Source organism: Hirsutella rhossiliensis, assembly GCF_020360975.1.
Source record: "Hirsutella rhossiliensis strain HR02 chromosome Unknown scaffold00013, whole genome shotgun sequence".
Taxonomy (NCBI): domain Eukaryota; kingdom Fungi; phylum Ascomycota; class Sordariomycetes; order Hypocreales; family Ophiocordycipitaceae; genus Hirsutella; species Hirsutella rhossiliensis.
Window position 1 is genome coordinate 1,331,513 of NW_025408679.1, and position 72,089 is coordinate 1,403,601.

The 72,089-nt window shown below is 36.8% G+C and overlaps 7 protein-coding genes across 7 annotated transcripts; 2 read left to right on the forward strand and 5 right to left on the reverse strand.

Annotated features, from left to right (window-relative positions):
* Positions 1–7,523: 7,523 nt before the first annotated feature.
* On the reverse strand, positions 7,524–8,468 carry HRG_09672 (rmlD substrate binding domain-containing protein; the record flags this gene model as incomplete). The annotated part of the gene is made up of 3 exons (XM_044868143.1): positions 7,524–7,982; positions 8,034–8,180; positions 8,232–8,468. 3 exons carry the CDS (start codon positions 8,466–8,468, stop codon positions 7,524–7,526), a joined length of 843 nt encoding a protein of 280 aa, XP_044716724.1.
* Positions 8,469–9,182: 714 nt separating this feature from the next.
* HRG_09673 (GDP-mannose 4,6 dehydratase domain-containing protein) lies at positions 9,183–10,544 on the reverse strand (the record flags this gene model as incomplete). Its single annotated transcript, XM_044868144.1, has 4 exons — positions 9,183–9,685; positions 9,744–10,279; positions 10,358–10,481; positions 10,535–10,544. The coding sequence occupies 4 exons, from the start codon at positions 10,542–10,544 to the stop codon at positions 9,183–9,185; spliced, it is 1,173 nt and encodes a 390-aa protein (XP_044716725.1).
* Positions 10,545–11,342: 798 nt separating this feature from the next.
* Positions 11,343–12,427, reverse strand: HRG_09674 (uncharacterized protein; the record flags this gene model as incomplete). The annotated part of the gene is made up of 2 exons (XM_044868145.1): positions 11,343–12,297; positions 12,357–12,427. 2 exons carry the CDS (start codon positions 12,425–12,427, stop codon positions 11,343–11,345), a joined length of 1,026 nt encoding a protein of 341 aa, XP_044716726.1.
* Positions 12,428–13,011: 584 nt separating this feature from the next.
* On the forward strand, positions 13,012–14,086 carry HRG_09675 (uncharacterized protein; the record flags this gene model as incomplete). Its single annotated transcript, XM_044868146.1, has 3 exons — positions 13,012–13,070; positions 13,125–13,625; positions 13,693–14,086. The coding sequence occupies 3 exons, from the start codon at positions 13,012–13,014 to the stop codon at positions 14,084–14,086; spliced, it is 954 nt and encodes a 317-aa protein (XP_044716727.1).
* An 11,203-nt stretch (positions 14,087–25,289) lies between these two features.
* HRG_09676 (eamA-like transporter family domain-containing protein) lies at positions 25,290–26,370 on the reverse strand (the record flags this gene model as incomplete). The annotated part of the gene is made up of 3 exons (XM_044868147.1): positions 25,290–25,484; positions 25,533–26,162; positions 26,218–26,370. 3 exons carry the CDS (start codon positions 26,368–26,370, stop codon positions 25,290–25,292), a joined length of 978 nt encoding a protein of 325 aa, XP_044716728.1.
* A 1,509-nt stretch (positions 26,371–27,879) lies between these two features.
* HRG_09677 (uncharacterized protein) lies at positions 27,880–28,479 on the forward strand (the record flags this gene model as incomplete). Its single annotated transcript, XM_044868148.1, has 2 exons — positions 27,880–27,954; positions 28,051–28,479. 2 exons carry the CDS (start codon positions 27,880–27,882, stop codon positions 28,477–28,479), a joined length of 504 nt encoding a protein of 167 aa, XP_044716729.1.
* Positions 28,480–29,131: 652 nt separating this feature from the next.
* On the reverse strand, positions 29,132–29,773 carry HRG_09678 (putative formate dehydrogenase protein; the record flags this gene model as incomplete). The annotated part of the gene is made up of 1 exon (XM_044868149.1): positions 29,132–29,773. One exon carries the CDS (start codon positions 29,771–29,773, stop codon positions 29,132–29,134), a length of 642 nt encoding a protein of 213 aa, XP_044716730.1.
* Positions 29,774–72,089: the final 42,316 nt, after the last annotated feature.

A 72,089-nucleotide genomic window follows, 5' to 3' on the forward strand; every position in this document is an offset into this window, starting at 1 on the left:
TAGAAGCTTAGTAAAAGGCGTATATAGATAACTTCTTCTTCTTCCTTAAGTAGATAGTTAATAAAGGCGTTACCTATATCTATCTAATTAAGTTCGAGGTCGAATTCTACTACTATAGCTATAAGGGTCCGAAAAGACATCCCTACTAAGGTGGTTGCCTTAGTAGGTAGATCCCCTTTTTCCTATTAATTCCTATAAATAACTAGCTAAGCTTTATACTTTTAAAGGAAGCTATATTTATTAGTCTTATAGATAAAGACCTACTTATAGCTAAGGACCTGTTTTTCTCTTGCCTTTTCCTTAAGGACCTCTTCGAAAGACCTTATTTCTTCGTATAAGGCTAGGTAGTCTTTCTAGGCCTAGAAAAACTAGTCTCTAAAGGGGTGTTTTTCTAGCTTCTTCTAGTTTACTAGTAGGTCCGGGAGGTCTCTTTTATATACCTTCCTTGCTAATATTAGCTTAAATAGCCGGCCTGCTATAAACGCTCTATAGGAACCGTCTTTTATTAGCGTTAGATAGAAGTCGGAAAAACGATCGAAATAAGGGAGAAACTAGTCTTCTTTTATATCGGGCCCTATACCTTCCTTTGCTTCTCGAAGTAGGGATAAAAAGGCAGCCGGGTAATCCTTTAAGAGAGGTGCCTTTTCCTTTAAGAGAGGTGCCTTTCCTACCCCCTTAAGGGTCGAGACGGGAAGACTAACTAAAAAAGCTGCTTCTAGATCTTCTTCTTACGTAGGAGGAGGCGTAGGTAGGTAGGCGTATTCTAGCTCTACCGCTTTCCTATAGTCTCCTTCTTCGTCTAGATTATCTAATCTAGCAGCTTCCTCTTCTTTTTCTTCGAAGTCGGCGTTATCCTTAACTACTTTAACGTCGGTTTCTTCTTCCGTTTCCTTGTCTAGGACCTCTTCTTAAGACTATTAGGAAGGGGGGATTTAAATCTTCTAAATTAGCTAACGTTAAGAGAGTAAGAGGGGCTATTAATCCCTCTTTTTATCGAAGAAGCTAGATTCGTCGAAAATTATATCCCTAGTCGAAATAACCTTCTATAAAAGAGGAATCTAGATCCGGAAGATATTCGTAGAATTATAACTAACGAGGTACCTAATAAAGGCTCTTAGATTAAGCTTTCTTTTCTTCTTTATTTTTAGCTATATATCGGTAGTTATTACGTATGCCTTATAGCCGTAGGTACGAAGGTAAGCTAGCGAGGCCCTCTTCTTCGTAAAGAGCTCGAGGGGGGATTTCTAGTCTATTCCTTAGTTTAGTCCCCTAGGGTCCTTAGGGTCCCTTAGGGTCCGGTTCCGAAGGTAATAGGCGGTCTTAACGACTAGCCTTTAAAGGTTATATAGAAGCCTTATAGTAAGTCTTATCGTACGGGCCCTTTCTATTATAGCACCCCCTAATCTTTCTACCCCTCCGTTCTAGGCCTAGGTATTTAGTGCTAACGGGAGGGGTAAAATGCCCCTTTTTCGAAGCTAATTTAAGATATCCTTTATAAATAGCTCTCTATTAGACCGTATCTTCTTTACCTCGTAGCTAAAGTAGGATTTTATCTAGTTAACGAAGTCCTAGAGGGCAAACTAGTTATACTTACTTAGGTAGGTCTATAAGAAATAGGGGAAAACTATCCTTAAAAAAGCGTCTATAAAGAATATTACCCTAACAAAGCTTTCTTAATCCTTAGAGACGTCGGTCTAATCGACCTAAATTTCCTTATATAGCTAGTCCGGCTATATTAGGGTCCGTCTAGAAATTCGTCTCCTAGTCTTTCCTTAGCCGTAGTATTCGTATTCGACGGTCTTTAGGCCCCTTATTCGTACGCCTTATTATTAACCTAGCTTATATAAAGCTAGGGCGCCTAGGTAACTAAGTCGTGCGTGCTAAAGAAGACCGTCTCCTTAGGCTACTAAAAGAGGGTCCTTAGATCCTACCCTCCTAGTAGGGAAAGCTAACTTCTTAAGTAGTTCCTTCCTAAGGATAGGTCGGAATTCAAGAATAAATTAACCGAATTTTTCCTCGATAAGCCTAATAGTTTAATTCTTCTAGACTAGCCTTATAGGCTTAGACGTTATATCCTAAAAGATTCCTTCCTCTCGAAGAAAGTAGAAGGAAATTAGGCTCGTTAAAAATCAAGGGTAAAAAGCTACCCTTTTTCTTTAAAGAATTTATATAGATCTATTAGGTAATTTTATTATAAAATTCACCCTTCCGTATCCCTCTATCTATATAGTTAATTCCCTAGTAATAAGATATTCCCTTTATACCTTCTTAAAGGACCGGAATCGTAAGAGTATATTATAGATATCGAGGGAAGTACTAAAGTTAAGGATAGCTGATTTTCGTAGGGGATAATTAGAGGGCTCTAACGGTTAGTTTTAGCCTTATTAATCCGTAGGGAAGATAAAGGCCGGATTTACTATACTAACGATTTTTCCTCGAATTTACGGCTCGAATAAGGGCAGCGGCGTTAGTTACTATTTCTTAGTAACCTAAATCTCGTTTATTTTCTTCTATAATAAGGGGTCCTCCTTAAGAGACTATTATACTGTTTCTTATAGCCTCTTTAAAGGGTTAACTCCTTTTAGTCGGTTTTCCTCGAAGACCTGCTAGCAGTCTTCTAGCTAATAGGGCTTTTTGCATACTTAGTAGGTAGGTCGATTCCTCCTTATACGTTATTTCTTCGAGGAATCCTCGTCCCGGTCCGGAAGGTCTGCTTAAAAACCCCCCCTTTTTACCCCTTATTACTAATTTTAACGAAGAGGTTCGATTTTAACTAGTTCCCTGATTTTTCGACTAACGGACTAAAAGGTCTATTAGGGGACTAGTCGGGCCGGTCTAACTAACGGGACCGGGGCCGGGCCCGGAGTAAGATACGGAGCCGGGAACGGGCCTAGGGCCGCAGCTGTAGTTAACGACGGCGTTAAGGCTCTCGAGGGAGGAGGAGCTAAAGGAGTAACAGCCGTAGCAGCAGCAGCGGGGGCCGTAGTAACAGGGGCTATAGCAGCTATAGGTCGAGCCGTCTAGGTCGAGTGCTAGCTATAAAGGAATAAGACTGCTTACTATTATACTCTAGTAGCTTCTTTGTCTAGTTCCCGGCTAGCTTCTTAAAAGATAGTCGAGTAACCGTTACTAATAGGCTTTATTAGTAGAGATATATCCTATAGCTACTAGCCGGAAAGAGCTTCTAAGTTAGCCTACCTAAAGTCCGGCATACCCTAATACTAGCACTCTCTATAATACTATCGCGTCGTTAAATATATTATATTGCAACCGCGTTTTCTCGTATATCTCTTGCCCTATAATTATAAAATAAATACTATTTATATTAGCGATACCTCGGCTTTCTAAGTATACCGAAAACCAGCTCTAAGAAGCACTCGAAGCTATTAAAAACGGGATACCTTAGCTTTATACTAGTCGAAAGTAAGGTATTCTAAGAGGGACCCTCTATATACGTCTTAAAGGGGCTCTGCCTATTAAGGAGGCAAAAGAGGCATATTAGAGGCTTAGCCGAGAGCAGGAAAAACACCTTACCGACTAGGTTCTTACCTAGGCCGCCCTTAGGCTGCCTCTAACGTATTATTAGGTTAAAGAATTTACCGGCTATATCGTTAAGGCCGGCGGCGATACCCGTCCGCTTAGAAAGTAGTAGATTTCGGGCTTTTTAGCCCGGAACCTAGAGATTAGTACTATTAAAGGTAGATCTCTCGATTCTACTCGTATTAACGGCGCCTCTATAGCCCGTATCGAGGAATAGTTCTAATTACTTAAGCTACCGGCTATATAGGCAATCCTACCGGAGTCCCGCTTTAATATAGACGAAATAGGCATCCTCGAGGGCCTCGGCTCTAATAGTCTAGTACTAGGGAGCTTAGAGAAGCGAGAGACTCTTAAAAAGCGGCTAGGATCGCGTTATTAAACTATAATAGTCGAATGCGTCTCTACTATAAGCTAGGCCTTAACTCCCCTTATAATTTTTAAGGGTTAAGACCTTTAATACTAATAGTTCCCTAACGAACTTAATTTTCTATAAGATTAAGACTTTATTGCCTCCCTAAAGGGCTAGATAAGTAATACTATCGCTATTTAGTAGCTAAAGTAGGTTTTTATCCCTTAAATAAGGCACTATAAGTAGGGCAATACTCTTCTTATTATTAACGGCTATAGGAGTTATTAGACTAATGATTTTATATATAAATGCTTCTAGAATAGTATATATCTCCTTTTCCTACTATTATACTCCTTATATATCCTCTAACTACTTAATATCTCGGTTTTCTCGCCTATTAAGGCCGTATACCGACGTTAACTTAAGAAAATCGTATCTTTCGATAATATAGCGCTAATTAGTAAGGCTACCTTCCTTTATATCTACTACGAAGCCCGGTAGGCTAGCCTAACCGAAAAGAATATTAAGGGAGGTTAGCGCGGGTCTAGTTTATGGCTAATTAATATAGTAAAGCCCTTATTAAGCCGCTTCGTCTTACCGTAGCCGTTAACGCCGTTAACGCTATTAAAAAGGAAGAATATTAGCTCCCTAGCTAATAACGATGCCCTTAAAACGCCTAAACGATTATAAGAAGTTCGCCGCCTCGTTATAGGGCTAGAAAATCGCGGTTAAGTTAACCGTATAATCCGACTACTCTTTAGTAAAGTTAGCCGCGCCCTTAACAATTAAAATTAGCAGCTTATAGCTGCCTAGCTTCGAATATAATAGCTTAAGTATTAATTGCATCGTCTACGGCCTCGAAAATAGAAAAAGGTTCTATAGGATCCTAATAGCCGGTTTATACGGATTAATTAAGTTATTAAGATAAGGCAGCGGCTCGAGCGTATCCTCGAGCCGGCTGCTATTGCCGTAGCTAATTAAGACGTAGATTTTAAAGCTCTATATAGTAGCTAGCAGCTTAAATAGCTAGAAAACACTATAATTAACTATCGTAACGTTAAAATACGGCTTTAATTACTATTAAAATATGCCTGCCTTAGTATTATAGAGAGTGCCGGTATTAGGGTATGCCGGACTTTAGGTAGGCTGACTTATAAGGAAGTATTAGTTAGCTTCCTCGAGGATTTCTTCCTACTTAGCTAGCTACGAAGAAGCTAGTAGGTTCCTAGTAGAAAAGGCTCCTAGGTATGCCGTATAGGTCTTCCTAATACGGTTAGTTATATAGCCCTTCGAGGGAGCTATCGAGGTCTCGAGCTTTAAAAGCCACTACCTAGGAGTCTCTTCCTCTCGAAGAGAGATTAGCTTTACGGCACTAACGGATTCCGTTATCGCTATACGAGCAGCCGTTAGTAGCTTCGTTTCGTAGAGGTATTCCTTTCGGTGACTCTCGTAGTCGCCTAAGGCAGCAGAAAAAGCTCTCTATTATATAGAGGTTAGTTTAGTAAGAGGGGTAAAAGGGAGCTACGAGGGATATAAGAAGGGTGCCTTTTATAGTAGCTAGAAGGTATAGGAATACTATTCCTCCCGGGCTTATAACTCTCGCGAGGAGAGATACGAGAAGTGTATATAAAATGCACGAAGGTAAAATTAGAAGTAAGGGGTTAGATAGGCAGGGCAGAGGGATTTGATTCTTGTAGGAGCAGCAATAAAGGCAAGGGAGTAATCGTTGTATTGCCTTAATCCTCCTTCTTTCCTCTATCTAACGCCCCTCTTTATACCCGTCTAGCATCTTAATTAATAAAGAAGATCCTACTTAAAGAAGCTACTAATGTCCCTTTAACTACCGAGCTTTTTGCCGGTTTTTCCCCTCCTTTCTAGCCGTTGCCGGCATATCCGTCTTATCTCTCGCTACCTCTATAGGAAGCTATCGCCACTTATGCCCCTACCCTCCTTTCTGCACCTCTTTTTAGCTCCTTCTTCCTTTTTTTATACCGGGTGTTTTTTAGCTTCCTTAGTCCCTCTTGCTAAGGGATATCTCCGAGAACTACGAAATCAGGCCACGCTTCGCGATATTATAATACCCTCGCTATAAGGGAACTTAGTATATATAGCTTATTATTATAGGGCCGGCCGCGTATAATAGTATTAACGTTAGGATTATAGATTTATAGTAATAGCTTCTTAAGGTCTTAATAGTTATAATTAATATTAAAATTTTATAAAAATAGAGGGTGCTTTACTAACGGCTTCTTAAGCTATTATTATAGAGAATATTACGCTTCTTAAGCATTAAACTAGCTTAGAGGCGTTAAAGGATTATATATATATAAAGGAGCCTAAATTTATATTTAAATCGCCCGCTATAAGGTCGTAATAGCTATAGCTTTAACTTTTAAAAGGATATCTTTATTAATAGGGGTTTTAAGACTATTAAGATCTACTAGGTCTTTCTAGCATAACTATATTTAAGCCTAAATATTACTATTAGCGTAATATATATAGAGTTATTATTATAAATAAGGAAAAATATAAAGAAGGGCGTTTTTAAGGGCAGCTTCTTTATCTATAATAACTATAGAGGGCTCTAGTACCTTAACTTATATATAAAGAGTATTAAGGGACTTATATAGCTACTAGTATCCCTCTTCTTTCTTTAAGTTAATAAGGCTAAAGGCAAAGTTAGCTAAGGACTTTTAGTTAATAACTCTTAAGCTAGTAGCGCTTTATATTAAGAAAGGTTCTACTTAAGAGCTTACTAAGTATTAGTCCGCCGGCGATAAATATTATATATAGAGAGATTAAGGGATGCCTATAATTATAGCGATCCTTAGTAACGCGAAAATCCTACTTTTAAGCTTCCCGCTTACTTTCCTTATTACCTTCCTTATTATATAAGGCTATTATAAGGAGGTAAAAAGGATAGTCGAGCTTTTAAGTAAAAGATTTATATAGCTTAGTACTTATAAAAGCTCGTTAAGGGCTATAATTATATATAAAGAGGACTTAAGTTATAAAAGAGACCCTATTAATATCTCGCTTACTAGTACTTAACCTTTTAATAATAGCGGTACTCCTCTTATAAAGGAAGCCTTAGATAAAGTTATATACCTCGTCGTAGGATTTAAAGCCTAGAGAAGGCGGTAAGGGCGGTATTATATCCCTACGTTCTTCGTAGGTATCGTAGGCATTATATAAATCGCCTTAAGGCGGCGTAAGGGCATCGAGGAGAGCGAGAAGAGGATCTATCGCAGCGCTAGTAATAGCTTTAAATTTAGTATATATATATAGGTTATATATATATAGGTTATAAATACGGGTTATATATATATACGGGCGGGCGTAGGCGCGGGTGCGGGCATTTAGGCGGTATAGGTACTTACTAGGCGCGCGCGGTATAAATAGGCGGGGCGGGCTAGCGTTAGTACGTATCTTAAAAATAGGGCGAATATACGGATAGCAATACGTATATATATAGTTAGCAATACTCTAATATAATAGTTATAGATAACTACTTAGCCTACGGACTCTTAGCCTTCGGCTGATCTTACCACCTGCACCACCGCCCCAACGTGCAAGAGATAACGTAGTAATTGAATCAACAGCTTTATTCTTTATATCAAAGTCGCCCGCTAGATCAACTGATTCCCGCAGCCTTCATTCTCTTAAAGCAGTTTCTATAAGCCTCGTGAACCTCGGGCACGCTATACCCATACTCCTTCAGCTTGTTTTCCAGTTTCTTTGAATCTAGCTTACAGTTGCTGCGGCCGGCCTTAATGATCTTAGCCTGCTCAGCCAGTGAAAAGTTTTTCCAAGCAAACTGTGTTCGGACAATCTCTTTAAAGAGGCCTAGCACCTCATTGTGGGAGATGGCACCAGGGTTGGTAAAGTTGTAAACTCCTGTCTCGCCATGCTCGGCCAGCAGAATAGACGCTGGCAAAAGGTCAAAGAGGAGGGTGTTCGAATTTGGGATATCGACGACCCGCTCGTAGCTCGAGATCTTGGTGACAAAGTTACGTGGGTGAAGGTCATCGCTCACGGGCATGCGAAGGCGAAGAATTAGGCAGTTGTCATAACTTTTTAGAATCTGTTGCGTCTGTATTTAGCCAAGATCTGTTCGTCTCTATGAAGGAAGCATGGGGCTTACAGGTTCAACGTGACCCTTTGTCAACGAGTAGAAGCTGTCCTTGAAGTTGGGGGCATCTTCCTCCGTAAAGCCCGGGCCTCCCATGGGGTGGGCCTCGTCATACTGGTAGATGCACCCAGTGGCAAAGACGGTACAGTGAATGCTCATCTGGAAACACATGTCCGCCAACGTCAGTGTCCCGATAGCATTCGAACGCACCGTCTGCGCCTTGTTATCCTCGCACCAGTCAACATTGGGCCGGCCGGTGCAACCGGCACAGTTCAAGACATGTGTCGGCTGGACTCTCTTCAGCTCCTCAGCGACCTTGATGGAGTCCTCCATGCGAATGGTGGTGGTGTGAACCTCCTTGCCCTGCTTCTCAAGGAGGTCCTTCAACTGACCGGCTATCCAGCCATTGCCACCCCAAATGAGAAAGCGGGTCGGTGTGACAGGCATTGTGGGCTGAGGCAAAGCGGAAGAGATGCGTGGTGAAGGGAGTGTAGAGCGCCGGTAGACCAGGGATCACGGCGGCAGAGTTTTAAATACTGAATATGGAGCAACACTGACTGACTCGACCCAGCCGGTCGGTAAGATACTGCCGAAAAGTCCACCTGCTTCGATCTAAGCGCCAAGCCCTGTGCCTGTGTCCTCCCCACTGTAAAGGCGGCCTGAATCAGGTTTCGCCGACTAAGGGCGGGCCGAGAAGGGGTGGAGGTCCAAGGGGGGGTCTGGGATTATTCGGCGTGGATGCGACGGCGTCTGATTCAGTGTCTCGGCTAAAGCTATTCTGTACTGTTCCTGAGAAGCCCGGATGCCCCTGGCGCTCGTACATCTCGGTTCGTTTCATACTACGAGTCATATGCTTCGCTTGTTGGGACGGGATACGCTCGGATTGGATGAACGCATAGCCCAGGTCCAGCCATGTCAGCTAATCCGCGTTACTATGGCCCAAGACGGCCAGCTTGCTAGGAGTCCAGTCAGAATGCACTGGGATTTCTGAATATATTCCGAGAGACACATCTATGCGGAATATGATTATACTATATAACACTGAAACACCCCGTGAAATCAAGGTTCCGATCTAAGATGGTCTAAGCATAGAGTAAGGGAAAATAGCAAAGTTCTGTGTCCCCCATTCCCTTGAAACGCTCCGGTCCCAAGCACAACTCCCTACATATGTGCTCGGGTGCTTACGCTGGTCTCGTTGTCTGGCAACACGACTTTGTCGTCATTCACCATTGGGAATGGCGTCAAGACATGACTGATATCGCCCCACCATGTCTCCCCGAAACGTCGGTACCAGTCAACGGTGGCCTGTAGACCATCGTGGAACGCAGTCTGCGGCTGCCAGCCCAGCTTTCGTAGCTTGGTGGCATCGACTGCGTACCGGCGGTCGTTGAAAGGTCGGTCATTGGAGTACTTTACCCAACCGCCCTTGTCTCCAGGTGCCGCAATACCCATGGCATCCAGCATCTTTCCGCAGAGGTCAAAGTTGGAGATCTCATCAAAGGATCCCACATTGTAGACGTGCCCTATTTGACCCTTGTGGAGAATCGTATCAAAGGCGTCGACCGCGTCGCCAGCGTAAAGATATCGTCGGGTAGGAGAGCCATCCCCGTGAAGGATCATGGGGCGATCCCTATTCAAGAGACAAATGAACTTGGGGATGACCTCTGCATGCGATTGTCAGTACAACTTGCTCCGGGAGAGCACTGGGGATAAACAACTGACTCTCGGGGTATTGGTGTGGCCCATAAACGTTGTTACTTCGAACAATGATGGCCGGAAGGTTAAAGCTCTTTTGGTACGAGCCGATGAGCATCTCCGCAGCTGCCTTGCTAGCAGAGTAGGGGTTGGTTGGGGCCAGAATACTAGACTCGACTAGGTCGTCGTCGTCCTCGTTGACCTCGCCGTAGACCTCATCCGTAGAAACATGGATAAACCGCTTAATGCCAACCTTCTTCGCACTCTCTAGAAGAACATGGGTGCCGTAGATATTGGTGTGAGTAAAGCCATAGGAATTTCCGAAGCTGAGATCCACGTGGGATTGGGCGGCGAAGTGGAAGATGGTGTCGATATTATATCTCTCGAGGCAGTCGAGCACCTCGGACGGGTGCGTGAGGTCGCCCTGGTAGAAGGTGAAATTCCGCTTATCGTTTAGGGCTCGGGTATTATTCATTGACGAGCAGTAGTCAAGCTTGTCAAAGGAGACAATATTATAGGCTTGAGGATACGTCAACGTGAGATGGCGTGCTACCCAGGATGCACTTGGATTTATGACGGTTAGGTTACGTGACTGTCTCGGGGAAACCCGCACTTGATTCAGGCCAACGGGAGGCACTTACATGAAGCCGGCTCCACCGGTGATCATAATGTTCTTGACGTCTGGGAGCGGCTCAAATCGAGTGCTTCCCTTGAGAAGGGGCGCCTTCTTCCAGACGTCGACGTCCGGAAGGCATTTGCTGTGGTCTAGCCACCGCTGGTCAGTTCATGGTCAAGCATCAGTTCTCCAGAGCACATACTCTCGGTCATGGTTTAATGGTAATGATATCAAGTGAAGGCGTTTGTGGTTTGGCACGGATAACGGGAGGGCGGGCTCAGGCAGTTTGGCGAAGAAGAGTGATGGGTGGTGCCACGAGGAGCCTGAAAGGGCTACTCCAGACATATGTAATTGTCCGGATTCCTTGTTCGTAAGCAAACGACCCACTACGGACTGAGTAGGCAAGCTACCTGTAGACCGGCGACTGATTCGTATCATGCTATCGGTGTAATGGGCTATGGGACAGGAACCAGGGCAGGGTCTCACACAGGCCCCGCACGCGCTTTACCAGGGATAGTTCGTATGAAGACGAGAGAGATGGGCGGTAGTGATTCAGGGTTAGGACTTCATGACTGACAGGGCTATGGAATTCGGATGTTGGGCCGTACCGAGAAAGGAAGGTATCTGTACATGCATACACACACACACACCCTTCGCCAGGTGGCTAGCATAGGGTTGTTCGTCAACCTAGTTGCAGGCCTGTCCGGGACTCCGTGCTCGCGCTTGAATGCGCGGCCAAGTCCCAAACACCAGCTTCAGCCATGCACATGTGGATAACCAGACACCTCATGTGTAGACCAGCGGCTAATTACGGACCGGGGTCAAAGAACAAACCTACGCCGACGAGATGGGGTTGATTCATGCCCCTACATGCACCCCCTAGGTGTGCAGAACACGACTTTGCCAAGTGATCAAACTTACTATTTTGTTAGTACCTGTGCATAATACTTGATACAGTGGCTGGAACTAGCGATGGATGCAGGGGCGGACACGAATTTGAAACCGTCTCTTTACCATTCGCTATGACAATTTCCTGGCACGTAATCCGCCATGTCCGTCTGTACAATCATCTTTACTTCTGGGCAATATTTCCAGATGTGCTCTCTCTTCTCCGGCGTGCCCCATATTGAGCCGGATAGGTAATTGGCACCGCCAATATGATAGCCCATGGGCTCGTAATGTCCATCCCTCCAGTCGTCGATTCCCTTGATATACTCGCTAGGACGGCCGACCTTGGGCAGCGAGTGGGATTTGTTATCATGTTGACTACCTGAGGGGCCCAGAACTTGCTCAGGCTCTCCGCTGTTCAATTCGCCGGAAAAGGCCAAGGAGACTGGCCCGCTAGCGACTCGGCCTTGGGGGTGGTGGCCGAGCCGTTCAGAGAGCCAGACGTCCTCGGGCTCAGAGTTTTCGATGCGCTTCTGATTACGGAGTATGTCGATGATGCGGCTCACACGGCGGATGGACAGACCGCCGTTGCCGCCCCAACGTCCCGCAGGGTTCCACGGGGCGCCGACCCAGTCGTACTGGATGTACTCGTCCATGTTGTGCTTACTGTTGGCGCATACCATCGAGTCGGACTGGAAGACGAGTAACATCTCTGCAGGCTGCAGGACCGTCTCGTAGAGCCACAATGTTGTGAGGAAGCGGCTGATCATCTCTTGGCCGGCGGTGCTGAGGTTCGAGGGGATATAGGTGAGGTCGAGCTTCCCGGCGCGGACTTGCTCGCGGATTGCGGCCGACTTGTTCACGTGCGCAACGGAGGCTTGGGAGCCCATGAAGCGGAAGTGCCAGTCCGGTGGTAAGGCATATATGAAGTGCAGCAGCGTAGGGGCGAGAAGCGGCTGCGGCCGGTCTTCGACGAGCAGGGCGACTTTGGACTTGTCCACGGGCGGCTGTGAGGCGTATCCAAAGGTAACCTGGGGGAGGACTACGCCAGATTGTTTGTAGAGCAATGTGACGGTTCTGTTCCCGCCCCTTGTCAGATTCCTCTCGACATTATGCCACGGGGAAGGTGAGCGTACAGAATGAGGGCCAAGACGACGCCGAGGCAGACATTGCGAGGCGACATGAGCCACCGGGTAAGGGCCGGCATGATTTCGTGGTCGTGGAAGAGCTGCGCAAGAGAGGATGGATGGTGTGACAGGACCACGAATGGACGAGTGGGGGAGAGCTGGAGACGACGAGTACTTATCCAACGGTACATCTAGGCATATCTAGGCACATCTAGGAAGCTCAATGCGGGTTACGTATACCCCCCCTCCCCTCCCTCTCATTGTGCCGCCTTGGGGAATGGCCCGCAACACTTGGGCTGCAACGCTTGTAGGCCCCATGGTTGAAGGGCATACGAGTAAGTCTCAGCGAGAAGGCAAGCAAGTGCATCTATGTATCGGATGAGGAGGCCGGCAACGGCAAGGCTTGATCTCGTCCCTGACAAACTTCTTTGCCCATTCCAGGCAAGGCGGAGTGGAGATGGCTGTTCGGCATTTACGTTAAACGCAGCCAATTACTCGTGCCCGCCTCCGCTCAAGTGGATCGAAAAAGGAGGAGCATAATACCTACAAAGAGCCTTGGTATTTCGAGGGGCTCTTCTCTCCTGCTCGGTGCTCCCCATCTCCTTACTTGACGATACCTAGCTCTGGATTTGTCAAAGCTCGTCCCTCTTCTCCTGCGACAAACATGGCTCTAAGCCCGGTCGCCAAAACTCGGGCCTGCATCGTCGCATCGATCATCCTCACGTAAGTTCAGGAGCTTACCAGCGAGCCCTCTTCACATTGCTCACGCGTCGTTAGCTGGTGGGTGGCGTCCTTGCTGCCTCGCTTCAAGCCGGCAGCCACGTCCCAAGTCGCGGCGCCGTGGCGAAGTTTTCCCTCGATAAAGGCCAAATGGGGCAATCATGACACGCCATACAACGCCTCCAAGCTGGCCGTCATTATCGATCCTGAACCGAACCCCCTACTTGTGCCGCTCATCTTGCACATGATGGCCGTGGTGCCCCCCGACTGGCGGTTCCTCTTCATCGGCTCCAAGGCAAGTGTCTTGGCCGTGGGCCGAGGCTTCGGTATCCAGGTTCAGCAGGCTTTTGGCAGGATTGATCTAAAGGAGGTGCCTAAGCCTTGGTCCATTGAGGACGACCACCACCGATCGGCATTATGGACGGATCTACGCTTCTACAATGACGTCATTCCTGGAGTCGAGTGGATATTGAAGTTTGACCGCGATAGCATCCTTTGCTCCAACTCGGAAACAAGTCTGAATGATTGGCTCGACTGGAGTTGGGCTGGAGCTGCCAGGTACGACGATTTCCCTCCCTCCCTTCAGCGCCCTCTTGGCGACGTCGCTGACACGGAAGGGAAACAGGTCCGATGACGGATTCTCCGGACATGGCGGCCTATCGCTGCGGCGCGTCTCTGTAATCAAGCGAGTGCTCGAGTTCCAGAAATGGTTTGATGACTCGGAGCCGGAGGACGATTGGTTCGCAAAGCGCCTAAAGCTATTGCCCGACATCAAGGCTCTCAGCGGCTCTGAGAGGGCGTTCGCCGTCGAGAACAAGTTGGTAGATAAACCGATGGGATATTATGCTCGAGACCGCGGCAGAGGTCTCGACAAGGAGGTTTGGAAGATGCCAGAGACGCGACAGAAGATCTTCGATTACTGCCCTGAGCTGCGTTATATCATGGACATGAAGCTGGAGCAGGAGCGGTGCCCGGAAGACAACAAACAGGACAAACCCCCCGGAAAAGACCAAGCGTGAACAGTAGGCCGACGAATAGAATAACGAAGTTTAAGAAACTATAGCTACCTACCTCACTGAGCTCCCCAAACCAGACATACACGAACAAGTAGTACGTACAGGATTGGAGAGAAGTGACACGACGTAAGTTGCCCAAAGTGGCTGAAATATAACGAGTAATACTATTTGTACAACGACATATCGCTATTCGTACAAAGGCCCCATTTTTAAGATACGTACTGACACCAGCCCGCCCCGCCTATTTATACCGCGCCCGCATGGCAGGTAGCGGTACCGCCTAAACGCCCGCGCCCCCGCCCGCCCACACTCATACACACACATAAGAGGCAATAAAGGCCATATAACGCATGACTCTTAATTCGGTCAAATAACGCATTTCCGGGCCTTGAGCTCGAAGTTGCAATAATCGGCCCGTTAATTAATCCGGCTCCTCCTCTAGCCCTTACGGCTATGTGGGCGGCGGCGGCGGCGCCGCCTTAATTGCATCCCACTCAACGATCCCTCTAACGCCTGACGAAGCTGGCTGCCCTAACGAAGCCGGCGGCGCGCCCCTCCTGCCGCGTCCTCCTCTTAATCCCCTTCCCCTTATATTTCCTCGGGCAGTCGATCCTTATTGTAACGCTGTGAGAGATCGCGGACTATAGCTAAGTTCGTCGATTTCGTTGTGCCCCCGGCGCCTTCGAATGCTTGCGTTAAGCCGCCTTGAGCTGGCCTGACTCGAATTAGGTGCTGTTATGATGCCGTTACCGTCGTTGCCGCCGCCGCCGCTTGTTGTGATGCCGTTCCTGCGAGGGAACCCGGCATAGGCAGCTTATTATTATAGGGCCGGCCGCGTATAACTATAATAACGTTAGGATCGCGGATTCGTAGTAATAGCTCGTCGAGGTCCTAGAGGTAGTAATTAGTATAAAAACTACTATTAAGGGGGGGGTCTTTACTAATAGCTTCTTAAGCTACTATCGTGCTAAAATATTACGCTTTTTAATCTTTAACTTAGCTTAGGCACCGATCTTATATTACGTCTTCTCGGCTAACTTTTCGAAACTAAGCTTAAAATATAAAAAAAGTATACGCTAAGAACCCTCGTAAATAGCGTATTACGCCCCCCTAAGTATAGCCTCGCGTAGCTACTAGCGGGTGCGTAATATACTACTAAAGATTATAAATTAAGCGAGGTTCTCTTTTATATAGGTAGAAAACTCTTCCCTGCCCTCGCTAACTAAGAGTATATACCCCCCGTTAATAGGACCTAGCCTAGACCCGACCTAGGACCCTAGCCTAAGCTTAAGAAGGGCCCCTACCCCCCTTAACCTAAGGGCCGAAATAAGTACCCTAGAGGCTAAGGCTTACTTAAGAGAAGCTTTAGAATACTAATACCTTTTAAAGACCTTAGAAGAAAGGCTTAAGGCCTAAGACTAAGATTAAAAGGATATAGAGATAAAAGATAATACCTAGCTTATACTAAAGACTAGCCTCTTTAAACCTAGCTTAGCCCTACCTTAAGATAGCTACTTCTAGCTTAACTAGCGTCTAAAGTAAGTAAAGGGGTAAAAGAGAGTTAGCTTTAGTAGCCCTATTAGCCTTATGCCTATCTAACCTATATTTTAATACTTATAATAGACCTAGCCCTAGCCTTAATACCCTTTCCCTAGGGACCGGGGCTAGGGCTTCCTTTAGTAAGCCTTCTAAGCTCTTAAGGAAGCTTAAAAAATCGAACCTTTTTATAAAACCCTTATAAAAGGACTCGAAAAGGCAGCTATAGGGACCTTAGACCGCTAACAGCCCCTATAATAGCCCTTATACTAGCCTAAGGCCACTTAATAGCCTAAGGCTACTTAAGGAAACCTTAAAAGTAGTTCGTATACTAAGGTTACTATAAAATAAGCGCCGAAGGCCCTAGTAAAGGCCCTAGCTAAGGCCTTAGTAAAGGCCCTAGCTAAAAGAAATATAAAAGAGAACTTTTAACTTATCCTAAAGCTAAAAAAGGGATCGCTAACGCTAACTATTAGCCTTATTACTCTTTATAACGAGCTTAATAAGACTATAAGGGAACTAGCTATATTAGCTCTATTAACTTTAAATAAAGGTAATATAGTTATAATAATAAAGGCCCTTTATATGGTAAAGAAGCTTTTAAAGTAGTAGGATAAGTAGTTTTTATACCTTAAGGAGCTACCTATTAAATCGGCTAACCTTTTTACTAGCTAGACTAAGCTAGTAGCCTAAAGCGTCCCTAACCTATTAAAGACTCCTATCCTTAATATCTTCGCTATATAAGCTAAGACCTTTAGTAGGATCGATATCCTAGGGCAGCCTATAAAGCTAGGCACCCTAGGCTTAATATAGAAAGTAGGATCTATTATCTTTAAAGTCCCTTTAAAGGCTATATAGGCTAAATACTAGAAAAAAGGCCTTTATATAATAGGTATATAAATTTAAGTCGAGGCTTATAAGGAATATTATAAGGGAATATATATTATAGTATAATTAGCTAGGTAGTAGAGATAGCTAGAGGTACTACGCTATATATATAATATTCTCCTTATTATAAGACTAAAGCTTATAAGAAGAGAGATTTCTCCTTTTTAGTTAAAGTAGCGAGTAGTCTATAATATATAAGCGGGGTAGGTAGAATTCCCTACTAATACCCTACTAATATATTAGTACTACGTACCTAAGTACTTTATTAGCCTATACCTCCTAGTAGCTCTCTTATAAATATACTATATATATATAGTATTATAGGTACCTTTCTTTTAGCTATAACCTTTAAACCTACTAGTAGCTTATTAAGTATACCTTTTACTTAGAAAAGCACTTAACTAAGGACTATAACTATATTAGCTCTAAGGCTCGCTAAAGCTACTCTTACTTTAAGGTCTAATACTATAACTATAAAGGAGAGCACCTTACTATTAATAAGGTATAATATAGAGTTAATAAGGGAATAACTAATACTTAATAGCCTTAGCCCCCTTATACCTATAAGGCCCTTAAGGCCCCTTAAGCCCCCTATACTTAACTATAACCCTATTAGTAATATATAGTATAATACTATAAGAATATACCCCTATATTACTATTTTACTATTATAAAGAAATAATAGGTATAGGGAGGCTTTATAAAATAAGCTAGTAGAAAGAGGCTTTATAATATAGTCTAAGAAAATAACCTTTAAAGATAAAAGACCTTTATTAGATATCTATAGCTTTATTTAAGAAAGGTAGGTCGAGATAAGCCTATCTTAGTAAATAGGAATATATATAAAATATATAAGTTAACTATAAGTAGACCGGATACCCTATTACTTATTTTAGCTTAGCGGTTTTAAAGATATCCGCGATATAAGAATAGGTAGGGTATAGAATATTCTAGTTAAATCTACTACTTATACTAGAACCTATAGTTTTACGTTAACTATTAAGATATAATCTAACTACCTACTAAGTCCGAAGGATATACTATAGATAGAACTTTTTAAGCGCTATAGAATACGCTAGAATGCTAACTAATTAGTCTACTAGTAAGCGAGTAATAGTCTATAAAGGATAAAGGATTTCCCTAAAAGTAGGAGTAAGTATAAGTAAGTTTATAAGTATCTTTTATAATACTATTCTATTAATATATTATTTAGCTTCTTATATACTTATTATAAATACCGGACGAAATCCTACCTTATACTTCCTCGACCGCTCCTTATACTTTTATTATTTATTACTTAATCCTATGCTTATTACTTATACCTAATAATATAAATATAGCGATACTAAAAAAGAGGCCTTATAATAAATCTAAGCCTTAGTAGACTAATAAGCTAACCTTCTTTTAGAAAGCCCTAAGCCTAGCCTAATAGGCTATAAGAAGGTATAAGTAATAAGCGTAGAATCGGGTAATCGATAACGTAAGCGGAAAGATCGGTCGAAGGAGTATAGGGTAGGATTTCGTCCGGAATTTATAACGAGTATATAAGGGGCTAAATAATATATTAAAAGAATAGCGTTATAAAAGATACTTACGAACTTACTTATTTTATCTACTACTCCGAGGGAAATCCTTCGTCCTTTATAGACCATTGCTCGCCTACTAGTAGACTAATTAGTTAGCTTTCTAGTACATTCTATAGTGCTTAAAAAGCTCTATCTATAGTATATCTTCCTAACTTAGTAGGTGGTCTAATTATAGCGTGATGGTTAACGTAAGACTATAGGTTCTAGCATAAGTAGTAGATTTAACTAGAATGTTCTATGCCCTACCTATTCTCGTATCGCGGATATCTTCGGAACCGCTAGGCTAAAATAGGCAATAGGATATCCGTTCTGCTCGTAATTAACTTATGCATAAAATGCATATTTTTATTTATAAGGATAGGCTTATCCTAACCCGCTTTTCCTAGAGGAAGGTATAGATATCTAGTAGAGGTCTTTATCTTTTAAGGGTTATTCCCTTAGACTATATTATAGAGCCTCTTTTTACTAGCTTATTCTATAAAGCCTCCCTATGCCTATTATTTCTTTATAATAGTAAAATAGGAATATAAGGGTATATTCTTATATTTTATAAAATAAGGTTAGAAAATAAGCTTATTAAGGTATATTATAAGAACCTAGGGCCCTTAATTAAAGTAGCTAATATAAACCTATTCGCGATACTAAGGGTCTTAAAGGACGGACTTAGCTAGGAAGCCTTAGCCCTTAAGGCTTAGACCCCTTATATTACGGAGTAGGTAGAGGTATAGGCTTAGGTGCGGTCTATTAAAAGAAGGTTAATAATCTATAAGGGGGAAAAAGAAGAGAAGTACGGGCCTAGCCTATATAGGCGCGGAGGCCGCTTATATATAGACTTAGCCTAGACCTTAGTCTAGGCCTATATAGGGCAAAAGCCCTTATATTATACCCCTACCTAGCTTTTAAAGAGGCGCGCCTTTAAATAATACCTAATACCGCGCTTAAGGGGACGGAACCTTTACGCGGACTACGTACGCCTAGTTATAGAAAAAACGTTAGTAAATAATATATAATACCCTCCTAAGCGAGCTTCTTAGATAGACTATATTATTAGTAGGGGCCGCGCCCTAAGAGTCGGGCTTTAGCACTTCTAGCTAAGGAGTAAAGGTATATAGAACGGCGCGTAGCTAGCTTCGGTAAGCTTATAGTATCCTACCCCCCCTATATCGGCGCATAGTAGTAGCTCCTAGTACCGTAATATAGGGGACGGTACTCCGGTATATAAGGCTCCGCTCTCTCCCGTATAGGGCTATATAGGCACTCCCTTTTACTATAGTTATATTATATTAGCGGCCTTCCTATATCTTAGCCGCCCTTTTAGTCGCTATAGGTATACGTCCTATCTATATAATAGCTACTGCCGTATATAAGGGGACGCTGACGAAGCCTATAGAGGCGTTACTAAGATTACTTATCGCTAGAGTCGCTATCGTCGAACCTAACCTCCTTTCTATCCTAGCGCGTACGCCCCTCTATTACTTAGAGTACGTTTACCCGCGCCTCCTAGCGGTGCTTTAAAACTAATAGGATTTACTACTATAGCCTATATAGCGACCCTCCTATCGCTACCTCTTTCTATCCTCGGTCCTTAAGGCGGAGATAGAGATATCTATAGTATTACTAGCGTTATCTTCTTCTTATACTATAGAAGAAGATAAAAAAAGAAACTTATTACTACTAAGCTCGCGAAGAAGGCGGATAAGATTAGTATATATATCTAGTAGTATAGACCTTTCGCTTAAACGGGTATACTAATCCGAATTTAAGCTCGTAATAAGGCAATTATACTTTACCGCGTTAGGCTAGCTATATACGTTTACTCGATAAAGCACCTCTTCGAACTATATAAAGTAGGCCGGAATAGCTTTACTCCGCTTTTAACGGAGCGTTATAAGCTCCTAGCCTACTAACTTAGCTATATTAGGTTCGCCGTAATTAATATAGAGCTTTATAAGGAGGTCGGCTAGTCTATTTATACTAGTATAAGTAAACGGTAAGAGATACCTTTATAAGCGTAGGGATAGGCTCGCGTAAAGATAGTCGAATTAGGCGCGGATATCCTTTATTACGGCGCTATTAGTATAGAGCTTCGCTTTTATATAAAGTAGCTATAGCTTAAGCTCTATAAAGGAGCCGTCGAACTTACTAAGGTATAGTAGTACTGCTCTTAGTCGTGCGGAGCCCTACTATTATAAAAGGCTCTTAATTGCCTAAGCGAACTAAGTATTACGTTTGCTTTAATTTTACGACTATAGGAGTATAGATATTTCGCGTACGTATATACTAGCGCGGGCGGTTTAACTAGACTAGGTAATTAAACGTTAGCTTTAAAGGTAGCTAAAAATAGCTATTCTATATATAGGGATATAGAGAGGGTAAAATAAAGGGTAGATTATACTATTATAGAGTAAGTAGAGGCGTAGGCTTAGGTACGGTCCGTTAAAAGAAGGTTAATAATCTATAAAGGGGAAAAAGAAGAGAAGTATAGGCCTAGCCTATATAGGTATAGAGGCCGCTTATATATAGACTTAGCCTAGACCTTAGTCTAGGCCTATATAAGGCAAAAGCCCTTATACCTTAACCCCCTTATAAAGGCCTATATATAAGAGTCTTTAACTATTATAGGTAATAGGCTTAGGCTACGGCCTAAGCTATATAGTTACGTATAGAGGGCCGGATCCTATATATATAAGGGCGGGCTAGCCGTATATAAAAGAGCTCTATATAGCTTATTAATATTATCCTATAGACGGCACCTATATATACGCCTCTACTTACTCCGTAATACTATATTCTTATAAATAGCTAAGCTATTATAAGGAAGGTTATAGGTTTCTTAGACCTAGCTATATATATTAAAAGGCTCTTATTTAACTTAGAAGTATTTTATAATATATAGCTATACTAGTGCCCTAGCTACCTAGGGATCTTTAGTAATAAGCTAGCTAACTAGCTAGATAAAAGAGGCTTAGGGGCCCCTACCTAAGGGACCTCTTTAGTTTTTATTAGCTACTTATAAAGAAAGGTCTAGTAAGCTACTAAGGACTATTAAAAGGGCCTCTAGGCTACTAAGGCGGCTAAAGGCCCTAAGGCTAAGAGCCTAGGTAAGTATTATATATCTATTTAAAAGACCCCCCGCCTAGCCCTTAGCTAGGAAAAGGACCTTATAGGGAGGCCTAGGCTAACCCTCTTAGCCTTTTACTAGCTCCTCTTTAAGGCCGGCTTCTTATTTTCCTTTTTAAAAAGGACTAATAAGGTAGACTAAGACGACTACCGCTATAGCTAAGGAAGGTATACGGCTAAGCACCTTATCTTAAGGTGCCTAAATTATAAGGGGAAAAGAGAGGTCCTTTACTAGACCTCTAAGAGATAAAAAAGGGCCCTTAGCCTACCTATTCCCTATAGCTCTAAGGAAGGAAGGGAAGACCTTTTAACCTTCTTAGCTAAAATAAAGATAGGGATAGCTAAGTAGCTAGAAAAGGGGTAACCTAGGGGCCCTAGGGCCCTTAAGGGGGAAAAATATACTTTAAGAGGAACTAAAATAACCTTTCTTTTATTATTACCTTTATAGCTATCCTTTCCTTAATTAGTTATAAGCCCCTAGGCTCTATAGCTAGCTAGGACTACTAATAGGGGCCTAGTCCTTTACTAGCCTCGCTATAGCCTTAGAGGCTATATATAAGTAATAATATAATTTTTTTTTACTTAGGTATAAGGTTATAAGTATTATAGGCTTCGTTTAAGTCGTCTTACTATATAAGGGTATTAAGGAGAGAGAAGAGGGTCTATTATAGCGCTGGTAATAGCTTTAAATTAATATATATATATGTGTGTGCGTGTATAGGCGGGCGGGGGCGCGGGCGTTTAGGCGGTACCGCTACCTGCGATGCGGGCGCGGTATAAATGGGCGGGGCGGGCTAGTGTCAGTACGTATCTTAAAAGTGGGACCTTTATGCGAATTGCGATGGGTCTTTGTACAAATAGTATTACTCAATATAACAGACCGGAGCGGCAGGCCTGCTTCTCACACATATCTTGCCGGCTGCTGCGTTTATGCGGGCATCGTGACAATGATGAGTAGCCTCCAACGCGCCCTTCCAGAAGATTTCCATCGAATCGTGGTGGAGACGGAAGTCGACGATGAATTTATGCTAACTTAGCTATTGCGATGCTAGCTATATCACAAGCGCTGGTGGCAGCGACTCGAGGCATCCTTTTAACGGTCGAAATAGCTTACAAAAACACGCGATGCAGGGATCAACAACTCAGTGAGGGATACGTACAGCCGACAAGGATGCAGGGAATTTGCGCACTAAATTTGGGTGGGCCATATCCCTCTTGTCCGCCTTCTTTTTTGCAAGGCGTTGTGGATCAGGCCCTATATGTCGCTAAGATGAAATGCCAATCTAGGAGGCCCAGGCGAACAAGGCCATAATCTACGTAATGTCAGCGGCGGGACATATAGAGTCAAGACCCTAAATTAACCCTTAAGTCAGCTCACCCACTTGGGGGCACACCCACTTAAGGGCACGTCTCCACAACACCAACGCGCCGACTGACTCGTACATCACAACCGCGAATTCTCGTGCATCTTATACTTAATTATTATTAAAAAAACATCATTCGAATCAGCAATATCTTAGCTTTCCAAATATACTAAAGATCAGCTTCAGAACGCTCTAGCTAATATTAAATTCGGCATAGGTCAGGTGCAGGCTAGTCGGAAGTAGGGTATTCCAAGGACGACACTTTAGAAACGCCTTAAAGGTGCCTAACCGAAGAGAGAGGCATACGAATGCTATCAGAGGCTTAGCCGAGAGCAAGAGAAACACCTCCGGGATTGGGTTCTTGCCCAAGCCGCCCAAACTCCCAACGCATCTCCAGCTAAGGAATTCGCCGGCCGTATTATCACGGCTGCAGGCGACACCCGCCTACTTGGAAAACACTGGGTAGCAGGCTTTTTAGCCCGAAATCCAGAGGTTAGCACGATCAAAGGTAAAGCTCTCGATTCTGCTCGCATTAACGGCGCTTCTATGGCCCGGATCAAGGAGTGGTTCTAGTTACTCAAGCTCCCGGCTTTATAGGCCATTCCCCCGGAATCACGCTTTAATATAGACGAGATAGGTATCCTCGAAGGCCTCGGCTGCAACGGCCTCGTGCTAGGGAGCTCAGAGAAGAAGGAGACGCTTAAGAAGCGGCTTGGGTCGCGTTGTTGGACTATAATAGTAGAATGCGTCTCTGCTACTGGCCGGGCCTTAACTCCTCTTATAATCTTTAAAGGTTAGGACCTTTAACACCAATGGTTCCCTGAAGAACTCGACTTTCTAAAGGATTGGGACTTTATAGCCTCTCTAAAGGGCTAGACGAGCGACTCTATCGCGATTCAATGGCTCAAGTAGGTCTTTATCCCACAAACAAGAAGCTAGCCACAAGGCAACGTCCTCTTAATTGTAGATGGCCACGGAAGCTATTAGACTGACGATTTTATATACGAATGCTTCCTACACGGCATATATCTCCTTTTTCTACCTCTACACGCCTCGCACGTCCTTCAACCTCTCGATATCTCGATTTTTTCGCCGATTAAAGCTACCTACCGACGTCAACTCCAAAAAATCGCTTCTCTCGACGATACAGCACCAATTAGCAAGGCACTTTTCCTTCGCTGCTATTATTAGGCCCGGCAGGCCGGCCTAACCGAGAAAAATATTAAAGGGGGGTGGCGAGGGACAGGACTTTGGCCAGTTAATATGGCAAAGCCATTAATGAGCCGCTTCGTCTTGCCCGCGCCGTCAACGCCGTCACCACTAAAGAGGAAGAAGAATTTAGGCTTAATAGACAATAGCGATGCCCTCAAAACACCGAGACGATCGCAGGAAGTCCGTAGGCTTATTGGGGGGCTCGAAAATCGCGGTCAAGTTGACCGTACGATCCGTGTGCTTTTTAGCAAAGTTGGCCGCAGCCTTAATCGTCAGAACACGTAGCTTGCAACGGCACAGCTACGCATACAACAGCTTGAGCATCAATTATATCGTCTACGGCCTCAAAAGCAACGAAAAATCGCCTAAGATCCAAATGGCCGGTTTATACGGATTGAACAAGTCATCAAGACGAGGAAACAGCTTCAACGCGCCCTTGAGCCGTCTGCCGTCGCAACAGCCAGTCAGAAGGCGGATTTTGAAGCTCTATGTGGAAGCTGGCAGCTAGAATAGTAGGAAAACACCATAATTAAGTATCGCGATGTAAAAACGCGGCTTTAATTGCTATTAGAATATGCTGTCTTGGTTGTATGAGACGTGCCCTTAAGTGGGTGTGCCCCCAAGTGGGTGAGCTGACTTATCGGCGGAGCCGAGTAGTCGAGGCTAGAGAGCTTCCCGCCTTGGAGGCATTAATACACGAATCGTCATCAAACCAGTCGACGGCCCTATTCTGGGATTGCCGATCTTGACTCAACCATGAGATGATTCATGCCTGTTCACAGTGTATATAAGCATTTTAGACTGTTGATTCATGAAACTCAACAAGTCTTAGCATGCCCCTCAAACGTCGTGTAAGATGCTCAGTAGTATTTCTTAGCGTATTTTTTAAGGGTAGTATAGAGGTAGCTTCTTGTACTCGTAAGAGCTGCGGGACTGCCAATAAGATGCATTTCGTCATAGAGCATAATTTCGCGGCATCTTCAACATGATAAGTTTGAGTCACGTTGTCTCAGTCATCGCGTTCTAGTCTGCTTATAACCTCGGATTTTAGGTTTCAAGTCCCTCTTCATCGTGTCACAAACCTCGATAACACTCGGGAGACCGTCCGACGACTGCATATGTGGTACCATGCCCTTACCCCCCCCCGTCGTCCCGAGTTCAAAAGCCAACAAATTTTCACTTCGAAGGGGGGCAGGGCAAGGGGCCAGTTGAGATGGGAGACGAGTCGAGGTTTCCAGAAAAAAGAGTTGAAGAGTAAAGCCTGTGCTAGACGGATACATATTATTTACTGGCACGTGGTGTAGTGCGTGCATAAATGTCTATAATAATGATATAACGTCTATACTGTAAGATTGCAGAGTGTAAAGGGTATTGAATGAAGTACGCGCCGGACCTGTTTAAGTCCGTCTATCTGCGACTTGCCGAGTGTTGTTTGATAATTACCGAGTAGCTGCAGTTGGTCAGTATTATACCGGTCTCGTTTCTCGAACGGGTATGTGCTTACGCTACAATGCCGGATATAGCCAAGATGATTCCAATAATCGACTTGTCGCCGATGGCGCGTCCGGACACTATCCAGCCAAGGACCACGATAGTGCACGTCTTGAGATGCCCAACGACGGTGCTGGACACGGCGCCCGCCTGAGCCACGATGAAGAATTGGGATATGTTTATCAACAACGCGAACACGCCAGACTGGGAAGAATCAGCCAAGAGGTCGAGGTCATGGAAGGGATAACGAACGAGAAGAATCATCAGCCACCTTGACAGAGGCACTGCGGTCCATTGCGGAAGGGTGTCGCAAAATGGGATAGCATAAACGAGTAGCAAGGACGCGATTGGTGCTTGGTTATAGAGTAGCTGCATGCTACTCATCTTAAGTTCGGTATGATAGTTACCGACCCAGATGGTATAGAGGGACGAGGCAAAGATGCCGGAGAAGGCGAAGACGATGCCCAACGAAGAGGTCGTCTTCACAGTTGCATCGCTTGCCGGTAGGGAGTCGTAGTAGGAGACCACGCCCACGCCTATACAGACCGGGATCAGGGAGATGATGGCCATCCTTGGCAGCGTCGCTCGGTAGAGCACGAAATTTAGTATGGCGACGACGGGCGTGAGCAGGATGCGCGCAACTTGATAGAAGGTAACAGAGGAAAACGCCAGGGAGAGGTTCGGGAGGACCACGTTTAGGCACATGGCCATGGCGAGCGGCACTAACTTCCGAAACGGCGCGTGCCTTGGAACGAAGAAGGCGAACCGAGGCCTGGAGAGGACGAACAAAGCCAGCCACGTTGCCATAAAGTGGAAACAGGCGAAGGCAAGTTGGCAGAGCTTCCATGATGGATCCGAGAAGATGGCTTTGTTGACAAAGACCTAATAGCGACGTTAGAGCGTGACGACATACTAGCATCTTGAACGGTGTACATACAATTCCAACTGTTGCCAGCGTGTTGACTACTATCCAGAATACGGCCTTAACGGAGCTGGGTGGCGACTGCTCCAACTGTGTCTCTGATAGAGACACGGGCAGAGCAGATTCGCAGTCGTCGGTGCCTAATAGATCTATGAGTTTTTCCCCCATCTTGAGAGGGTCGATCAAACGTTGGTTGCTCTGCAAGGCCTTCCTCTGGGACGGAATGGTGACAATGATGATGGCTTGACAGGAAGCAAGTCCACTCTCGTATGCTGCTCACACCAGGGCCAGAAGCTCGTGAAGGACCGGTGCGTCAATTATGCCAGGTGGCCCAAATGTGGTCCTGTAGTATGAATGGGAGGTGGCCGGGATTATCGAAGCCCGAGAGCCTGGGGTCTGCGGTAGAGCCGTGGGATATAGCACAATATGAACGCCAGCACTGCTGGAATCCGTACTAATGCTATATATCCCCCACTTGATGTCTCGCCCGAGTCATTTTCCTGCTCCTGGCTTTCAAGATCGATTTACCGTCCTAATAAGGGAGGGAGACGAGCCCGGTTGCAAGCGATTGACACAGTACGCTGAGAGATTGACTGTGTGGGCTACCCCGACCCGCAACGCAAGCCTTGGTGCTGGTAACTCTAAAGCAAGCGTGTTATGGACCGCCTTTTACCCTAATTAAGCCTAGGGAGGCCAAATAGTGGATGTGCGAAAGATGTGCCATTGTCTACCTCTGCCAAGTGTCGAAATCTCAGCTTGGCAAAGCGAAGCACGAGTCAGAAGAAGGGCGTTAAGTCGTCTTGGGACTAAAGATTGGATATAGGCACCAACCACCGTTATGCATGTTTTCAACGAGTCAGCGCCTGGTCTACTTGTTATTAGTTGAACTTTAACAGGGAGCCCACTAATTAATCTCGCCAGAGGTCCTTCTATTCGCGCTTGTACATGCTGCTACATGGCACTGGTGACTTTATGCGCCGAGGAACATTTGTCAAAGAGGTAGGGTTATTGACTATTAGAGGGCCCCCCTGATTACAGTTCTTAGGGTCTCACCAAGAATCGGATGCATTATGTACAGGAGTATATGTATAGAGGGGCCTTTGAAAGGTTATGACTTGGTCCAGTGGCTTATAGGGGGCTCACACGGGAACTGTCGCGTCACGACTTTTCCTCCGTACGCTTAGTCAAAGGCACATTGTTACAGGCAGTAATTACGTAAATTGCGTAAAGACGTAAGTAACTTCGTATAAGTTTGGCCAATTCCATAACATGAAGATTTTCTCCTTTTGGCTCTAAATTATATGCTGTAAGTATCTGATTTCTTCCCGGGCACGCATATACATGCAACTGAATCCTCGTCGTTGACTATACGGAGCAATGCACCCCCAGGTTACTACCCTCTATCTCAGCCTTGCCACGAGGCCGCGGACAATACTAGTCACTGTTCTCGTCCTTGCTTTCGTTCCTTTTCTTGCCTTTGATCTCAGGCCCTAGATGCCTCCTGGCCTTGCCCGAAGTGGCAAGACACGCCTAGACATCGCATCTAGGGACAGATACGTAGCTGTCTGCCTCGCGGTCAAGGACCAGGGGCTCGACCTTCCCAAGTGGCTTTAGCATCACTACTTTAATATAGGCGTCGGCAAATTCTACATCATAGACGATACGTCCCAGCCGCCCATGTCCTCGTTCGTCGACACGCTAGGCGTCCCAGCCTCGGCCATCGAGTTCCATTATAACACAGTTGACGAGCGAGTGCCTACAATGCAACACGCCCTATATAACAAATGCAGCGAACTTAGGCGCGACAAGCACGAGTAGATGGCCTCCTCGACGCCGACGAGTTCCTAGACGCGCCGGGCCCCGAAACACTCCAAGACCTTGCTTAAGGGCTTCGAACCCATCCAGGTCATCGGCGCCGTGGGCGTCAGCTGGCGACTTCACACGTCTAACGGACAGGAAGTGCGGCAGCCGTCTGTGCGAAAGGCCTTTACCGAGTGCATCTCCGACGACGAGGAGCACAATGGCGAGGGCACCGACAACCGCCACATTAAGTCCATCGTTCGCCTTAGGGACTACCACGCCGCGAGCACTCCGCACTATTTCCTCCTTAACAACGATGCTATCACGGTTGGCGAGCACGGCGACCTGGTCAAGGACTCGTTCCGCCTCCCGCCGACGCGCGACAGGCTAGCGATATACCATTACGCAGTCAAGAGCAGGGAAGAGATGGAGGCGAAGATGAGCCGGGGCAATGGCATGGACCAACCCAAGGCCTGAGACTTCTGGGACCATGTCGAGAAAGAGATGCCGCATATGTCGTGCTCGGAAATGGCCCGATGGGTGCAGTAAGCTCGTGCATACTGTCAATCACGGAAACCGGGAACGTGAAAGAACTGACCGTTCGTCCTCTAAACGACTTAGCCTACCTAGACTAAAGACTATAGTATATGACTAGGGTGATGATAATATGGTTAATGCATATAAGAGGTCCTTACACTCGACTTTCTATTATCTCTTCGAAATATAAGCTCCTTTTGACTTCGTAGCAGCACCTACTGGATTTATGATTGGACTTGAATTCCAACCTAAGCCTTGGCGAGAAACCCGATTGTTGGTGGAAGAATGTTAGCGCTTTGCACTTTCCTCGACCGTCGTATGTAGCTATTTATCATCTCGCAATTGCACTATTCTCAGCACAGACGCCAAGGCATTTCAGCAGTTGCGGGATGACAACAAGGTCATGCAAATGTCGCCTGCGACGTAGTTCTATAGCGATGGCATAGCGCCCTCGTTCGGAGAGTAAAGCCTATATCTAGGGGCCGACGCTTCCTCTTGATCTCCTCGAAGGGGAACATTAGAGGCGAAATCTTCAACTACTAGGCAAGATCACTGCCCTTCTCGTCTCGCTAAGGGGCAACCTTAAATCTAATTAGATAGCTCGTCGGCCAGTAAGCATCTTCACCTCGGGACAGTACTGCTCGATAGCCTCTATATGATCAGGTTGCCACCTTGTCGGCTGGTGATAGCCGAGCGGCGTCTCGTAGTAAATCGTCTCGACGGCAAACGTCTTTGCAACGGCCTCGTCTGGGAGGTTAACCCCATTAGCCTCGCGGGCCTTAGATTCAGTGTAAAACCACTGGTCCTCGAAGCCTATGCCACTCGTGTCGAAGCTAGCGTCCCGGGTGATATTAAGGAAGAGCTTCGGGTTGCGGATCGATAGCCCGCCATTATAGCCCACCCCGAACTCGGGGCTGATAGGCGCACCGATGAAGTCGTACTGTAGAAAGTCGTCGATAGCGGCCTCGGCCTTGGAGCAGACGATGCTGTCGGTCTGGAAGAGCAGAATGCGGCGGGCGATCTGCACCTGCTCCCATATCCACGGCTTAGTGAGGAAGCGCGAGACCGACTGGCTATCGCTAAGCGCAGTGTTAGGCGGGAGGAAGCGGACATTGATGCGGCGCTCGTCAAGGGCGCGATGGAATGCCGGCGACGAGGGCACCACCCAGTGCTCCTCGATGGTGAATAACACGATGGTCCATTTGGGGCCCAGCACTGTGGCAAAGTGCAACATATGCGGGACCAGGTTTTCGGTCGTCTGCGTCTCTATGACGACGGCCAGGTTGGAACCCGCGGCCTGCTCCTCCTTCGCGCTAGGGTAATTTTTTTTATATCATTACTCGCATGCAGCCTCTAGGGCCATGGCGAGGCTAGTAGCGGCCTAGGCCCCTATTAGCAGTCCTAGCTAGCTATAGAGCCTAGGGGCTTATAACTAATTAGGGAAAGGGTAGCTATAAAGGCAATAATAAGTCTAGTTCCTCCCGCGCGGTGTTTCCCCCCCCTAAGGGCCCTAGGGCCCCTAGGTTACTTCTTTTCGAGCTACTTAGCTATCCCTATCTCTATTTTAGCTAAGAAGGTTAGAAGGGCTTCCCTTCCTTCCTTAGAGCTATAGAGAATAAGTAGGCTAAGGGCCCCCTTTTATTTCTTAGAGGTCCGGTAAAGGACCTCTCTTTCCCTCTTATAGTTTAGGCACCTTAGGATAAGGTACCTAGCTATATACTTTCCTTAGCCGTAGCGGTAGTCGTCTCGGTTTACCTTTTTAGTCCTTTTTAAGAAGGAAAATAAGAAGCCGGCCTTATAGAGGAGCTAGTAAGATACTAAGAGGGTCGGCCTAGGCCTCCCTATAAGGTCCTTTTCCGGGCTAAGGGCTAGGCGGGGGGTCTTTTAAATAGATATATAGTACTTACCTAGGCTCTTAGCCTTAGGGCCTTTAGCCGCCTTAGTAGCCTAGAGGCCCTTTTAATAGTCCTTAGTAGCTTACTAGACCTTTCTTTATAAGTAGCTAATAAAGACTAAAGAGGTCCCTTAGGTAGGGGCCCCTAAGCCTCTTTTATCTAGCTAGTTAGCTAGCTTATTACTAAAGATCCCTAGGTAGCTAGGGCACTAGTATAGCTATATATTATAAAATACTTCTAAGTTAAATAAGAGCCTTTTAATATATATAGCTAGGTCTAAGAAACTTATAACCTTCCTTATAGCGGCTTAGCTATTTATAAAGATATAGGCCTTTATAAGGGGGTTAAGGGGGCTAAGCCTTAAGGGCTAAGGCCTCCTAGCTAGGTCTTCTAGCACCCTTAGTATCGTAAATAGCTCTATATTAGCTACCTTAATTAAGGGCCCTAGGTTCTTATAATATACTTTAATAGGCTTATTTTCTAAGCTTATTTTATAAAAAGAGTAAGCGTTAGTTTTTATAGGGGACCCCTTAAGGCACCCCTTAGAGCTATTAGTATAAAAGGCTAAGGGCTATAACCTAAAGTCGTTTAAGCTAGCTAAGCTAGCTAAGAGGCGTTAGTACTACTTTTTAGCTAAGGGCTTAAGGGCCTTTATTATTGTAATAAAGGCCTTAAGCTCTAGGGCCTATAAGGGCTCCTAGCTAGCTTTCCTTCTTTCTAAGTTATAATTAAGTCTTATAATAGCTACTAGGCCTTTAAGGAGGCGAACGTACTATATATAGGGCTTAATATAGCTTAAGGCCCTTAAGTTAAAGCTTAAGTTAGCGAGGTTATCTTAACTAACTAAGTCGTAAGCTTACTTTATAGGGTAACTAAGTAAGAAGTATAGGGTCTAAAAGTTATAAGAGAAGTATACCCTTTTAAATTATACCTTTAATAGTAGTAGGGCCGCTTTAACTTTTAAAGCCTTAATAAGGGATCCTTTAAAGGCCTCTAAGACCTTTAAAAGAGCTTAGTTTTAAAGCCTTTAAAAAGGCTTTATAAGGCTCTTAAGGGTCTTAGGCCCCTTATACTAAAGCTAGGCCCTATAGTTTACTATAAAGGTTATATAAGCTTAGTAAAGCTACTTAGAAGCTTTAAATAATAAGCTTTTTTATATAAAGGTTAAGCGGGATAGTCCTTTAAAGGTAGCTTATATAAAGGCTACCTTCTTCTTAATATATTATTTAAATAAGAGCCTAGAATTAAAAAAGACCCCTAGCTACTATACTAAGGGCTTTACTTTAAAAATAAGCCTCTTATTATTATATCCTTTAAAATAAGCTGCCTTTATATATTAAAGTAAATAAGTTTTATCTTTAATAAGTTAAAGTAAACCCCTTAGTCCTTAAATTATTTAAATAAGTTAATAGCTATTACTTTTAGCTACCGAACGTTCTTCTTAGCTAAGGTCGATATTATAAATATACTAAAGTTATTTATATAGGATAGCTACTACCCTTTAGCCGTTAGTATCCCCCTTATATATAAGAGGAATAAAATAAGGCTAATAAGGGACTATTAAAGTACCCTTATTACTAAGTTTATAAGGGGCTAGACTTACCCCTTAAAGGCTAGCTAAATCTTCCTTTTAGTAAGAAAGTAGTTTACCTAGCTTATAAGGGCCTTAAAGAGGTTTAAGTCCCTTAGGGCCCTTATAAGCTATTCCTTTAATATAAAATTAAAAGCGCCCTTTATATTTAATAAGAGGGTACTAGTAATAGCTTTTTTATTAAACTCTTACTTCTTTTAAATATAGTATAAAACGAGGAAGGCTATATTTATAGCTAGCTACTATTTTCGTCCCTTTAGCTATATAAGGTTTAAAAGCCTAGCTATATTAGCTAAATAGCTTAGCTAGGTAGCGTATAGCTTTTTAAGGACCTTTCCTAAGTAGTTAAGTAGACTTATAACCTTATAAGCCTTAGGGATTATATAGTCTAGCTTATTTTACTTAGGAAGTATAATTTCTATAGCTTCCTTTTATACCTTAAGGTAGTATCCTTAGTTAAATAAAGCTTTATATACCCTATTAAAGATTATAAGGAGGGCCTTATATACGTATTAAATAAGAAGGAAGCTAAAGGAGTCTAAGCTAAGGGCTTTCTTATTAAAAGAGCTAAAAATAGCCCTCTTAATCTTAGGGTCTTTTAGCTCTAGCTAGTCCTCCTTAGCTATGCCCTTACTACTTATATAGCTTAAAGGCTCTTCTTTTTCTAAGCTTTAAGAGGAGCTAAGGGTTAGAAAAATAGTTATTAAGAAGGCCTTATATTTTTCTATAAAGGTATTAGCTTTTATCTTTATCCCTTCTTATATATATAAGATACTAAGAAGGGTAAGTTTAGCTTTAGCCTTAATATAAAAAAAAACTATAAAGATATTCTTTCTTAATACTTTTATTAAGAAGCTCTCTTAGTATTACTTTTTAATACCCTTAATAGTATACTTAAAGCTATTTTAAGCCTTTATAAAGCTCTTCTAGCTCTCTTTATCCTAGGCTAGCCTATAAGCCTATTAAGCTAAGCTTAGGACTTTCTAAAAGTAAGTTAGCTTATTAGTCTACTAAGGCTTAGATCCTTTATAAGGCGTCTTTTTTAGTATCGCTATATTTAATACCTTTATAAAGGTTCTTATTAAAAAGGAAGCTATCCCTTTTAAGTCGTTTCTTTTTATAGCCCTCTCTATAACTATAAGGAGGTCTTATTCCTTCTTAGCTAAGTATTTTAAAAAGACCTTTTAGTTTACTTTCCTATAGTTATAAGTAGTAGGCGTAGCTAGTAAGGGCCTATTAGGGCCTCTTAAGCTAGCTTTAAAGGCTATTATAAGAAGGTATAAGTAATAAGCATAGAATTAGGTAATTAATAACGTAAGCGGAAAGATCGGTTAAAGGATTATAGGGTAGGGTTTTATCCGGAATTTATAACGAGTATATAAAGGGCTAAATAATATATTAAAAGAATAGCGCTATAAAGGATACTTATAAACTTACTTATTCTATCTACTACTCCTAGGGAAATCCTTTATCTTTTATAGACTATTGCTCGCCTACTAGTAGACTAATTAGTTAGCTTTCTAGTATATTCTATAGTACTTAAAAAGCTCTATCTATAGTATGTCTTCCTAACTTAGTAGGTGGTCTAATTATAACGTAATTATTAACGTAAGACTATAGGTTCTAGTATAAGTAGTAGATTTAACTAGAATGTTCTATGCCCTACCTATTCTCGTATCGCGGATATCTCTAGAACTGCTAGGCTAAAATAGGTAATAGGGTATCCGTTCTACTCGTAATTAACTTATGCATTTTATATATATTTTATTTTATTAGGATAGGCTTATCTTAACCCGCGTTTCCTAAAGGAAGGTATAGATATCTAGTAAAGGTTTTTATCTTTAAGGGTTATTCCCTTAGACTATATTATAGAGCTACTTTTTACTAGCTTATTTTATAGAGCCTCCCTATGCCTATTATTTCTTTATAATAGTAAAATAAGAATATAAAGGTATATTCTTATAGCTATAGGCTTATAGTTTAAGCTTATAGCCTTTTAAAAGTAAAGGTTAGCTTAGGTTAGCTATTTAAAAGGGCTATAAAAAGCAAGGTTTATAACTAAGGCCCCTTTTAAGCCTTTCTTTTAATAGGTAGTTTTTATAGCTACCTTAAGGTATATTAATAAGGAAGCTTTATAGCGGTCGAGCTAGCTAATAACTACTTTTACTTTATAAGCTTTAAAGGGTTTTATAAAAAGGTTCTAATAAAAGTAATATAAGTTAAAGTCCCTTACTAATAAGAAAGGCTATTATAAAAGTTAGGCTATTAGTAATAGCCTTTTTATTATAAAGGGCCCTTACTAGCCTTAGCTAGCTAAGGCCCTTTTAACCCTTTTTTTATTATATAAGTTAATAAAGGTAAATAGCTTAGTACCTTTTACCTTTATAGCTTATATATTAAGGTCGTAAAAGAGGTTAAAGCTAAGGCTAGCTTTTATCTAAGCTTCTTTTCTTTTATAAGCTATAACCTTAAGCCTCTTAGCGAGTTTAAGAAAGTTAGTAAAGGAGAAATAGGTTATAATATTATAGGCTAAATACTATATAGGGATATAGCTATTATTAATCTTATAAAAGTAAGTATAATAGTATAGGTATTACTTAAATAGTTAATAAGTATATAGTTAATAAGTATAGTTAATTAATAAGCTAAGTAGCTTAGTTAATTTCGTTACTATTTATTATATATATATAATATATTATATATAGTAAAAGGGGGTAGTAGCGCGACTATAGCCTATACCCTTTTAAGTTTACTTTATAATATATTAACTAAGCTACCTATTAGTTATAGGTTTAAGTCCCTATATATAAAGCTAGATAAGCGTATATATATATAAGCGCTATAGCTTAAAGGCATATATATAATATAGGTAGCGGGAGATCTTAACCTAAGCTAATAGGTAGTATAGTACCTAAGAGTAATAGCTTATTAACTAAGGAAAGGGAGAGAGTATAAGAAGAAACTATATATAAGAGTCTAAGCCTTACTTAGATAGTTAATAAGTATATAGTAAGTAAATATATAGTTAATAAGTATAGTTAATTAATAAACTAAGTAGCTTAGTTAATTTTATTACTTTTTATTATATATATATAATATATTATATATAGTAAAAGGGGGTAGTAGCGCTATTATAGCCTATACCCTCTTAGGTTTACTTTATAATAGTAAGGCTCTTATAGTAAGATATAGTCCGCTTTTATCTTTTAATAAAAGGGATATCTTTTTAGCTAACTTTTTAAAACTAAGCTTAAAATATAAAAAAATAAATATACTAAAAACCGCCGTAAATAGTATATTACGCCCCCTAAGTATAGCCTTATATAGCTACTAGTAGGTACGTAATATACTACTAAAGATTATAAATTAAATAAGGTTCTTTTTTATATAAGTAGAAAACTCTTCCTTACCCTTACTAACTAAAGGTATATACCCTTTACTAACTAAACTTAGCTTAGACCTAACTTAGGACCTTAGCTTAGACTTAAGGAGGGCCCTTTTAACTTTAACCCCCTCCTTTAACTTAAGGGTCGAAATAAGTACCTTAAAAGCTAAGGCTTACTTAAAAAAAGCTTTAAAAGGCTAATACCTTTTAAGGACCTTAAAAGAAAGGTCTAGGACCTAAGACTAGGACTTAAAGGATATTAAGATAGAAGATAATACCTAGCTTATATTAAAGACTAGCTTCTTTAAGCCTAGCCTAGCCTTACCTTAGGCTAGCTACTTTTAGCTTAACTAGCCCTTAAAGTAAGTAAAGGGGTAATTATTAGCCTTATACCTATCCGATCTATATTTTAATACTTATAGTAGACTTAGCCTTAGCTTTAGTACCCCTTTCCTAAGGACTAAGCCTAGGGATTCTTTAAATAAGCCTTTTAAGCCCTTAAAGAAGCTTAAAAAATTAAACCCTTTTATAAGACCTTTATAAAAGGGCTTAAGAAGGTAGCTATAAGGACCCTAGACTACTAATAGCCCTTATAATAGCCCTTATACTAGCCTAAGGCCGCTTAATAGCTTAAGGCTACCTAAGGAAACCTTAAAGTAAGCTTATAAGCTTAGGTTACTATAAAGAAGGCGCTTAAGGCTCTAGCTAAGGCCCTAGCTAAGTCTTTAGTAAAAGCCTTAGTAAAAGCCCTAACTAAGGTTATTGCTAAGAGGAACGTAAAAGAAGACTTTTAATTTATCTTAAAGCTAAAAAAGAAATCGCTAATACTAATTATTAACTTTAATACTTTTTATAATAAGCTTAATAAAGCTATAAAGGAACTAGCTATATTAGCTCTATTAACTTTAAATAAAGGTAATATAGTTATAATAATAAAGGCCTTATATATAATAAAGAAGCTTTTAAAGTAATAAGAAAAGTAGTCCTTATACTTTAAGGAGCTACTTATTAAATCGGCCGACCTTCTTACTAGCTAAACTAAGCTACTATCTTAGAGCGTCCCTAACCTTTTAAAGACCCTTATCCTTAATATCTTTACTATAAAAGCTTAAACCTTTAGCGGGATTAATATCCTAAGGTAGCTTAGGTAGCTAAGTACCTTAGGCTTAACGTAAAAGGTAGGATATATTATCTTAATAGTTCTTTTAAAAGCTATAAGGGCCGAATACTAAAAAAAAGCCTTTATATAATAAGTCTATAGATTTAAGTTAAGGCCTATAAGGAATATACTATATATATATAGTATTATAAGTGCCTTTCTTTTAGCTATAACCCTTAGACCTATTAATAGCTTATTAAGTATACCTTTTACTTAAAAAAGTACTTAACTAAGGACTATAACTACCTTAGCTATATAGCTAGTTAAGGCTACTCTTAATTTAAGGTTTAATACTATAATAATAAAAGAGAGTACCTTATAACTAATAAGGTATAATATATAGGTTATAAGGGAATAACTAATACTTAATAGCCTTAGCCCCCTTATACTTATAGGGCCCTTAAAGCCCCTTAGGCCCCTTAGGCCTAACTATAACCCTATTAGTATTATATAGTATAATACTAATAAGTAGGAAATAGCTAACCTATTAATCTTAAAGTAAGCCTTAAAAATAAAAGTAAACCTTATCTTATTATAAAAGCCTTACCTTTATAAGATTAATAATAGCTATATCCTTATATAGTATCTAGCTTATAATATTATAACCCTTATCCTTTTTATTAACTTTCTTAAGCTTATTAAAAGGCTTAGGGTTATAGCTTATAAAAGGAGGGAAGCTTAAATAAAAGCTAGCCTTAGCTTTAACCTCTTTTACGATCTTAATATATAGGCTATAAAGGTAAAAGGTATTAAACCGTTTACCCTTATTAACTTATATAATAAAAAAGAGGTTAAAGGGGCCTTAGCTAGCTAAAGCTAGTAAGGGCCCTTTATAATAAAAAGGCTACTACTAATAGCTTAGCTTTTAAAGTAGCCCTTTTTATTAGTAAGGGACTTTAACTTATACTACCTTTAATAGAACTTATTTATAAAACCCTTTAAGGCCTATAAAGTAAAAGCTTTTATTAGCTAGCTCGACCGCTATAAAGCTTCCTTATTAATAGACCTTAAGGTAGCTATAAAAAGTACTTATTAAAGGGAAGGCTTAAAAGGGGCCTTAGTTATAGACCTTACTTTTTATAGCCCTTTTAAATAACTAACCTAAGCTAACTTTTACTTTTTATAAGCTATAGGCTTAGATAATAAGCCTATAGCCTTTAAAGCTAGCTTAAGGGGCCTTAATAAACCCTTACTAGCTAGGCCTACTACTTATAATTATAAGAAAGTAAACTAAAAAGTATTCTTAGAATACTTAGTTAAGAAGAAATATAACCTCTTTAAAGCTATAGAAAGAGCTATAAAAAGAGATAACTTAAAAGGGATAGCTTCCCTTTTAATAAAAACCTTTATAAAGGCCTTAAATATAGTAATACTAAAAAAAAAGCCTTAAGCTTAGCTTAATAAGCTTATAAGCTAGCCTAAGATAAAGAGAGCTAAAGGAGCTTTATAAAGGCCTAAAATAGCTTTAAGTATATTATTAAAGCTATTAAAAAGTATTATTAAGAGAGTTTCTAAGTAAAAGTAATAAGAAAGGACGTTTTTATAGCCTTTTCCTGTACTAAGGCTAGAGCTAACCCTATCCTTCTTAGTATCTTATATATAAAAGAAAAAATAAAGGTAAAAGCTAATACTTTTATAGAAAAATATAAGGCCTTTTTAACGACCTTTTTCCTAACCCTAGACCCTAGCCCTAGCCCCTTTCTTAGCCCCCTTTAAAGCCTAGAAAAAAAAGAGCCTTTAAGCTATATAAGTAATAAGGGTATAAATAAGTAAGACTAGCTAAAGCTAAAGAACCTTAAGATTAAGAGGGCTATTTTTAGCTCTTTTAGTAAAAAAGCCCTTAGCTTAGACTATCTTAGCTTCCTCCCTATTTAATATATATATAAGGCTATCCCTATAGTTTTTAATAGGGCCTATAAAGCTTTATTTAACTAAGTATACTACCTTAAAGTATAAAAGAAAGCTATATAAATTATACTTCTTAAGTAAAATAAGCTAGACTATATTATTCTTAAGGCCTATAAGGTTATAAGTCTACTTAACCTTTTAAGAAAGGTCCTTAAAAAGCTATATACTACTTAGCTAAGCTATTTAGCTAATATAGCTAGGCTATTAAACCTTATATAGCTAAAGGGATAAAAATAATAGTTAGCTACAAATATAGCCTTCCTTATTTTATACTATATCTAAAAGAAGTAAGAGTTAAATAAGAAGGCTATTACTAGTACCCTTTTATTAAATATAAAGGGCGCCTTTAATTTTATATTAAAGGAATAGCTTATAAGGGTCCTAAGGGACTTAAACCTCCTTAAGGCCCTTATAAGCTAAGTATACTACTTCCTTACTAAAAGGAAGATTAAGCTAGCCTTTAAAGGGTAAGTCTAGCCCCTTATAAACTTAGTAATAAAAGTACTTTAAAGGTCTCTTATTAGCTTTATTTTATTCCTTTTATATATAAGGGAGATACTAGCGACTAAGGGATGCTAGCTATCTTATGTAAATAACTTTAATATCGTTATAATATCGACCTTAGTTAAGAAGAACGTTTATTAGCTAAAAGTAATAGCTACTAACCTATTTAAATAAGTTAAAGACTAAGGGGTTTACTTTAACTATTTAAAAATAAAACTTATTTACTTTAATAAGTAATAGTAGCTTATTTTAGACGGTATAATAGTAAGAGGCTTATTTTTTAAGGTAAAGCCTTTAATATAGTAGCTAGGGGTCTTCTTTAATTCTAAGCTCTTATTTAAATAATATATTAAAAAGAAGGTAGCCTTTATATAAGCTATTTTTAAAAGACTATCTTACTTAACCTCTATATAAAAAGACCTATTATTTAGAGCCTTTAAATAGCTTTACTAAGCTTATATAACCTTTATAGTAAATTATAAGGCCTAGCTTTAGTATAAGGGGCCTAAGACCTTTAAGAGCTTAATAAAGCTATTTTAAAGGCTTTAAAACTAAGCTTTTTTAAAGGTCTTAAGGGCCTTTAAAGGATCCCTTATTAAGGCTTTAAAGGCTTAAGTAGCCCTACCGCTACTAAAGGTATAATTTAAAAGAGTATACTTTTCTTATACCCTTTAAACCTTATACTTCTTACTTAGTTACTTTATAAAGTAAGCTTATAACCTAGCTATATAAGACGACCTTACTAACTTAGGCTTTAACTTAAGGGCCTTAAGCTATATTAAGCTATAAATATAGCTTTTTTACTTCCTTAAAGGCCTAGTAGCTTTTATAGGACTTAATTATAACTTAGAAAGAAGGAAAGCTAGCTAGGAGCCCTTATAGGCCTTAGAGCCTAAGGCTTTTATTATAATAATAAAGGCCTTTAAGCCCTTAGCTAAGAAGTAGTACTAACGCCTCTTAGCTAGCTTAGCTAGCTTAAAAGACTTTAAGTTATAGCCCTTAGCCTTTTATATTAATAGCTTTAAAAGGTGCTTTAAAGGATCCCTTATAAAGACTAATACTTACTCCTTTTATAAAATAGGCCTAGAAAATAAGCTTATTAAAGCGTACTATAAGAAGCTAGGGCCCTTAATTAAAGTAGCTAATATAAGGTTATTTATAATACTAAGGGTCTTAAATAACCTAGCTAAGAGGCCTTAGCCCTTAAGGCTTAGCCCTCTTAACCCCCTTATAAATACTTATATCTTTATAAATAGCTAGGCTATTATAAGGAAAGTTATAGGTTTCTTAGACCTAGCTATATATATTAAAAGGCTCTTATTTAGCTTAAAAGCCTTTTATAATATATAGCTATATTAGTACCCTAGCTACCTAAGGATCTTTAGTAATAAGCTTATTAACTAGCTAGCTAAAAAAGGCTTAAGGGCCTTTACTTAAGGGACCCCTTTAGTTTTTATTAGCTACTTATAAAGAAAGGTCTAGTAAGCTACTAAGGACTATTAAAAAGGACTTTAGGCTACTAAGGTAGTTAAAGGCCTTAGGGCTAAGGGCCTAGGTAAATACTATATATCTATTTAAAAGACCCCCCGCCTAGCCCTTAGCTTAGAAAAGGACCTTATAAGGAGGCCGAGGCTAACCTTCTTACCTTTTTACTAGCTCTTCTTTAAAGCTAGCTTCTTATTTTTCTTTCTAAAAAGAACTAATAAGGTAGATTAAGACGACTACTACTATAGCTAAGGAAGATATATAGCTAGGCACTTTATCTTAAAGTACCTAAACTATAAGAAGGAAAGAAAGGTCCTTTATTAAATATTTAAGAGATAGGAGGGGGCCCTTAGCCTACTTATTTTTTATAGCTTTAAGGAAGGAAGGGAAGCCCTTTTAATCTTCTTTACTAAAATAAAGATAGGGATAGCTAAGTAGCTTAAAAAGGAGTAACCTAAGGGCCCTAGGGCCCTTAAAAAGGAAAATTACTATATAGGAGGAACTAAACTAACCTTTCCTTTATCTTTACCTTTATAGCTACCCTTTCCTTAATTAATTATAAGCCCTTAGGCTCTATAGCTAGCTAGAACTACTAATAAGGGCATAGGCCCTTATTAGCCTCGCTATAGCCTTAAAAGCTATATATAAGTAATAATAATAAATAAAAAATTCTACTTTTATTTCTAAAGCTTACTATAAAATTAATAGGTTAGCTATTTCCTACTTATTAGTATTATACTATATAATACTAATAAGGTTATAGTTAAGCTTAAGGGGATTAAAGGGCTTTAAAGGCCTTATAAGTATAAAGGGGCTAAGGCTATTAAGTATTAAGTATTCCCTTATAGACTTTATATTATACTTTATTAGTTATAAGATACTCTTTCTTATAGTTATAATATTAAACCTTAAAGTAAGAGTAGCTTTAGCTAGCCTTATAGCTAAGGTAGTTATAGTCCTTAGTTAAGTACTTTTCTAAGTAAAAGGTATACTTAATAGGCTATTAATAGGTTTAAAGGTTATAGCTAAAGAAAAGGTACTTATAATACTATATATATATAGTATATTTCTTATAAGCCTTAACTTAAACTTATAGACCTAATTATATAAAGGCCCTTTTTTTAGTATTTAGCCCTTATAGCCTTTAAAGGGATTATAAAGATAATAGATCTTACCTTTTAAGTTAAGCTTAGGGTGCCTAGCTACCTAAGCTACCCTAGGATATCGATCCCGCTAAAGGTTTTAGCTTCTATAGTAAAGATATTAAGTATAAGGGTCTTTAAGAGGTTAGGAACGCTTTAAGCTATTAGCTTAGTTTAGCTAGGAAGAAGGTTAGCCGATTTAATAGGTAGCTCCTTAAAGTATAAGGACTACTTTTCTTACTACTTTAGATGCTTCTTTACTATTATATACTAGTCCCTTAGTATAGGGCTAGTACGTTAACCTTACCGTTTACCTAGATCTAGTATAGGTCTAATAAGTAATTAAATAGACTAGCTACTATATATAATTAAATATATTATATAGACTAGCTACTATACGTTATTACGCGTATTAAATATAAACTAGCTACTAGTCTTATAAGTTAAAGTAAGAGTAGTAATAACTATTTATATTCTTCTTTACCCGCCTAAGATCTAGTAGGTTCTCTATCTTCTATATATATTATAGCGAGCGTAGGACCTTACTTAGGGCTTTAACCGAGTAATATCTTAACCTTATAATCGTGCGATAGTAGTATAGCGTATTAGCGGTATTTCTTAGTATTTTCCCTAGGTAGGTATAAGTATTTCTTTATAATTTCCTTACTATATCCTTATAGTAACTTCTTAGGGAAATATCGGTATAATCCTTAAGGAACTATTATTACTTAGGAAATTATAGTATATTTCCTATATAATATATCCTTAGGGGAAATCTCTATAAAATATCTATATAATCCGCTCGGTTATTATTTCTAGAATTTCTAGGTAATTTCCTAGAGTTTACTTAATAGCTTCTAGGTTCCTTTTTTTACGGGGAGCCTTAAGGAGGGAGGCCGATATCGTTATAAGTACCTAGATTATCGACTATAAGGTATCCTATAATAAATACCTAGGGCGAAAGAATTAACTAACGTCCTTATTAGTCTCCCGCGGTATTTAGGTAGGAGTCGCGCTAATAGGAAATTATAGTAAAGTTATATAGATTTCTAAGGTTAGTATAAGGAATAACTTATCTTTTATCTAAAATATAACTTAGTATAACTAATACTAAGGGCGCGAGGCGGCTAAGCTAGGAGTAAAATACTACTAAGACCGGGGGCGCTAGGTAGCTAAACTAGGGTAATAAATAAGTAGGGCTAGGGGCGTAGTATAGCTAAGCTAGGGAAAACTAATTATAACTAAGGGCGCTCTATAGCTAAGCTAGTAATAAAATAAATAAGGCTAGGGATACTATAAAGCTAACTTAGTAACCGACCGTCTTATATTATAAGGGCAAGGGTAGGGCGGGGGATTTCCTCCTTAGCCTCCTCCTTTATTAGTTCCTTAGGGCTTACTAGCACGTCGGCCGGGGCATCCTATATATTAGAGGCTCTATAAATAAGCACGCTATAGGCGTTATTTAATACTAGTTTTACTAGGAGCATTATAGCTAGTCTATCGCGAGAGGCTAGAATTTAGTTATAGATTACTACTACTAGTACCTATATAGTCGGGCCTAGGTTCTAGAATCCGCCTAGGTATACGTCGGTAAACTTCTAGTCTAATAAGTTAAAATAAGCTATTATATTAGCTATATAAGGGCGGGCTATAGCTAGTATACGTAAGGGGCTAACGCGGGCGGCTCTTTAATAAGCTATAGCGAGCTTAGGCGAGTTATTTAAGAGGTAGGCGGCGAACGTAAACTAATAAATAAAGCTAGCGGGTACTCTAGCGAGGGCGGCGTATTAGCTAAGTAAGAGGTTAGCGTCGGCCTCCTTATAGATAGCAGCGAATAGATTTACCTAAATCATAGCTACGTCTAAGGCTTTATAGACTATCGCTTCTAACCTAGAGTAGAAAATACTTATATAGCTATTAGTATCGCCTAGGTTATCGTAGTATACTATAAAAGGTACGATAGGCAATAGTCTAGGCTTTCCGCGGCTTAGAACTTAAAAGGGGTTAAGCTTTTATCGGACCGGTATTAGGGCTTATTCCTCGGCGAATAGGTTAGCCCGCTTAGAAGGAGTAAAAGGTAGGGCCGCGGCGGCGGCGAGTAAGCGTTTAGTAAATAGGTTTCTTAATAGCTCGTCGAATATAAGGTCTACTATACTAGATCGTCTAGTCCTCGCCGGGGTACGCTTAAGGGTCTCTTTAAACTTATAAGTTCCTAGGGTACTAGAAGCCTTATACTCCTCCGCGGCAGCGGCTTTAAATATCTTTAAATAAGCGGGTATAAGGGCTTTTGCCCTATATAGGCCTAGACTAAGGTCTAGGCTAAGTCTATATATAAGCGGCCTCCGCGCCTATATAGGCTAGGCCCGTACTTTTCTTCCTTTTCCCTTTTATAGATTATTAACCTTATTTTAATAGACCGTACCTAAGCCTATACCTTTACTTACTCTATAATAGCGGGGAGGCACTTTATACTAGTAACGGTAGCGACGATCTTAAGTATCTCGGCGTCTATAAAGGCTACCTATCTAGATAGGAGCTTATTAAAGACGTTAGCTAAGATAGTAGCGATCTACGTAGTTCTAAGGGCGCTAGTTATCCTCTTAGTTTTATTAGGGAAGATAGCTCTATCTAGGTCGCGTAGTAATAAGGGAAGAAGCTTATCCTTATTAAACGACGGGGTAAACTACCTATAGGCGTTTTAGGGGGTACTAAGGGTTTTCCTTATAATACCTAAAACTAAGGGCAGCGAGTCGCTAGATAAATTACTAGAGCTTAATAGTAATAAGGTATAGTCGTTAAAGTAAACGTATAACGGAGTACTAAGAATAGGGCGATAAAAAGCGCTGACTTACTATAGTTAGATAGTTAACGTCGTATTTACCTTAGTTTAAGTAGTTATAGGAGTTATAGTAGTAATATAATAAGCGGCGATACTATAAAGTATAGAGAAGTATAGCTAGTTACGTTTATATAGATTATAGGCTTTAGCTAAGGGAAGAAATAAAAGGGTATAATATATACTGTTTTCTACTTAGCCTATATTAAGATCGTACCCTTTTCTTATAAGAAGGTCGCGGTAGTTAGTATATATACTATAATTATCCTATTTCTACTTAGTAAATATAGCTATATTAGACTTAAGGTTAAAGAGGAGCTTTACTTTATTCCTATATAATTAGACTACTTAGCGGAATCCCTTAAAGCTTAAGCGTAGCGGTCGGCGGTAGATTTAGTCGGAGAAATACTAGCGAAATACTAGGTCCTTACTATAATACTTATAGCCCTAGATAGCGGGAACCTTAAATATAGGTATAAGAGGGGCGCGGTTAAGTATAGAAAAGGGAGCGTAAAAAGATAGGGAAATTAAGTTCCTAAAATAAAAATAAATATAAGTAAATATAAAATTAGGTTACTATTTACTATAGACGGCCTATTAATACTTATTAGCTAGTTAACCTATCCTTAAACTTCTAAGAGAACGAATAATAATAGCGCGTACTATATACTATTATTTTTCTTTTAGCTATAGCGGCTTATATTATTATACGGCGCGCGTATAGAGCTTTTAAGTATAAGTAATATAACCTTATAATACTCTTTACTATATAGTAAATCCTTTAATAAGGTCTTTAGCGACGATATCCTTAGCGGCTACCTAGGAATTATAGCTACTTAGCTAGCCTTTCTAGCTAATAAGGTATTCTATATAAGCGGTCCCTTAGCTATATTTATAAGTTCTAGAATTAAGGATTCTTTTAACTTCTTAGTAGTTAGTATTAAGTTCTAGGCTAGGTTAGGCGTTTAGTTATTTAGCCGGCTATAGCTATATAATAAAAATAACGTTATAGATATTTAAGGATCCGGCTAAGTTAAGGTAGTAAGCTAGATAGCCGATCCGCTTAAGGACTTTAAACGGTCTTATATAGCGTTCCTTTAACTTTACTACCTATTTATTAGCTACGCTATATCCTTTCCTTAGCTAGAGCTATACCTAGTCTTTAAGTTTAAACTCTAGTACTTAGTACTTTATATTATACTGCTTTTTTATTCCTACCTAAGCTAAGGCGATCGAGATCCTGGCCTAGTCTTAGAGTATCTCCCTATCTATCTATAAGGGGCCTTCTCTAAGGTATCGCTTACTATCGTCTATCTATATCTTAGTTAGTAGCTTACTTAGAGAAGTACTAATTACTATAAAGTAAGAGTTATTAAGGGTAAATTAAAGTAGTAGTAACGCGTCGACCTATTAATAGGATAGGAAGTTAGTTATAAAGAACTAAAGCGTGGTTTTAACTACTTAGTTACGTCGTTTTAATAAGCTATCGGTCTAGGGATACTAAGCTATAGATATTAGTAACTTAGACCTATACGCTATCTATAGTCCTTTCTAGAACGCCGAAAGGAACTTAGGGTCTTAGTTAGAGATAATTTAAGTAGGAATCCCTTAGTTATAGCGTATTAACTTAGTAAATAGTACTTTAGCTTAGTCTTTTATAGTAAACTAGTTATAGCCTAAGATAAGGAGCTTTATTTTCGAGAACTTATTAGTTACCGTTAGTAGTATATTATAATAGACCTTAATAAGTAGTATTTATAGAGTTTAGTCCGCGGGAACGTTTAAGAGTCTTATAATAAAATCTATAGCGATTATATAAAAAGGTAAGGCTAAGGATATAATTAAAACTAACTTATTAAGGGCCTTTAACCGGTTAGTTTAGTTTCTATAATAAGCGTTATACTTATCGATAAAGCTATCGATAAGTTTCTTAAGGCTAGTAATAGCGAATATAAAGGATAACTCTTCCTATATCCTTCGCTATCTAAGGTAAAATTTATATATATAGTTATCGGTAATAATTTCCTTAGTATAGATAGTAAGGATATAGAGCTAATAACGACCTTTAAACTTAACTAGGTAAAGTAACTTATTCCGCTAAATAAATAAGAGACCGACCTAAAACTTATTATTTTTAAGCTACTTTAGTATACCGGCCTACCTTAGTTCTTTTATATATACTCCTTAGATCTTTTAGTATAAGTTAGGTTAAATAAAGGATTCTATAACTATATATATATATTTAACTAGCGCTTTATCTTCTTAGAAGTAGTCTAATTCCCTAGGTTTATATTTCCTAGGTATTATAAATAATAGTCGAGATAGTATATTAGTAAGGATATTAGCGGTTCTAAGAATATAGTAGACCTTTAAGGGAAACTAGCTAAGGTACTATAAAGCGAGTAAGAGCTAATTATTAGTCTTTATATTAGTAGTAAATAGCGATATTTACTTTAAGATTACGTTAATAGCGGCTTAGTTAGTTAATATAACGACCTTTAATAGTAAGGTAGAGATAATATATAACTAGAGCTTTCGATATACCTAGGAAAGATAAGTAACTTTAAGTTTAGTAGGCTAGTATCTAGGTTCTCCGCTATTTAGGCGTTTACTAAGGTAAAGGATTAGCTAGATACTTATCTAAGGCAGGGTCCTTCTTAGGTTCTAGTCTACCCTTAGTATAAGGTAGAAGGCTACTACTATAAAGCCTAGCTCGCGGCTAGCGTTAATTTATAGGAATAATAGCTATCGTAGGTTAAAATATTATAGCCGCGTTAGTTCTATAAGAGCGTTTATAATATTTTAGAAGGCCTATTCCTCTACTAAGGAAGGTTAGTATATTACCTTAAAGGTATATTTATTCCTTACCGATCCTTTAAGTAGCGCTTAACTATCTTATACTTTTTTAAGTATCGCTGTTTTTTAAACTTAGAGCGCCTTTACCTTCTAAGAGAAGTAAGCTACTAAGTACTATAGCTAGTTAACTAAGCTAAGCTACTTTTCTAGTACTTATAGGGTATTTAGAAACTCTATATCCTATAATACCTATACTTATTCTTTAGTATTTATTAGGCTAATACTATTAACTCGAAATCCTAATAGTTCTATAAATAAGTAGCTTAGGAATAATTTTAATCCGGCTAAGGCTAGGTTATAGTCTACGAAGAGTTAAAAGATAGCTTAAAGGTAATAAATATAGTTATCTTTTATATCTAAGTATATTACGATATTATCGATATACTTAAAGGAGTATTCTATATATTCTTAGAGGATTTAGTTTATAAATCTTTAGATATATATAGGTAAGTTCTTATATCCTATTAAGGCTACCGTTAGTCGTTCTAAGCCTTTATAGCTAATTACTATAAACCTTTCTTAATACTTCTTATAGATAAGGAACTAATAAAAAAAAGACTAAGCGTCTATAGTAGAAATAAAGCGTTTCCCTTATAGCTTTTAAATTATATCTCCTTAAAGCGGTATTAGGTAGGCGTCTAAGATAGCTACGCTATTAAGAGCGCGTAGGTCTATTACTATTTAGCCCTTTTCGTTACTATATATAGTTCTTTAAACTATAAATATAAGGTAAGCGAATAGGGTTACCTTTATAGCCTATTTTATACGCCCCTTTTAATATAGGTCCTTATAGGTTTAGTCGATTAGTACCTTATCCTTTTAGCTAAGCGGGTAAGCCTTAAACGCTAGTTTATATAGGTACTAATTTTCTATTAGCGGAATATATATATAGTAGTTTAAGTAGACCTTAATAGTACCCTAGTCCTTTTATAGGGTTAGGAAGGAGGCGACTATATATTAGATCTTTTCTATAAATATAGGGTCTTAATTATAGATTTTAATATCCTTTAAAGTAGTTATTTCTAGGAGGCTATAGTCTTATATAATCCCGATCTTATAGTTTAAAGTCTATCTATATATCTATAAAAGGAGTTCCTTTTTAACGGACTTAGGGCTCCCTTTTTCTAGGGTTTCTACTAATAGGTTAGTAACTTAGTATAGGTCGCTATATTCTATAGTTTTCTATATAGCCGGCTCTTTAGTCGGAGTTACCTTAGCTAGGGTTTCCTTAGGTAGGTCGATCTATAAAAACTATATTTTATCGCTAAGGTCTACTAGTATTCCTAAGTACTATCCTTTCTTAAATCTAACGTAGCGAGCGGTAGTATTAACCGCCGTAACTAAAGTTATACCTCGGATTAAGTTATAAGCTAATAATAGGTCTCTTAGAAAGAATACTAAGTTACGATCCCTTTATACGTCCTTAATCTATACTAGTAGGCGTTCTATCCTATATATAGGGACATCGATATTAGCTTAGTATATAACCTAATAATAGATCGTATAGCCCTATTAAGTTAAGCGAGCTATAACTATTAAGTTACTATATAAGCTAATAGATATTATTCCCTTAGAATTTAAGATATTAACTTTATTTAGTACTAAGAAATCTTATCTAAGTAATAATCCTATAGATAGGGTCTAGACTACCTAAGCGCTAATAGTAAATTATCTAACCTTAAATCCTATTCCCTATTTCCCTAGGATATTTATTATTAAGGTCGCTTAACCCTTAGTTTAGCTTTTCCTTATACTAGATAGTAGGACCTACTAAGTTATATTAAGGGTTATATCGTTAAAGTAGTTAAGCTAGTCTTCTTTAATTATAGAGCGGGCTATATTAGAGTCTATATATATATTTAATAGCTAGTCTAGGCCTTTAGGTTTAAAGATAGATATCTAAGTATACGTAAACTAAGACGGCTTTAATAGATCTAATATTTTAGTTTATAGCGCTACTTTTATAGTTAGCTAGTTCTTTAGTATTTTAAGCGAACGGCTCGGTCCTATAAGTTCTACTTTTATTATATTAGGAATAAATAGGATCTTATCTTTTATTTCTTTAGTTTCTTCTCTTATATTAGCGGTAGTATTACTATCTTCTAGCCCTTTATCCTAGGTAAATAGGATCTAGTTTTATATTTCCTAGGAAAGATAGATCCCGCCTTAGTCGTTAGTTAGTGCCGCTTAAAGCTAATAGGCGAGGTTAATAATAATTAGGTTTTCTTAAGAGCCCTCCTTTAGTTTCGAATTCTAAGGCTATAGTCCGGTTTAAGGACTAGTTAACTAGTTTAGTACTAGGCTTATATCTACCTAGTATAGATTATTCTATTTTAACGTAGTCGTTATATTTCCTTTCTATTAAAATTATCCTTATTCCTAGGGTTTCTAGCTAGTTAGTTTAGCTATAGATAAGGTAGAGTTTACTATAGTCTCGTTCTTAGTTTCGCGTAACCTACTTTATATATATCCTTTTACTATATTACTTATTTTCCCTTATAACTCGACTATTAGCTTAGTTTCTAACTATAAGATAAGTTACTTATAGTTATTAATCTAGGTATCGAATAATTCTAGACTAATAGGTTAGCGGAATAATTCTTATAGTAATACGTTTAGTCGTTAATAGACTAGTATAGTAAGGTACTCTTCTAAGTATAGTACTACTTTTATTTTTCGGCGGAGCTTTAATATCTATTTATAAAAGTTAGCTCCGTTTATAATATCTAAGGTAATAAATCGTTCTATTTATAACGATCTTAAAGCTACTTTTAGCTAGATAGCGAAGCGTTTTTATAGTTTAGTATACTAGGCGGTATATCCTTAGTCTAGGGTATAAAGTATAGCTTAGTTAGATTCGCTAAGATCGCTAGACTACTATTCGATAGCGGTTCTACGGAGTAAACTAATAATAAGTATTACTAGTTCGTTAGTATATTCTAGTCCGCGGATAGCTACTTATTTTAAGGAATCGATAAATCGATTAACGCTTCTATATATAATCGTTTTCTTAGTTTCTTCGAGGATATTAAACGTTATATTAAAGGGGCTAGTAAGGTTAAACTTCCTTATATCTTTTAGTCTAATATATACTAAGGGTGCTTAAAGAGGGTTTATAATAGTATTATCCTTAGTATCTCTTATTATAGCTTTTACTAGTAGTCTTATAAGAGCTTCTTTTATAATTAAACTTACTAGCTAGTTTACTAGGGTTATTATTATAAATATACTATTAAGGGTAGTATTATTTAAAGGTTCTTCCTTACTTTATTTATTATAGTTTAGCGAACTTCTTAGCGAACTTCTAGGGCTTTATCTTTCCGATAAAAGTAGTTAGGGCAAGGTAGGAAAAGCTATACTATACCGATTTCTATATAGCTCTATTACTTATAGCTAATATTGCCTTATTACTAGAACGTATTCTAGGTTATTAATTCGTTCTTATAGGCTTTAACGATTAGCTAGGTAAGCTAATAAGTCGTATTATAAAAGTTCTGCTCTTAATTCTTCTAGGCATCGTTCTTACTACTAAGGTAAGCGATCTAGCTATCTTTTATTTCTATAGGCACTTAATAGGAAATATCCTAGAAATAGGTATCTTTCTAACCGCTAATAAAAGCTCTATAATACTTAAGCTTTAATATATCGAAGTTTTACTTTTATCTAAAGTTCCCTAAGTATTTCTTTTATAAAAAGAGATTAGGAAGCTAGTATTCGTTAGTACGCGAGTAGGAGCTTTCTTTTTAAGAAGATATTAAGGTTTATAAGTTAAGGTTAACTTATCCCTTTCCTTATTTTTTATCTTATATTCTACTAAATATAGACTTTAGGAGAATAGATAGTTAAGGGAATAGGAATTACTATTATTTATTATATACTAGTCCCTTAGTATAGGGCTAGTACGTTAACCTTACTATTTACTTAGATTTAGTATAGGTTTAATAGGTAATTAAATAGACTAGCTACTATATATAATTAAATATATTATATAGACTAGCTACTATACGTTATTACGCGTATTAAATATAGACTAGCTACTAGTCTTATAAGTTAAAGTAAGAGTAGTAATAACTATCTATATTCTTCTCTACCCGCTTAAGATCTAGTAGGTTCTCTATCTTTTATATATACTATAGTAAGTATAAGACCTTACTTAGGGCTTTAACCGAGTAATATCTTAACCTTATAATCGTACGACGGTAGTATAGCGTATTAGTAGTATTTCTTAGTATTTTCCCTAGGTAGGCATAGGTATTTCTCTATAATTTCCCTACTATATCCTTATAGTAACCTCTTAGGGAAATATTAGTATAATCCCTAAGGAACTATTATTACTTAGGAAATCGTAGTATATTTCCTATATAATATATCCTTAGGGGAAATTTCCGTAAAATATCTATATAATCCGCTTAGTTATTATTTCTAGGATTTCTAGGTGATTTCCTAGAGTTTACCCGGTAGCTTTTAAGTTCCTTCTTCCGCGGGGAGCCTTAAGGAGGGAGGCTAATATCGTTATAGGTACCTAGATTATCGACTATAGGGTGTCCCGTAATATTTACTATATAAGTAGTTTAATAGGGATAAAGGCATATACTTAAAGCACGCGTAGTATATAGCTAAGGATTAATAAAGTAATTAACTATATAATTATTTAATTATTAGTCCTTATATATAGCTTTAAGGGTCTTAGGTTATTAATATAAGTCTTAGAGATTTCTTTACTTTATACCTCTTTATCTTTATTAAAGTTATATAGCTAATAGCCTTTACTTTAAATAGGAAAAATAAAAATTAAATTAACTATAATTAAGAAAGATACCTAATTAGATAATTAAGGTCTTTATAAAGCCTTTAAGTATACTTAAAAGGAAGTTAAATAAGGAGTACTAAGGGTCTTATCTCTTTAATAAGCTAATATTTATAAGGGTATAATCTTACTTATTAAACTCCTTCTTAGCGACTTTTTAACTTTAGATACTAATAGAAAGGGCGTAATAATAATAGGTAAGGCTCTCTTTTTAAGTATATAAGTAAGTAAATAAACTATTAATAGAACGTTTCTCCTTTACTATAATCCCTTCCCTTTATATTATTTATTCCTTCCCTTACTTATAAGCTACTTATTTAGCTCTTTCTTATCTTTACTTATATACTTCCTTCTTTAAATAATTATATATTGCCCCTTATATACGCTCTTAAGTATTCGCGCTTATTATTCTTAAGGGCGTTAAGGAAATAAAGTAGTTAGCGTCTTTACTAGTCTATAGCTTTAAGTATAGCTAAATTAAATAAGCTATAAAGTCTTATAAACTAATTTTTATCGCGTTACTAGTAGTCCTATATAAATATATAGAATTATAGTTATTAATATCCTACTAGTAGTTTTAATATATTCCTAGGTTTTTAACCCTTTAAACTAAAAGGGTTTAAAGCTTAGTATAAACCTTATAAGAATTATAGCTAGAGAGGCTATTACTATACTTTATTTCTAAGGAGTAATAAGGCGCTTAGCTCTTTTATTTATATACTTTAAGGTAAGGATCCTATCTTAAGGTTACTTAAGGAAAGGCTACTTAGTTTAGATAAGGAGCTTAATTTAGTTAACGCTTAAGGTAATAAAGGTCTAAGGCTATTCTCGATTCCTATTAGCGTAATTAAATAGTTAAGGGTCTTTTTAAGGAGGAGTTTTATAAAGAAACTATATATAGCCTAAGCGATTAAGTTAAGTTACTCTATAAAGGTAGCTAGTATAGTTAGCTCTTTTCTTACTCTCCTTACTATATAAGCTAGTTTTATATCTCTTTAAAGTAGTAGTTTCTATCCGCTAAGCCTATCTTAAAGGTTAAAGTACTACTATTTATATAATAGTATATTACTATTTATATACTTACTTTATTTTTAAGATATATACTAACGCTAGCCTACCCTACTTATTTATACCGCGCGCGCTTAGTAAGTACTTATACCGCTTAAATACCCGCGCTTATATATATAACGTACTTTTAGTTATATAACCTTAATTTAATAATCCCTTTAACGCTTAATAAAGCTAGTAGCGCGCCCCTCTTACTACGTCCTCCTCTTAATCTACTTCCCCTTATATTTCCTTAGGCTAACGATCCTTATTATAACGCTATAAGAGACCGCGGGCTATAGCTAAGTTTATCGATTATAGTATTAATAATAGCTTTAAACTTAGTATATATATTTATATAAGTAGGCGCGGGCGGGGGCATTTAAGCGGTATAGGTACTTATTAAGCGCGCGTAGTATAAATAAGTAGGGCGGGCTAGCGTTAGTATATATCTTAAAAAATAAGGTAAGTATATAAATAGTAATACTTAAAGGTTAACTACCTTTAGGACTTTCTAAAGGTCTTATTCTTCTTAATCTCCTAGGATAATATAGTTATATTAGTAAATCTATTTATAGTTAAGAGTCCTTATAAGAAAGACTTTACTAAAAGTTATTAAACCTTAATTAAATAGTATCCTTTATAGTTATTTAACCTTACTATTAAACTACTAGGAAACTCCGCTACCTTATAATATCGCTTATATATAATTAATTATATTTACTATAATAGCTTAAATTCTATATATTAGCCTATTAATATAGCCTTTTATACTTATCCTCTTATTTAGCTTAAAGAAATACTAGTCTTAGTATAAGATTTTATCTATTTATAAGGCTTTTTATATTACCCTATACCTTTACTTTAGAATTACTTTAACTTTTAAGTATCGCTACTTAATTTTCTTAAAGCCTAGCTTAACTATACCTTTAACCTAATATTAAATTATTATTAAGGCTAAGTAGCTATATTCTTACCCTTCTTACTAAGCGGTATAAGGGACTAGTATATAGGTAAAGTTATAAGGAACTTAAAGGATATAAAGAAACTACTATTATACTTATAGGACTATATAGAGTTTAGCGTGCTATCCCTCTTTCTAAGTATTAAAAATAACGAAGTTTCCTTCCTTATAGTCTTAGAGGAACGCTCCTTAGTAAAGTCCCTCTTTATTTAGTCTTACTAAAAAGTTAATAACTTTAGTTATATACCTTTATTTATATATAAAGCGATTAAGGTTAAAAGTAAGAGCGGTAAACTTAATTAAATACTTCCTATCGTTTAAGTATTTATAGTACTTTATATATTTATCTTTTATATCTTTTATAAGTTCCCCTTAATAGTTAAGATAAACTAATAGTAAGTAAGGTAAAGGGTATATTATATTCTTAATACCTCTTATTAAGATCTTAATTATTACGCTAAGGCTAAAGCTTATAGCCTATTATTTATTAATAGCTTTATAGAGAAAGTTATATATATTAACGATATACTCTTCTTAGTAAGCCTTATTCCTAGTAAATCCGTTTATCTTTTTAACGCTCTTATATATTATCTAAGCGTCTTTAAGGGTAATATCCCGCCGTTTAATAAGGTCTATTAATATTAAGTGCTAACGATCTTTATAGATATACTAAGGAGGTTACTTTTATATATAAACGTCTTATTAGTCTTAGTTTATAAACCTTTCCTTATTATTAGCGTAAAAGCGCCTTTTACTACTTTTTACTTTAACTTCGCTATAGTAAGTAAGTAAAATAAAGCTCTTACTCTTAAATAGTAGTAGACTAAAGAAAATAGCGGTATTCTTAGGGAGGTCTATAGCTAGGCCTAGGATACTATTTAGGTTCGCCGCTATATCTTAGGATAGGGCAGAGTAAGTAAAAGAGAGGGAGAAGTTAAGATTAAATAGTTAAGGTAAGTAATTTTAAGTTATAACGCTAAGAGGCTAAGAGGGTTATATATATATATAAGAGTTATATTAGTAAAGGGGGTCGTTATAAGTAAGGAAGCGTATAGAGTATATATATATATATATATAAAAGGAAGAAAAAGAAAGGAAAAAGGAGGGTATAGTAAGAGGAATAAATAGTTATTAAAGCGTATAGTTATTAGTTATTTTAGCTAGCTTCTATAATAGTAAGGTCTTAGGTATATTTAAGGGTTATACTTAAATAGCTTCTTTTACTAGTTATCGATTAAGGAGCTATTTAATCTTTACTTTTTTCTTCTCTTTTTTACTTTTTTCTTTCCTCTTCTTCCTCTTTTCTTTTCTATCTTCTTTATTTCTTTAAACCGCTACCTTTTATCTTCTCTTTTTATAACTACCTTTTCTTCCTTATTATATCTTATAAGACCGCTAAACTTAAAATTAAAGAGCTACTAAATATTATTAACCTTTCTTTAACCGCTCTTTTATAACCTTCCCTTATTACTACTACTCTTCTTACTTAAAATTATCGTACTAAGGTCTTTCCTCTTTATATAAAGTACTTTTAAGTAATAATTATCTAACTTATTTAATCTCGCTTAGCTCGTTCTAACTATCTTCTTTTATAGATCTATAGTTACTTCTAGACTTAGGTCTATAATAGAAATAATATTAGTTATTAAGGGTTTCTAATTTATATAGAAATTACCTTTTAGTTATAGGTTCTATTAAAAGCTCCCGATATTATTAGGATTAAAGTACGCGGTCGCTCTCTTTTCTCTTACTTTCTTAAGAGCACGCTAGGTTAGTATAATTAAATTATCTTCTATACCCTTTATTATAAACATAGGCTAGTAACCTATGTCCTTATAGAAATTACTTATCTACGTAGATACTTCTTTTCTTAGCTTAGTTTAAAGCGGTAATAATACTCTTAAGTTATCTTAATTACTTTATATAAAACTTATAACCCTTACCTTTATTAAAGGTATATTTAAACTTATTAAATAACTATAACTTCTACTTATAAGTATATTATATTTCCTTTTTATAAGTATATCTCTCTTTTAAGTACTATTAATAGCTCTTATATTAACTATATCTAAGATTTAACTAAGGTACTTATTTATAAATAGTAGTACTTCCTTAGATACTATAAGGCTACTTATAACCTTAATAGATTCGCTAACTATATATATAGTTATAATCTCTATACTAACCTTAAGACTAATAAATTTTATAATAAGTATATTAGTAATAAGACCGCCTTTTATCTTCTTTATAATACCCTTAATCCCTTTAGTCCTACTAAGGATTTAGAGGATAAGGAGGGAATTAACCTTATACTTATTTTACTTAAAAAGAAATTATATAAGTTTAATAAGCTCTCTTTTAAGTAATAATTAAATAGTCTTTAAGTTCGCTTTATAGTAGTCTATAGTAAGTTTACTAAGAGTAGGTAGTATTATTTAATCGCTATCTTTAATAGTAAAAGCGTTTCTCTTAAGGTTATATATATTTAATTTAATAAGTTAAAAATATATTAAAATTTATCTTATAAGTACGTTTATTTTTACTATAGCGGGTCTCCCTTTTTATAATAAAAAATAAACGTCCTTACTTATAAAGTAAAAGGTCTTATTTTTAAAGAAGGTAGATAGTAAGAATATTTATTTTCTTACTTTATTATTTAATTATATCTTTATTTATCTTCTTTAAGGTAGTAAAGGGTAGGTTATTATTAAGGGAGGGTATATAATATTATATTTATCTACTTAAGGAGCTTTAAATAGAAAATTTAAAAAGATAAGGTAGTAAGTAAGGCGCTTATAAATATCTTAGCTATTATAGTCGTCCTTTAATTAGATAGTTAGATAGTACCTTAGCTACTAGTTAGGTTCTAGCGTGCTTCTTATAATAGTTATAGAATTTTACCTTTACTACCTTTTTTTTCCTAGCTCCTTTTTACCTCCTTATTTTCTTATTAAATTAGCGTTTTTAAGGCTCTTATATAAAGATCCTTTTTTACTTTACTAAGTTATAGTAGCTAAACCTTAATCGTATACCTTAGGCCTTTCTTAAGTATTTATAGTTACCTTTTTTCCTTTTCTTAGCTTTAATCCTTCTAAGGTTTATTAAGGAGTTATTATAATTATAATACTATTTAATTTAAAGCTTCTTTACTTAGTAAGAGTAGTAAATTACTTACTTTATTTATTATTTCTTCCTTCCTCCTTTTATTAAGAGTAATCCTATCTTAAAGTAACTATTTATCCTTAGTAAAGTACTACTAACCTTCCTTATCCTTTTTAAACTTCTTTAAATACTTTTTTAAGATTATTTTACTAAGTACGATTTTATTTAAAGTCTTAATCCTATACGCCCTAAACTACTTTAAGCGCGATACTACTTAAAAGGGACTATTCTACCTTATTTAATACTTAGCTTACCTCCTTAAATTATTTAATTATCTTATATTAAATAGTAAGATAAGGTCTTTAAGTTATAGGCTTTCTTTTCTTATTATATACTTATTAGCTTTATCCGTCCTCTTTATTAATTAATTTTAATATCTTATTACTCTTTTCTTAGCTTCTTTTATATCTTTTTCTTTCCTTTTTAAAACTTATACTTATACTTTAAATAATTCTTCTCTTATCTTTACTTTATCTTAGTTAATTAGTCGCTAAGTTAGGTATTCTACCTTAAGAGGTAGTACTAGTTCCTATTTATATAGTAAGTAGAAAGCTAATATTTTATAAGACTGTTTAACTACTATTCGGTTTATAAGGATTACTTAGTTAAGGTATCTAATCTACTTATACTTTTTCTCCGCTATTTTTATAAGTACTATTATTAACCTTTAGTACCTTTATTTTACTATTATATTCGCCTTTAGATTATATACTAAAGTTTAAATAACTTTAATACTTATATCCTTTAAGATATACTTAAAGTCTTTCTTTATTTTAGGCCCTTTATTAATTATAGTATATAGTATTATACTATACCTATAAATAATAAAGAGTATAAATTTAGTTATAGCTCTTATAGTAATTTCTTTAACTAAGGTTACTTTTACTTATTTAATAAGGTCGTCTTATACTTTTATAAGGTATAAATACCTATAATTAAATAGTATATACTAGCTATTAAAATAAATTTTACTTATAAGGTAGCTAAGCGTAGTTATAGTTATAACTTTATAAGGGAATATATATTATAGTATAATTAGTTAAGTAGTAGAGATAGCTAGAGGTACTACGCTATATATATTATATTCTCCTTCTTATAAGACTAAAGCTTATAAGAAGAGGGATTTCTCCTCTTCTTTTAAATTAGTAAGTAGTCTATAATATATAAGTAAGGTAAGTACGATTCCCTACTAATATCCTACTAATATATTAGTACTATATACCTAAGTACTTTACTAGCCTATACCTCTTAGTAGCGCTCTTATAAACTTCCTAAGGTCTCTTAGCTATAAAGTATTAGTATTCTTTATAAGAAGAGATTATACTATAAATATTATTTTAAAGGCTAGCTTATTAATACTTATTCTTTATAAATATATATATAACTTATCGTCCTTTATATCCTATTTATATATAGTACTTTATAATAATCCTTTTCTATTCTTTTAGGTCGTTTATAATTAGTATAGGTCCCTTTTCTTCCCTTTTAAGGAGTCGCTAAAGCTTTTAATCTTTAATATGGATATTTAAACTCTTTAAGTATAGCTTCCTTTAGTCTTATTTAAAAAGATCCTTTAGCCGTTTAAATATTTAAATAATGTCCGTAATTAATCTTAATTCCTTTAAATAGTCCCCTTATAACTTAGTCCCTTATACTACGTTTAAGTAAAAGTCTATAAACTCTTTAATATCGCTTTCTATTTTCCTATTTAATATATTAAAAGGTCCTTTAAGCTTTCTTGAGAGTTTATTAGCTATACTATTCTTCTTACCTTTAATATATTATATAGTAAAGTTAAAGAGCAAAATATAGCTTATTTAGCGAGTTACTATAGCTTTAAGAACGTTTTAAAAGGTACCTTTTAGTTAATTAACTAAGACCTATTTATTAGTTTCTAAGATAAAATATACGCTATATAAGTATATTCTTAGTCTCTTAAGCGTACTTAATATAGCCCTATACTCCCTCTTTATTATATTATATTTAGTTTCTATTAATAACTATATTTTACTTTCGAACCTTATAAGGCGCCTCTTTTTATCGACGATTTATATTAAGACTACTCCCTAGCTAAGTAAACTAGTATTATATATTAAAATAATATCTCCTCTTCCTAAGCTAATATTAAGGGATACTAAAAAGACTAGATTAGTAATAGCTTCCTTAAGGGCAGCTATCGCTTTTACTTATTTATCTCCTTACTTTTAATAGACTTCTTTCTTTAATAGGTTTATAAGGGGTTTTACTAAGATAGCTAACTATTTAGTTTAGATTTAATAGTATCCTACGATACTAAGGAAAGCTTTAATATATATTATATTAAAGTATCTTATCTATTTCTTAATCTTAATAACTTTAGCTTCTATAAGGTACCTTTTATTTATTTTATAAATATAACTAATAACTTTAGTTCCTTACTAATAGAATTTTAATTTAGCCTTTATAATTATATAACTAAAAATTTTAACGTTAACTAAGACTTTATTAAGGTTAATAAAGTATTTAAAGATAAATCTCCTTACTTTTAGCGCTACCTTTTTATTATTATATATTATATTAGGCCCCTTAATACCTATATTATTAAGGAAACTCCTATAAATACTTAGTATAAGGTCTTATAGGATTCTTTATATTATCCTTATAAGTTAGCCGACTAAGTTTATAGCCTTTTAAGGGAGTATATATATATATAAGAGGCTAATAAGTATCGCGAATATCGTTAAGTTATAGCTTTAAATATTAAGAGGGATCTAATTATAGCCTAAAAAAAGGTCTAGGAGGGAAAGGATCTTATATATTAAGAAGTAGTCGCTAAACTTATCTATATTTAGTAGTAAGTTTATATCTCTTATTATAATAGTATTTATATATATTACGGAATTAATTAAGTATAGTCCTTTATCTTTCTTTACTATAAGGAAAAAGGGGTTCTTATAAAGCTTATACCTTTCTTTAAGGACTCTTATTTCTAGTTTAACTTTAAGGATATTAATAACTTTCTATTCTATTACTTCTAAGATTAAAATTAAAGCTACTTACTATACCTTATATTCTATTATCCTAATAACTTATAGGGGGGCTATAGCTAAGTTAACTTTACTTCTTTTTATAAAGTCCTAAGATAATGCTACTTCTTTATTAAATAAAATACTATTAAAGATCCGGATTTCTACCTTTATAAGAAAGCCCTTTAATTATTTATAAATTACTTTAAGTCTCTTTTATATTAGCCGCTTTCCTTTTTATATACTTAAGAATTCTCCTATTAAGTATTCTAGGTAGGGTCTAAGCTATATCTTATTTTTAACGGTATTTTATTTAGTCTTCTTTTAGTTAGGGTCCCCTTTTAGTATTAAGCCGTTTAATAAAGTATTATTAATAAGGTTAATCTTATTTACTTTTCTTTTAAAGAGAGTATTAACTCTTAGATTATATAATCTAATAGGTCGTTTCCTTTTTATCTTAACTTTAACCTTCTAAATCTTTTTAAACTTCTTTCTAGCTCTAATAATATTTTTCTTAAATTCTCTTATAGCCTTTATAACTATAACTTTAATAATCTCTTTTACTACTTTAGATTTAATAGCTAGAATCGCTTTATCTCCTTTATTTATAATTAATTACTATTATACTAATACTATTAAGGGCTCGTTTATACTAGTATAGGCTAGGTTAAGGACTTAGTTAGCGCCCTATTAATAACTAAGGATCTTACTTCTTAGTAAGAGAATCTTAGCTATTAAGGTATCTAAAAGGGGGTTTCTCTATAATTATTAAGTAGCTCTTAGGTTATCTTCTTTAACTTTTATTATTAAAGCCTAAAAAGAATTTCTTAGGAGCTAGGTAGCGATTTCCTATATAGTCTTTTTAAGCTTTAGTCTTTTATATATATCTTTATTAACTTTTAAGGTTATAGTCTAAAAGGATTTTACTATATTAACCTTATCTAAAAGCTCTTATTTAATAGCTCCTATAGCTAATATAACTACTTAAATAGTACCGATCTAATATTTAACCTATATATCGCTATTCCTTAAGGAATAATTAAATAATATATATATAGCTTTAATAAATAGTATACTTAAGATAAAGGGGACTAAGACTTTATTTAGCGTAATATAAAGATAGATTAGTATCTAAGCTATACTTAGATAAAGATTAGTCTCTACCTCCTTAACTATATTTATAAGGGACCTAGTATACGCTATTATTAATACTCTTATTAATAGGATTTTAAGCTTATATACGTTTATATATCTTTTAATAATAAGGTTTCCTTTAAACTTAATATCGATTAAAGCGCTTAGAAATTTAGCTTTCTAGCTACTAAGCTATACTTAAATATAAGGTAGGTCTTATATATACTTAAGCGAGCAGAAGGGTATAAGGACCGTATTTATATATATTATAGGAATCGCTATAAGGTCCTTTAAAGTTAACTTTTAGTATCTTATTAAGAGTACTACTTCTTATATAATAAATTTAGCCGCGGCCGATAATAGCTCTACTACTACTATTACTCTTACTTACGCCCTTACTACTATACTTACCGCCGCCGCTTATACTTTTACTATACTAGCTACCCTTATATTACCCTTTAATATAACGACGCTATCCCCGCTACTACTTATAACGCCTAGCCCTTTAGCCCTTACCTCTATCTCTGCTACCCCTATAAGTCTATAGTTAAGTAAGCGTAATAAACGTTTTCTACTAACTTCCTATAATATAAGCGCTAAGTATAGGCCGGCGCCGCTTACTTAGCCCCCTATATATATTATATATTATAGGAGCTTAACTACTTTAACTAGGTCGGGCGCTACTATAGTAGTAGCTACTATTAGTACGCACGCGCTAGCTATGCCTATAAAGCGGCGCCTCCTATCTTACTTATTACGGCGTTAACTTAGAAGGCTAGCTTATATAAGTAAGTATAGGGGGCCTACTAAGAAGCGCCTTACCGCTACCGCTACTATATACTATAACCTCTATACCCTTAAGCGGTAGGGCCTTATACCTAAGTAAGTCCTTACTCCTTTACTCCCTTACTTTTGCCTTTAACGTACCTAGCGCTAAGGATACTTCTTTTATCGCCTTATTAGCGGTCCCCTTAGCCGTGCCTACCTCTACTACCGCTACCGCCCCTACCGCTGCCGCCGACGCTAGCCGCTGCCCCTTTACCCTTAAAGCCGCCGCCGCCGCTAACTAGCTTATAGGCTTAGAGGGCCGCCTTAGTACCTTAAAGAGCGCCGCCGCCGCTAATAAGAAGGAGGAGGCTAATAAGGATAATAATAATAATAATAATAATAAAGGTAATAACGATAATAAGAAATAGGCTTAGGTAGTTTAAAGGCTCTACTTTATAATAAACGTTATTTTTATCTTTACTTATACTATTACGCTTATATTACTATAACTACCCCCTTTACTTTACTTACTTTATAGTCCTAGCTTAAGCTACTATTAATAGTTTATTAGTTTATTATTCTTATCTATTAGTTTATATAAGGCCTTAAACTTATTAAGGGCTATAGCTCTTATAAACTTATATATAGGTTCCTATATTAGGTTAAAGTACCTATACTACTTTATAAGGACCTCTTAGCGTTTTCCCTAGCTAACCTTCTTTTAGTATATAGTTTATATCTCCTTAACCTTGAATTTATTATCTTCCTTTACCTTAATAACGGGCGGTTAAGCGTTTACTACTTTTTATTTAAGTAGTAGGTTAAAGGAGGCTTAGTAAAGGAGGTTAACGTTAATCTTATTATAGACCCCTATTAAAATATTATCGAGCTTTACTACTTATAGGCTAATAACCCTTTATACTATAAATTTTATATATAGCTAGTCTAGCTTCTTCTTTAGCTATACCAACCTATAGTTATAAAGGTTAAGCTATACTTTATCTCTTACTATAAACCTATTTACTAGGGCCTTAGTCTTATTAGCGTGCCGCTCTTAATTTTATACTAAGGCAGCTATCGCGGATTAGTAGTATTCTATAGTTTCTTATAGCTTTTATATAAATATAGATACGCGGCTCTTTAATAATAAACTACTATATTACTACGCTACTATATCTATAGTAAATAAGATTAAGGAGGGCGGCTTAAAGCTATATATAGTAAAGAAAGGGGCTATCTTAATAAAGGCCTATAGTCTACTATTTAAAGCGAGCTAGGCCGCGGGGAGCTAGCGGTCTTAGTCTACTAGTTATAGGCTACTACTACTTATAAATACGCTTATACTTCTTAGTTAACCCTCTTAGGTCCCTTATTAGTCTATAAGTAATAAGCTATACTAAGTAGCTATATAATTTAAAGTAGCTAGTATAAGTACTACTAAAAGCGGCTAGTTTAGTTCGATCCTTTATTACTTATAATAAAGGTTAGCTAGCTATATAATTAGGCCTAGTACTATAAGAAGCGCTCTATATAAGCTTTTATATCTATAAATAGTATTAGCTTTAATACTATTAATTTACTAAGCTAATCTATAATTACTTATATATAGCGGTTACTACTTTTTATAAGTAGAAGGTCTATTATAAAGTCTATTTATATATATATATAGAACTAGTTAAGTACTAAAAGCTACTTAAGTAGCCCCTTAAGCTATACCCTTTAAATCTTAGTATAGCTATAGATATTATAGTTATAATAAGGAAGTAGTAAACGTAGTACTATAAGAGGGGCTAGTAAAAATCCCTTATAAGGCTTACTACTATACCCTACTAACCTAGGTAGCCTATAATACTAAAGTTATAGATAAGCTAAACTAGCTTCCCTTAAAGCTTATTTTATTTATTTAGCTTTAGCGGTCTATCCTTCTCCTTAGCTTCTATAATATATAGCGCGCTTAGTACCTATAGTCTCCCCCGCTAACGTAAATGCCCTTATAGGTTAATATAATAGTCGGCTACTTATACCTTTAGCTTTAGCTTTAAATTAAGGCATTAAGCGCTAGACTTAACGGTATAGTATATACTCTTATAAGTATAGTCTAGAAACGATATCCTATTCTATAAGCGTTAAAGGACCTCATCTTAAAATACTCGCGCTATACGCGCTCTTAGGCCGGTCTATCCCTCCTTACTAAACTAAGGTAAAGGTATAAAGGAAAGCTTATCTATTAATACCGCGCCTCCCTTTACTAAGGAAGCTCCTATATAGGTTTATAGCGCCTCTTATAAGATAAGCTATAGATCCCGCGCCTTAATATCTACCCTTATTAGCCGGTCTTAATCCCTTTAAGAAAGCGTATTTAAGACTATAGAGTCCTACCTTAGCTAGTACTTAATCGAGAAGTTAAAGTATAAGAGATATTCCGCTTAGTAGGCTTACTACTCTAAGAGGTACTAGTACGTTATAAAGTACTTAAGGTTCCTATAGTTTATAAGAACCTTAAAGCTCTCGTAGCTCTAGAGCTCCGCTTACTATTACTTAAGGTAGCTAATAATTAATAGTATCTTTTTATTATAAATAGCGTAATTCCGCTTTACTAAGGTTAGCTTATAAAAGTAGAACGCTACTAATTACTTCTACCTATTTACTTTTTAAGAGAGCGTTCCTTTAAGTACCTAACCGCTATAGTTTACTTTAACTAACGTAGACTAGTTAAAGTCCTATTAAAGTAGTACTAGGGCTTATAAGAATAGGTCTTTAAGCGTATAAAACGCTCCTTCTTTTATAGGCCCTTAATAAAAAGTAGTCCGCTTCTTAGTAATCTTATTTAAGGGTATTATAATATAAGAAAAGCCCTTAATAAATATCCTATAATAGTTCGCGAACTTAAGGAAGCTTTATATACCTATTTATATAGTTAAGGCCGCTTAGTCCTAAATCGCCTAGATCTTTATAGGATTCGCCTATATACCTACTATATAAATAATAAAGCTTAGGTACTTAACCCTCTTAACCTTAAATTTATACTTATTTAAGTTAAGGTAGAGCCTATAAAGTTAGAGGCGCTCTAAGACCTTTTATACTTTCTATATATAGTCCTTATAAGAGCCGCTTATATAGATAAGGATATTATCTATATATATAGAGGTAAACTTATTAAGGAAGTCTTAAAGTATATTATTAATATAATACTAAAAGGTAGCGGGCGCTCTTAAGAGGCTAAAGGGCGTTATAAGCTACTTAAATAAGCTATAACGTATATAGAACGCTATCTTCTACTTATTACCTTCTAAGATCTATACTTTATAAAACGCTTATTTTATATCTAGCTTTATAAACTACTTTACCTTTAAGAGGTTATAAAGTATATTTAAGATTAAGGGTAAAAGGTAGCGGTCTAGCTTTATAATTACGTTTAAAGCCCTATAGTTATAATAAAACTATATCCCGCCCCTTAGTTTATATATAAAAAGGACTAGCGCTCCAACCTTAGAGCTACTTACTTAAATAAAACCCTTATTTAAGAGGTCCCTTAGCGTCTTCTTTAGTACTAATAGCTCTATATATAATATACTATATAGCGGTCTAAATAATATAGGCGGTTCTTACCCCTTTTTATTAGTATAAAGTATAATCCTATAGTTTACCCTTAGCTTATATAGGTTAAGCTTATTTACTTCCTAAGACTTAAATAGTAGGAGGAGGTCGTAAAAGCGCTTTAGTATTTACTACTATAGCTTAGAGGGCGACTTTAGCTTCTTTATTTAAAGGGCCTTATTAATATCTATTAAGCTAACTATATAGACCGCTACGTTAGCTACTACCTAGCCTTCCTTATATTTTACTTATTATATAGTTCCTATAAAAATAAAGGTAAGGACTTCTTAGGCTAAGTATAAAGCTTATATACTTAGTTTAACGCCTATAAAACCGTTGTTATAATAATCCTATTATTATATAGGCCTAAACTATAGCTTCTTTTAGTATAGAACTAAGTATAACTCTATATATATAAAAAGGTATAAGTAATAAGCGTAGAATTAGGTAATTAATAACGTAAGCGGAAGGATCGGTTAAAGGAGTATAGGGTAAGATTTCGTCCGGAATTTATAATAAGTATATAAGGGGCTAAATAATATATTAAAAGAATAGCGTTATAAAGGATACTTATAAACTTACTTATTTTATCTACTACTCTTAGGGAAATCCTTTATCTTTTATAGACTATTGCTCGCCTACTAGTAGACTAATTAGTTAGCTTTCTAGTATATTCTATAGTACTTAAAAAGCTCTATCTATAGAATGTCTTCCTAACTTAGTAGGTAGTCTAATTATAACGTAATAGTTAACGTAAGACTATAGGTTCTAGTATAAGTAGTAGATTTAACTAGAATATTCTATGCCCTACCTATTCTTATATCGTAGATATCTTTAGAACCGCTAGGCTAAAATAGGTAATAGGGTATCTGTTCTACTCGTAATTAACTTATATACTTTATATATATATTATTTTATTAGGATAGGCTTATCTTAACCCGCTTTTCCTAAGGAAGGTATAGATATCTAGTAGAGGTCTTTATCTTTAAGGGTTATTCCCTTAGACTATATTATAGAGCCTCTTTTTACTAGTATATTTTATAGAGCCTCCCTATACCTATTATTTCTTTATAATAGTAAAATAGGAATATAGGGGTATATTTTTATAGCCTCCCTTAAAAAGTACTATATAAATAGTACTCTTTACTAGTTATTTCTTTTATAGTAGAATTATCCTTATTAAGAATAAGGTATATAATAGGAATAGAATATAAGGGAAAATTTTAAAACCCTTTCTAAGAAAAGCCTTAGTAGGAAAAATCCTAGTATAATTATAATTTTTCTCTTCTTTTTAGGTAAACCTTTATAAGGAAAAAGCCTTATAGAGTTATTATAGGAAACCTTTAATAAGGAAAATCCCTATTTTTATAAGTTATTTTTTATTAATAAGAAACCTTTTTAAAGGAAAAACCTATTAGTTATATATAGAGGAAAAGCTAAGAAAGTAAAAGATAGCTAAAAAAAACCTCTATTAAAGGGATATAAGCTTTTCTTTTTAAGGCTCTTTTAATTCCCTAAAGGAAAGAAGCTCTTAGAACTTAAAGAATCTTTCTCTTCTTAGTTCCTTTATAAATATATTAGCAATATTATCTTTAGATTTAATATAGAAAATCCGGATCTTCTTTTTCCTAATATTTTCTTAGGTGTAAAAGTAAGTAATATCTATATACTTTGTCTTTTTATAAAATTCCGGATTTTTAGCTAGTTTAATAGCTACCTTATTATTTATTAAGATAAGAGGTATAGTATTAAGAATTCTAATATATAAGCTATTACTTATCGTGTAAAATAGCCGATTTAGATATAAAGCTTCTTTATTAGCCTCCCTAAGGGCAATAAATTTAGCTTCGTAGGTTAATAAGGCTATAGATTTTAGCTTCTAGCTAGCCTAACTTATAATATTTTTATAAATATAAAAATAGTATCTAGAAACGGATTTTCTATCTATAAGGTTAGACGCCTAGCTAACGTCGGAATAACCTTTTATAAAATTATAAGTATAAGGGATATTATTATAATAAATTATCCCTAAGTTAAGGTATTTATTTAAATATTTCTAGATAGTATTTAACGCTTTAAAATATATATTATTTAGTTTAGAAGTAAATCTAGTATAGGAAATAATAGTATATAAAGTGTCTAGCGTACTTATTATAGCTAGATATAATAGAGCCCTTATTTCCCTTTAGTAAATAAGGATTTCTTTTTATAAAGGCGTTATAATAGCCTTTTTAAGCTTTACTCTTACTATAGTAAGCGTATTAAAAGTCCCTAAGTCTTCTTTATTATATTCTCGTATTTTATTATAAGTATATTTTTCCTAGGATATAAATATCTCCTTTCTACTTTAGTTTATAATTATATATACTCCTAAGAAGTCTTTTAGTTTGCCTAGAGGCTAAACCTTTATATAATCTACTACTTTTTTAAGTAGACTATTTAATATACCTCTATTAAGCCCTATTATTAAAAGGTTATCGACGTAGATTACTATTATAATTTTATATTACGTATTTATAAATACCTTTTTATCTATAGGAAGGGCCGAAAATCCTATCGTAGCTAATATAGAGCTAAGATAGTTATACTAAAGCTTTAGGCTTTATTTAAGGCCGTATAATACTTTCTTTAATTTTACTACTAGCCTTTTCTTTTTATATAGCTCTAGAAACTATAAATAGCTAATATTATACTTATACTAGTTTTTATTAAACTAGTCTTTAAGTATTAGCTCTTTATAGCCTATAGGGACTTTTATATAAATATCCGTATTTATTTCGGTATATATAAAGGCATTTTTTATATCGTATTATTATCGCGAAGCGTAGCTTAATTTTATAGTTCTCGGAGATATCTCTTAGTATAAGGGACCTAGGAAGCTAAAAAAATAGGTTTTAAACAAGGAGCTAAAAAGAGGTATAGAAAGAAGGGTAGGGGTATAAAGGGAAGTAAAAGTAGCGATAGCTTCCTATAAAGGTAGCGAGAGATAAGACGGATATACCGGCAACGGCTAAAAAGGAAGGGAAAAACTAGTAAAAGGCTTAGTAGTTAAAAGGATATTAGTAGCTTCTTTAAGTAGGATCTTCTTTATTAATTAAAATACTAGATAGGTATAAAGAGGGGCGTTAGATAAAGGAAAGAAGGTTAATTAAGGTAATATAATAATTACTCCCTTATATAAGGGCTTTTGCCCTATATAGGCCTACTCTAGGGTCTAAGCTAAGTCGATATATAAGTAGCCTCTATGCCTATATAGGCTAGGCCTATACTTCTCTTCCTTTTCCCCCTTATAGATTATTAACCTTCTTTTAATAGACCGCACTTAAGCCTATACCTCTACCTACTCTATAATAGTATAATCTACCTTTTATTTTACCCTCTCTATATCCGTATATATAGAATAGCTATTTTTAGCTGCCTTTAAAGCTAACGTTTAATTACCTAGTTTAGTTAAACCGCCCGCGCCGGTATATATATACGCGAAATATCCGTACTCCTATAGTCGTAAAATTAAGGCGAACGTAATACTTAGTTTGCCCGGGTAATTAAGAGCCTCTTATAATAGTAAGGCTCTATACGACTAAGAGCGGTACTACTATACCTTAGTAAGTTCGACGGCTCCTTTATAGAGCTTAAGCTATAGCTACTTTATATAGAAGCGAAGCTCTATACTAATAGCGCTATAATAAGGGATATCCGCGCTTAATTCGACTATCTTTACGCGAGCTTATCCCTATACCTATAAAGGCATCTCTTACCGTTTACGCGTACTAGTATAAATAGACTAGCCGACCTCCTCGCAAAGCTCTATATTAATTATAGCGAACCTAACGTAGCTAAGTCGGTAGGCTAGGAGCTTATAACGCTCTATTAAAAGCAGAGTAAAGCTATTCCGGCCTACCTTATATAGTTTAAAGAGGTGCTTTATTAAGTAAACGTATATAGCTAGCCTAACGCGGTAAAGTATAATTACCTCGTTATAAGCTTAAATTCGGATTAGCGTACCTATTTAAGCGAAAGGTCTATACTACTAAATACGTATACCGATCTTATCCGCCTTCTTCGCGAGCTTAGTAGTAATAAGTTTCTTTTTTTATCTTCTTCTATAGTATAAGAAGAGGATAACGCTAGTAATACTATAGATATCTCTATCTCTACCTTAAGGACTAAGGATAGAAAGAGGTAGCGATAGGAGGGTCGCTATATAGGCTACGGTAGTAAATCCTATTAGTTTTTAAAGTGCCCGCGCTAAGAGGCGCGGGTAAACGCACTCTAAGTAGTAAAGGGGCGTACGCGCTAGGACGGAAAGGAGGTTAGGTTTAACGATAGCGACTCTAGTAATAAGTAATCTTAGTAACGCCTCTATAGGCTTTATCGGCGTCCCCTCGCGTACGGTAGTAGCTACTATATAGATAGGACGTATACCTATAGCGACTAAAAGGGCGGCTAAGATATAGGAAGGCCGCTAATATAATATAACTATAGCGAAAGGGAGTACCTATATAGCCCTATATAGAAGGGAGCGGAGCCTTATATATTAGAGTACTATCCCCTATATTATAGTATTAGGAGCTACTACTATACGCCGATATAGGGGGGGCGGGATACTATAAGCTTACCGAAGCTAGCTATATACTATTTTATATACCTTTACTCCTTAGCTAGAAGTATTAAAGCCCGACTCCTAAGGCGCGGCCCTTACTAATAATATAGTCTATCTAAGAAGCTCGCTTAGGAGGGTATTATACGTTATTTACTAACGTTTTTTCCGCGACTAGGTATATATAGTCCGCGTAAGGGTTCCGTCCCCCTAGGCGCGGTATTAGGTATTATTTAAAGGCGCGCCTTTTTAAAAGCTAGGTAGGGGTATAATATAAGGGCTTTTGCCTTATATAGGCCTAGACTAGGGTCTAGGCTAAGTCTATATATAAGCGGCCTCCGCGCCTATATAGGCTAGGCCTATACTTCTCTTCCTTTTCCCCCTCGTAGATTATTAACCTTCTTTTAACGGACTATACCTAAGCTTACGCCTCTACCTACTCTATAACACCCTACTATAATTACTACTCCTATAAGAATTAAATCTCTTTACCCTACCTATCTAACCCCTTACTTTTACTTTTACCTTTATATATTTTATATATACTTCTTATATCTCTCTATATAAGAGTTATAAGCCTAGGAGGAATAGAATTCCTATACTTTCCGGCTACTATAAAAAGCACCTTTCTTATATCCCTTATAGCTTCCTTTTACCCCTCTTACTAAAAAAGCCGATTTTTACTTAACTTTTCTACCCTTCCTTATAATAATAACGAAAACCGACTCCTCTACTATCCCTACGGTCTATAAGATAATTCTTATAGAGCCCTAAGATTAAGATAAGTAGGTAAAGGAGCTATAGGCTCGTATAAATAGAACTATCTATAATTTAGTCTTCTTTAATAAGTAGGACCCTCTTAAGCCCCCTCTTTATCCTAGGGCAACGGAATTTATAGAAGGAGCTTCCCTCTTCTCTAAGCTAACCTCCGTATAATAAAGAGCTTTTTCTACTACCTTAGGTAACTACGAGAGTTACTATAAGGAATACCTTTATAAGACGAAGCTACTAACTACTATATATATAATAATAACGGAATCCGTTAGTACTATAAAGCTAATTACTCTTTAAGAGAAAGAGACTCTAAGGTAGTAGCTTTTAAAGCTCGAGACCTCGATAGCTCCCTTAAAGGGCTATATAACTAACCGTATTAAGAAGACCTATATAGTATATCTAGGAGCCTTCTTTACTAGAAACCTACTAGCTTTATCGTAGCTAGCTACGTAGGAAGAAATCCTCGAGGAAGCTAACTAATACTTCCTTATAGAAGCTCTTTCCGGCTAGTAGCTATAGGATATATCTCTGCTAATAAAGCCTATTAGTAATAGTTACTTAACTATCTTTTAAGTAGCTAGCCGGGAACTAAATAAAGAGGCTACTAGAGTATAATAGTAAGTAGTCTTATTCCTTCGTAGCTAGTACTCGACCTAGACGGCTCGACCTACTACCCCTATAGCTGCTGCAGCCCCTATTACTACGGTTCCCGCTACTACTACTATAGCTGTTGCCCCTCTAGCTCTACCTCCCTCGAGAGCCTTAATACCGTCTTTAACGGCTGCCCCGGTCCCGGGCCCGGCTTCGTATCTTACTCTAGGCCCGGCCCCGGCCCCGTTAGTTAGACCGGCCTAACTAGTCCCCTAATAGACCTTTTAGTCTATTAGTCGAAAAATTAAGGAACTAGTCGAAATCGAACCTCTTCGTTAAA